The sequence below is a fragment of the Chiloscyllium plagiosum genome, unplaced genomic scaffold, assembly GCF_037043375.1.
Source record: "Chiloscyllium plagiosum isolate Xiang-an unplaced genomic scaffold, Cpla_swu_hap1 HiC_scaffold_4, whole genome shotgun sequence".
Classification (NCBI taxonomy): Eukaryota; Metazoa; Chordata; class Chondrichthyes; order Orectolobiformes; family Hemiscylliidae; genus Chiloscyllium; species Chiloscyllium plagiosum.
In genome coordinates this window covers 127560631-127632719 of record NW_028270142.1, presented here as the reverse complement: position 1 = coordinate 127632719, position 72089 = coordinate 127560631, and the positions used below count along the sequence as shown (strand labels likewise).

The 72089-nt window shown below is 40.5% G+C and overlaps 1 protein-coding gene across 9 annotated transcripts; it reads right to left on the bottom strand.

Moving 5' to 3' along the window:
* Nucleotides 1-23655: 23655 nt before the first annotated feature.
* On the bottom strand, nt 23656-66051 carry LOC122548893 (G protein-coupled receptor 20). Of its 9 annotated transcripts, XM_087986641.1 has the most exons (4): nt 62033-62524; nt 61902-61927; nt 60193-60396; nt 23656-29935 (listed from the first exon to the last, which is right to left on the bottom strand). In XM_087986641.1, the coding sequence occupies exon 4, from the start codon at nt 29914-29916 to the stop codon at nt 28858-28860; it is 1059 nt and encodes a 352-aa protein (XP_087842767.1). In that variant the 5' UTR covers nt 29917-29935; nt 60193-60396; nt 61902-61927; nt 62033-62524; the 3' UTR covers nt 23656-28857. The 9 variants fall into 9 exon arrangements, 8 of the variants coding, with proteins under 8 accessions (XP_087842767.1, XP_087842770.1, XP_087842768.1 ...); XM_087986644.1 differs by lacking the exons at nt 60193-60396; nt 61902-61927; nt 62033-62524 and adding exons at nt 59875-60136; nt 65963-66031; XM_087986642.1 differs by lacking the exon at nt 61902-61927.
* Nucleotides 66052-72089: the final 6038 nt, after the last annotated feature.

Below are 72089 nucleotides of genomic sequence, written 5' to 3'. Positions count from 1 at the left end.
CCTCATGACAGTCATGATTTGGAGATGCTGGTGTTGGACTGGGGTGTACAAAGTTAAAAATCACACAACACCAGGTTATAGTCCAACAGGTTTAATTGGAAGTGCACTAGCTTTCTGAGCGATGCTCCTTCATCAGGTGAATGTGGTGATCAGGTGACAATCACCTGATGAAGGAGCGTCGCTTCGAAAGCTAGTGTGCTTCCAATTAAACCTGTTGGACTATAACCTGGTGTTGTGTGATTTTTAACCTCATGACAGGACAGAGAAGTACAGTTGAGTCATCAGAACTCTGTAATAATCAAATAGTACAGGGAGGAGAGGCAGGAAAAGCAGAATTGTAAAATTGCTTTTGGTTTGTGTTTCCTTTTCGATTGTGAATTGTTTTGTCGTCATGGGAATTTAAATGCCAACATTTTTTCAATACATTCATGTGATGTGAACATTGCTGGTAAGGAAGTCATTTATTGTCCATCTCTAGTTGCCCTTGAGGTGGTGAGTCTGTTTGGTGTGGGCCTGTCAGGAAGGGAGTTCCAGAATTTTGTCCCAGAAACAAAGATTCCAAATAAGGATGGGAAACCTTCATGAAAGTAGTTGACAAGCTGTTACACTGCACCATGGTAGATAGGCGATTTTTTCCTGGTTAATGCCACTTAGAACTGATAGCTGAAAAAGGGCACTGCATGCATTGGGTCCCCTCCTAATCTGTCATTTGAAAAATGCAAGGGGTGCATTATTAATCAAGGAATAGCAGCGCATTTATAAAGCCTTGACACATTCAAATCAAAACAGGGTCAGCATGGTTTGATGAAAGAGAAATCATGTTAGACAAATTTGCTCGAGTTATTTGAGGGTATAACAAGCCAAACTGATGAAGGGGAATTGGTACATACAATGTTTTTGTATTTCCAGAAAGCATTCGATAAAGTGCAATATAAAGAAGTTATTGCATAAGATAGGAGCTCAAGATTTATGGAGAAAGATTTTAGCATGGACTGAGGAATAGTTGATATGCTGAGTCAGGAATTAATGGGTCATTTTGATTTTGAATGGACTGCCACAAGGATCAGTCCTAGAGTCTCAATTATTTATTACTAAATAAATTGCAGGAGAGGGCAGATTGCTTTGTATCCAAATTTATACCAATATAGGTGGGAGAGTATGATACACCAAGAACATAAGGAATCTGCAAGGGGGTATAGATAGGTTGAGCAAAAATTTGGAAAATGGAGTTTAATGTAGTAAAGTGTGAAGTCACGCACTTCCATCAAAACAGTCAAAAGGCAGATTATTATTTAAATGGAGAAAGACTCCTAAAGCAGCACAAAGGGATATACGTGTTCTTATGTATGAAACACAAAAGGTTAGCATGTGGATGCAGCAAATGTAGAATGGGGTTGGCATTGAACTCATCATCATCAACAATTGCTCATTAATGACTATGATTATCCACCTAGGAAATTCCGTGTTGTTGGTCCAGTTTAAGAACAGGAAAGTCTTGTCATAATAGGGTGTTGGTGAGGCCACACCTGGTGTAGTGTTCGGTTTAGGTCCCATATTTAAGAAAGGATGTACTGGCATTGGAAGCAGTTCGAATTTACTGGTTTGATTCCTGGGATGAACGGATTGACTTATCACGAACAACTAATTAGGTTTGGCCTTTATGCATCAAAGTCCAGAAGAATAAAGTGTGATCTTGTTGAAACATGTAGGATTCTGAGGGGGCTTGATAGAGTACATATTGTGAAGATGTTTTCACTCTTGAACTAAAGGATATAGATACAGAAATAGGGTACACTGAGATGTGGACAAACTTCTTGTCCCAGATGGTAGTGAATGTTTGGAATTCTGTAATCCAGAGAGTTGTGGAGACTAGATCATTGAAAACATTTAAACAGGAGGCAGGTAGATTTGAGGGTTGAGGGCTTCAATGAGCTGGCATGAAAGAGGAGTTAAGATGTAGGGTAGATCAGCCGTGATCTTGAAGAATAGGAGGGCAGGTTTGAGATGTTGTATATCCTATTCCTTGTGTTGTTATGTTCATCATCCTCTACCTAAAGCAAATTCTTTCCTAGAGCTAAGGCGTCAATTGAAACATATGGTTAGATCAGATTCCCTACAGAGTGGAAACAGGCCATTCAACCCAACATGTCCACATCAACCCTCCTAAGAGTAACCCACCCAGACCCATTTCCCTCTGACTAATGCACCTAACACTATGGGCAATTTCACATGGCCAATTCACCTGACCTGCACATCTTTGGACTGTGGGAGGAAACCGGAGCACCCGGACGCAGACACAGGGAGAATGTGCAAACTCCACATAGACAGTCTCCAGAGGCTGGAATTGAACCTGGGTCCCTGGTGCTATGAGGCAACTGTGCTAACTACTGAGTGACCGTGAATATTGTTATTCTGGCCCTGTAATTCTAGAAAGCAAATGTGAGCAGATTTGAGTCTTATTTCAATCACTGCTGGGTGAACTTTCTACTAAGTTGTTGCCTTGGATGGTAATCAGGAATGGGAGGCCTCAGGATCTATCCCTCTCTCAGTCAAGGGCCATTGGGACTAGTTTCTACATCAGTGTCCTCAGCTGGAATCAGTAACTCAGCACAATGTGAGGTTGAATCTGAGTCTTTGCTGGCTTGTCTGGGCTGAACTATAAGCTTCCTAACTCCAGATGAAAGGAGGCAACAAGTGGAATTTTCAATAAAAGTTCAAAGAGTTTCTTATTAAACTTGCTGATGACTTTCAAGTAAAATGATTTTCAGCAGATTGACAAAGAGAACATTGAATGAGAACATTGTGAGGCCTAACCATAATGCTGCTTTGTATTCCACAGAAACTGAGGTGGTTTGATTGATATGAAAGAAATCTAGACTAGGCTCCATGTACACAAAGGAGCAGATTTCCCTGCCATTCAAAGAAACACAAATTAACTGTGGAGCTAGCTGGTTAGGCTGTTAATTAATTCTGGAGGAGAAAGAAATCGTATGTAAAAGACAAAGGGAATGATTCAAAATATAGGGTGCAATTTTGCCCTTCCTGATGTGACATAGCAATGGTAGGAAAAATGGAAAAATGCAGAGAAAGTGAAGAAATCAGTAACCAAACCTCAAGAACACTTTTTACAATAGCTCCTCAAGCCATAAATGGTGACTTCAGAATCTCACCAGTATGTGGTAACAATCTTACTTCCATGCATTTTCATCTCATTAAATACCCAACTCACCTTCTGGTTGTAGACCTTCCAATTCTTCTCTCCTTCTGCAAGAAATTTGTTGGCACAAATTCCCAACTTGTAATGAGGAACAGGTATCTGGAGGCTGCAGTTTGTCCTGGCCATTGTTCTAATGCTTTCTCACAATAAAATCTCTCCATTTTCCTTTGGCACCACACTCTATGACCCTTCATCCAAATCACCATCAACAAAACACCAACCTCACCACATCATGACAGTATCCAAAACAACTCTCACACCACTTCAATTTTTCATCACTTTAGCTTGGAGTTCAGGGGCAATTATGACTCGCATGTTTCTGCCTGCTGGGATACACATGCACCTCATGCATTGACACATGGTACATTTATAGCTCTTAGCTTGCTTTCTTAGCACTCACTCACTTAGAACTGACTTGTATTCTGCTGATGCATTTCACATTGATTTCTTAGCATGCTCTCAGCACTGAGCTACCAGTATCTGGATGGGTCATGTTGCTTTCTCAGGGCACAGGGTCATTAATATTCAAGTTACAGATGCCAGCATCTGTGGCTTTCATTGCTTTTTCCATCAGAGGGAGATGCAAGCAACTTGTTGCAACTGGGAGCACCAAATAGTCAAGACCATGTCACTATATGGCACTGAGCTACATCAATATCACTGGTGCAGCACGTGGCAATAGTTTAGGAGGCAAGCACACTGCATCTGTTTTAAGTAAATGGCCACGTGTGAAAGTAAAAGGGAAAAAGTACTTTGTGAAGTGAAGAGGCCTACGGGCAATAGGTTAAAGGGCATAGGTTACTGGCTATTGTCAGTCAGGTACTTGATACTAACAGAGTCTAGGAATCCATGCCCTTGCAGTCTGGGGGTTGGGATATGATCAGTCATTCGAGTGTAACCAGCCTGGAGATTATAGGAAGGCCAGTCAGGGTGCTGTAAAGACTTCTGTCTGGCAGATGAGTCACTGTCAGTTGGGGCATCAGTTGTTTGGGTGGGCCCATAGAAGTCCTGGGTGTTAAGTTAATAATGGTGAGGGGGCTTATGGGGGAGGGGTGGGGGGCAGATCATGGAGGCCTGGGGAAAACAGGCAACTCAAGTCTGCTACTTGTGACAGTGATAATAGAGTGGGACCTCATGGTGGAGACTGGGAGCTCTGGAATGGCATATTTTAAGAGGTCTCTGTAGCTCTGACCTTGACAGACCTCTGGAAAGGGATCTCAGGCCAACAAATTCATTGGAATTTCTAAAGTGATAGGCTTTGAGGGGGGAATTGGCGGTGAAGTGTAACATAAAGGGATTCAACAGAAACAGAGGAGGTTGAAAGGCTCAAAGAGCTACAAGGTAACAACACAAAAGAAAACAAGAAGGTTTTGGGATAGATGTGCATCACTGGCAGGCTCTGCAAGTCACTCACATTGGAACAAAGTTCAAAGCACGTCATTTTGGAACGAATACAATAACTATACAAATCGACTGATACTGCATGCAAAGTTGACGGAATAATCAGTTTTTATTTCCCACAGAGGTGGTGTAAAACTTTTGGAATATGACTGGGCCAGGAGCAGGCAGGTGGGACTAGTTTAGTTTGGGACTATGTTTGGTCGGACCAAAGGGTCTGTTTCTGTGCTGTATGACTCAGTGACACCATGGCAGGGACGATTACAGTAATTGTGGCTGCCCTTATTCAATAATGCCACTCACCTAGCTTTAGTTTACACTTCATCAGCAGTTTGTTCATTGCTCAAGAATGCACATTAAGAATTATGGCTTCAAGCAATTTGGGCTTAACGCTAATGGCCCGCATAGTATAATGACACGGCAAAATTCAGAGTTTTCACTTTGCTTGTGCTCATTGAGTTATACCGACTGACATTTAAGAAACACTCAATTTAAATTCCCATACTTGTTTTCAAATCTCTCCATGGACCATCCTCTTCCAAGCCTTGAGATAGAGTCATAGAGATATACAGCACAAAAAGAGACTTCTTTGATCCAAATAACCACATTGCCCAGCTACCTTAAACTGATGGCGGTGCAGTGGTTAGCACTGCTGCCTCAGAGTGCCAGAGACCCAGGTTTGATTCCAGTCTCGGCTGACTTTTTGTGTTGAGTCTGCACATTCTCCCCATGTCTGTGTGGAATTCCTCTCTCAGTCCAAAGATGTGCAGGTCAGGTGAATTGGCCATCCTAAATTGCCAATGGTGTTAAGTGCATTAGTCAGAGGGAAATGGGTCTGCGTGTGTTACTCTTTGGAGGGTCAGTTTGGGCTAAAGGTCCTGTTTCCACACTGTAGGGAATCTAATCTAGAAATTTGGCTCATATGCCTCTAAAACTTTCCTATTCATCAACTCAGCCAAATGCCTTTTGAATATTGCAATTGTACTGGCCTCTGCCACTTCCTCTCATTCCATACATACACCACCCTCTGTGTGAAAAAGATTCCCCCAGCTCCCTTTTAAATGTTTCCCCTCTCATCTTAAACCTATGCCCTCTAAGTTTTGGACTCCCCCAACCTGGGTAAAAGACCTTGGCTGTTCAACCTATCCATGCCTCTCATGATTTTATAAACCTCTCCAAGGTCATCCCTCAGCCTCCGATACTCCAGGGGTGTGTTCTTCCATTGCTGGCCTCTTGGTTACACTGCCATTGATGACTTTGATCTTTACCCTAAATTCTGGAATTCCCTCCCTTAATCTCTTCACAACTCACTGCCGATTTCCTCCTTTCAAGCATCCTTAAAATCCATCTCTTCAACCAAACTTTTGGTCATCAGTCCAAACATCTCCTTATGTAACCTGGTTTCCAATTTTGGTTTATGACTTATCTTTGAAAAACTTTGTGGCATTTTATTCCATTAAAGGTACTAAATAACTACAAATTGTTATTGTTTCTCACGATATGACATACGTACCTCACTTTAGTTGTAACAATTGACCAAATAAAAAAATGACTAATTTGCGAAGAAATAGAAAATATTTTAGTTTTAATCTTAGGTGAATGCATTAAGCCTGTCATTCTCATTGATTAAATTAGGAGAACTAGACACAAGCTTCAAAAAGGTGGTTATATAAATGCAAGTTATTGTTGAATGAGCTCTACTGGAAGGTGGTATGGAAATTGAAAGGTAGGATCAACATCTTTGGAAACAAGACAGAATGGAAAAGAAACTTGCAAGGCAAAACAGCATTCAAATATCCATTTATTTCACAAGGAGAAGATGCCCCACCTGATGGCTGACTGGGGCAGAATAGTAGCTCAGTGGTTAGCACTGCTGCTTCATGGCCCCATGGACCTCGGTTCGATTCCATGGTGATTGTCTATGTGGAGTTTACATATTCTCCCTGTAATTGTGTGGGTTTCCTCCCACTATTCCCATTAGATGAATTAGCCACAGTAAATTGCCCATAATGTTCAGGGATATGTATGGTTAAGTGCATTAGTCCGGAGTAAATATAGAGTTATAGGGTCTGGATGGGTTACTCTCCAGACGGTCGGTGTGGACTTGTTGGGCCAAATAGCTTGTTTCCACATTGTAGGGATTATATGAATCTTATCTGCTTGACATTTTATAATGAAAAGAAAGGGTTAAGAATGTAACAATTTATATGAACATGAACAGGCAAATAACTCCATAACCTTTTGATTAACCTTAAACCCCACCTCAGCCCTTTTCTCACAATTTCCAATCAAATATGCTCTCCATCTCTCTCTCTCTCTTTCTCTCTCTCTCAGTCTCTTTACGTTAGTAAAACTGAAGACGTGGGAATTGGTGGCAGAACTCTTTGTAAGTTGGAGTCAGATTGAGCACACTGATTGTTGCCATTGGAAGTCAATTGATTTAGCCCTCGGCCATCGCTGCAGGATTTCCTCAGGGTAGTATCCTCGATCAAACCATCTTAATCAAAGCCGTTCCTTATGTGATGATATCAGAAATGGGGATATTTACTGTTGGTTGCACAGCGTTTATGTCCATTTGCAACTTGCAGCAACTGAAACATCTGTACGTTTATGCAGCAAGATCTGCATAACAGTTGAGTTTGGTATGACAAGTTGAAAGTATATTGATATCACACAAGTGTCGACCAATAGGAGAGATCTTTTATGCCAATCCTTGAAGGTGGGGTGGCACGGTGGCTCAGTGGTTAGCACTGCTGCCTCACAGCGCCGGAGACCCGGGTTCAATTCTGTGTGGAGTTTGCACATTCTCCCTGTGTCTGCGTGGGTTTCCTCCGGGTGCTCCGGTTTCCTCCCACAGTCCAAAAATGTGCAGGTTAGGTGAATTGGCCATGCCCATACTGTTAGGTGAAGCGGTAAATGTAGGGGAATGGGTCTGGGTGAGTTGCTGTTCGGAGGGTTGGTGTGGACTTGTTGGGCCGAAGGGCCTGTTTCCACACTGTAGGTAATCTAATCCAATCTAATTATGTGATCTAATCTTGACATGTTCTGAGAGTTCCCATTGACTTGAAACTGAACTGAATTAGTCATATAAATACTGTGCAAGAACAGGACAGAGGCTGGGAGTCCTGCAGTGAATAGCTCACCCTCTGTCTCCATAAAGCCTATCTACCATTTACACGGCACAAATCTGGAGTCCGCATTTGCCTGACATTTTCAATACTCAAGAAACTCAGCATAATACAGGTCAAAATAGCCCACTTGATTGTTCACCTTACCCACCCTATCCTTATTAATCACTCCCTCCACTAGTGACACACTGTGGCAGCTGTGTGTACCATCTGTAAATTGCATTTAAGCATCTCCCACAGTTGCATCAACCGTACTTTTTAAACGCATGACCACTACCACTTAGAAGGAAGAGGGTCGTGGGCACATTCTATGTGTCACCACCTGCAAGCTCACTTCCAAGTCTCATGCCATCATGATTTGGAAATATTTCACCATTTATTCACTATCGCTGGATCAAAATCCTGGATTCACTTTCCTGACAGCACTGTGGGACTCCTAATATCACACAGATTGCAAAAGTTTAGGAAGTTGGCTCACCATCATCTTCTCAAGGGCAACTCGGCATCAGAATTCAATGCTTGCTTGGTGAATGATGGGGAAATCCTCTGAATTAAGACAAAGAAATAACCCAGATCCTTCAGTGGCACTGGTCTATGAGTTATTTCAAGAACCTGCTATATTTTAACTGAAACAGTTCCCTCTTCTGACTCAAACCTTGTCACTTGTATTCTTGTTCAATAATAAATTGTTCACAGTATTGATTTTGCCAGTTCTCTTCATGATGTTGAAAGCTTTAAAATTGCTTGCAATTTTAGACTGATTCAGAAGGTGAGAGTTGTAAATAAGTCAAGAAATAATAGCAGTCACATTGACCTCTATATGAATGTTACAACAACTCAATCATTTCTAGTTTCTTAAGATATCAGGCTGAACAAGCTGGCAGGGCCTTCCTTATAATTTAAAATTATTTTTGAACACGAGATAAAAATTGAATTAATTACTAACTTAGTAAATAATTTGAAATAAAACACTGTGAATTAAGATCAGATTTTAGAGAAAGCATTAAATACCAACAATCTACAGTGAGAGTTTTTTAAATTCACTCATGGGATGTGGATGCCACTGGCTGGGCCAGCATTTATTGCCCAACCTGAGCTGCTCTTGAGAAGGTGATATTGGGCTGCCTTATTGAACTGCTGCAGTCCACCTGCTGTAGGGAGGGATTTCAGGATTTTGACCCAGCAACAGTGAAGGAATAGGACCACCCAAGTCAGGATAAAGATTGGCTTAGAGAGAAAATTTCACGTGGAGGTATTCCCATGTACCTGCTGACTTTATCCTTTCAGATGGATATAGTTGTGCGTTTGGAAGGTGCTGTCTAATGATCTTTGTCGAGTTAGATCATAGGGATGTAGGAGCAGAAGTATGATATTCTGCCCACAGTATTTGCTCTACTATTCAATTAGATCATGGCTGATTTGACAATCTTCACCTCACCTTACTGCCTTTTCCCAAAGCCCTTGGCTCCCTTGATGATTAAAAGCTGACTAAGTTAGCCTTGAACATTGGAAACAACCCAGCCTCAACTCTCTGCACTAATCACTGTACTCTGAGAGACAAAATTCCTTCTCATCTCTTAAACCCTACATTCTGAGGTTATGCTTTCTGGTCTAGACTTTCCCAAAAGGGGAAACAATCTCTCAAAAGCTGTCCTGTCAAGTCCCTGAAGAATATTACATGTTTCCAGAAAATCCTTGCTTATTTGTCTAAACTCCAATGGGTGCAAGCCCATCCACCTCTCCTCAAAATCACTCCATCCTCAGGATTGACCTAATGAACCTTCTCCGGCCTGCCTCGAATGCTAGGAGATCTTTCAGGGCAAAACCGAACCAAGACTACTCATAGTTATTCAATGGCATTGCTGAGTGATCAATTTTTGGCATTATATTTCAGTCTGTATTATTTTGCACAATTCTTATGCCTGATATTTATTTATTTCTCATTCCTAGTTCTTCACACATATGTTAAAATCTAACAGCACAGAGTGTGGCTATTTGGCTCATCGTGCATGTGCTAGCTCTTCAAGAGCTGTTCACTCAATTACCGTATCCTATCTGTTATCCATAAATGTATGTTTTTCCCTCCTTTTCTTGTAAGTATCTAATATCCTTTTGAAAGGTATTAATTGATCAGCTTTTGCCCTCCATTAAGATTCAGATTGTAACAACCAAATTACTTTCTTCTCGGCTAACCTCTTATTTTTTAACCTAATTTCTACGTAACCTGCTCAGAAATGTATTTACATATTTCTGAAACATGTGGACTTGAACCTAGGCCTTCTGACTCAAAGATAGGGAAGCTACCATTGCACTACAATAGTCTCTCAATGCACCTCTAGTCCCTGTGCCAATTAAAATATATTTCATGTAAAGAATACTTTATGTATAACAGTTGCCTCCAAATGAGCCTGATATCTTGAAGTGCTTGTGAGTCCTATAACCATGTTAGGTCTGTCCATTCAATAAATGACATACTTCATGGGTTTTCCTATTGGCTTCTTCATTGTTACTGACCCTATATCACATGGTCATGAGTCAACAAAGTCAGAACTGTTTACCTAGTTTCTGTAGTACTGTTTTTGTCCTGCAGGTGGTAGGCTGGACCCACACAATCAGTTAATTTTGGGAAATGGGTTATAATGATAATGCTGCCAAATATGTTTATTGGAGAGAGTTGTATTTTCAGATTGTTTTTGTTTCTTAAAGTATAAGCCCTCTAAAAATATAGGTCAGAAACCGATTCTCCCAGGACTAACTCTTTTCATCAAAGGCACAGCCCTGCCTGCTAGTCTGGTAACAGAGTCCAAGGAAATAGGAAGAAAGAAAATGTGAAGATTGTTTGGGGAGTGGAATGTGTGCAGAGATTAGCGATGTGATCCCATGGAGATGTGACCATGGCTTTCAGCCAGTGATTTCCTGCAAGAAGATTGTCCAGTTCCTGCACTGTAGGTGTTGTGGTAAAACAAATACTTCATTATGGAAAGGAAGAGAATACTAAATCTGTAGGTTTCAGTTCTGAACACTCAAAAAGGTAAATGAACAGTAGTGACTTCGGTGGAATCATAAGGTACAAGGCCATAGTCATGGAAGAGTGTAGCGAGGGAAACATTATAAAAATAAACTTCCATAATTGTCAGCACCAGCAAACTCAGAATATTTCAGCACCCTGTTCCAGTACTGCCTCTCATCTTTGAGGGAGGAAATTGTGAATTGAAGTCTCACTGAATAATCTATGCTGGTGATTGAGGGAGCATTACATGTTCAGCATCATTGACGTTCAAATGAAACATCAAACTGATGCCATACCTGCCAATTCAAGGACCATAAATAATCTCAAAGCATTACATTATAGAATAGGTAGAGAATCCATGTGCGAACTTGGCCAGCAAGTGTGTAATAACATCTCTGAGTGGGTTGAATCAGGAATATCTATAGAAGAAAGTGAGGACTACAGATGCTGGAGGTCAGAGTCGAGAATGTAGTGCTGGAAAAGCGCAGCGGGTCAGGCAGCATCTGAGGAACAGGAGAATCGATGTTTCAGGCAAAAGCCGTTCCTCAGGAATCTGTGCCCATCAATTCTTGATTCATTGATTCTTCTGCTCCTCGGATGCTGCCTGACCTGCTGTGCTTTTCCAATGCCACATTCGCAACAGGAAATATCTACACAAGTGATCTTCTTGTCAAGATCCATTAATGATTCATCCTCTACAATTGTTAAACAAATAGGCCAATGGGCCAAGTAGAGGGGGAGGATTGGTAGTGTGTAATAACAACATTCAACAGTTTGATGAGGAAACTATCTGGAAGGTGGACTGCAGGGCAAGTGTAGAGCCTGGTCACTGGGATCCTGGAATCTGGCATCTCTGACACCAAAAGTGTTTTGAAACTTATCTGAACTGTTCTTTAGAAGGAGAATTGGTGGCAGCAATCTGCCCCAACCACAAACTGCCAGTGGTTATTTCCACAACCACAGAAAGCATTCTTCTTTGAATAATGCCTCAGATTAATGCCTCATTCTAAAGTAAGGCATGCCCTCACAACTACATGGCAGTAATAGTTTAGATTCTATGCTGTCTCTCTGAAGTGGCTCTGGAGTGGTCCTGATAGTGTGCTTCCAATTAAACCTGTTGGACTATAACCTGGTGTTGTGGGATTTTTAACTCTCTGGAGTGGGGTTTCAATCCACAACCATCTAATTCTCTATTGTGTGGTACCTCTCCATAAGACCACAAGATGTAGATGCAGATGGAGGCCATTCAGCGCATCAAGTCTGCTTCTCTATTCGATGAGATTCAGCTGCCACCAACTCGTTCTCTCTATTTCTTGTTTTTAAATGGAGATCACAAATATTGACAGTATATTCAGTGTATTCAACCATGTTTCTAAACAAGTTGATCATCACCAATGTTGCTATTAAATTAGATTGATTCTCAGCAGGCTGTCAGATTGCCTGCAGTCCAGTTGCTAGGCAGTTAGTTTGAATGTAAAGTTAACTGGAGCAGGTCGTGTGTTCTGGCTGCCTAGTTTTACAAAGCTTGTTTCTAAGTTTGAATCACGGCCATGGTTTGGTAGAACTGCCTACAAATGGTTTCTAGCTGATTTTAAAAGCATACATCAAAATGACTCCCTTGTCATATAAATGCTTGTAAGTTCAATGTTCTTTTCCAAATAAGGTGTGGTGCATATGTTGATTCTAAAATTCTGTCAGAATTTGTGATCTCCATTTGTAACTGGTCCCCTTGCTGTCGTGTTTGATTATTATCACTGAGAACCTGACTCAGAGTCCACCTTCATCCAACCAAGACTTCCCTCCTTTGGTTTTCACACATGGCCATTTGCTGGAAGCACATTGTTTTTATTTGCCAAGGAAATACTTGGCACATTTCTGACACAGATTTTGAAGTTGCCATTTCACATTTTAAGGGGAAAAGATATATAAAAAACTTTTCTTGACATTGAGAAGCTGATTTTTGTTTCATTCTCTCTGCATATTCTCACATTTCTCTTGATTATTTTCACCAGAGCAGAGAAGGGAAATACCACCTGTACGTGAACAACCTGCTGTCTATTGCTGTGAACACACAGATTTACTGATAGAGTGAATGTGTGAGTTGATTGACGCACATAACTACACTTTCTTTCTTCAGTCCTACCTCAGTTTCCTGTTATGACAAAAAGTACATTTTTATTTAGACAGTGTAGGTGATTTATTCATGGTTAATTCTGATTATTTAGCCAACAGTTAGTAACTCATGAAAGACATTTGGATTCGAAAACATCAACTTTAAACAGTGGAACAAAGACAAATACTTCACTGTCTGAAGAAACTAAATTTGTTTCTTAAAGAGAGGTGCCAATGGTTCATTCTGAGGTATTACTTCCATAGACTTCTTTATACAATTAAATCATTGGTATTGTACAATGAGAGAGAGGGACCTTTTCTATGATAGGACTGCTATGTCCTGGTTCCTTTATCTATGATCACTCAACTCACCTGAAGGCACATTCCTTCCTCCTCCAAACTCTATTACTGATTTCCATAAGACCATAAGACATAGGAGCGGAAGTAAGGCCATTCGGCCCATCGAGTCCACTCTGCCATTCAATCATGGCTGATGAGCATTTCAACTCCACTTACCCGCATTCTCCCCGTAGCCCTTAATTCCTTGTGACATCAAGAATTTATCAATTTCTGCCTTGAAGACATTTAGCGTCCCAGCCTCCACTGCACTCTGTGGCAATGAATTCCACAGGCCCACCACTCTCTGGCTGAAGAAATGTCTCCGCATTTCTGTTCTGAATTTACCCCCTCTAATTCTAAGGCTGTGTCCACGGGTCCTAGTCTCCTCACCTAACGGAAACAATTTCCTAGCGTCCACCTTCTCCAAGCCATGTATTATCTTGTAAGTTTCTATTAGATCTCCCCTTAATCTTCTAAACTCCAATGAATACAATCCCAGGATCCTCAGCCGTTCCTCATATGTTAGACCTACCATTCCAGGGATCATCCGTGTGAATCTCTGCTGGACACGCTCCAGTGCCAGTATGTCCTTCCTGAGGTGTGGGGACCAAAACTGGACACAGTACTCCAAATGGGGCCTAACCAGAGCCTTATAAAGTCTCAGTAGCACAACAGTGCTTTTATATTCCAACCCTCTTGAGATAATTGACAACATTGCATTCGCTTTTTTAATCACGGACTCAACCTGCATGTTTACCTTTAGAGAATCCTCAACTAGCACTCCCAGATCCCTCTGTACTTTGGCTTTACAAATTTTCTCACCGTTTAGAAAGTAGTCCATGCTTCTATTCTTTTTTCCAAAGTGCAAGACCTCGCATTTGCTCACATTGAATTCCATCAGCCATTTCCTGGACCACCCCTCCAAACTGTCTAGTTCCTTCTGCAGCCTCTCCACTTCCTCAGTACTACCTGCCTGTCCACCTAACTTTATATCATCAGCAAACTTCGCTAGAATGCCCCCAGTCCCTTCATCCAGATCATTAATATATAATGTGAAAAGCTGTGGTCTCAACACTGAACCCTGCGGGACACCGCTTGTCACCGGCTGCCATTCCGAAAAAGAACCTTTTATCCCAACTCTCTGCCTTCTGTCAGACAGCCAATCCTCAATCCATACTAGTAGCTCACCTCGAACACCATGGGCCCTCACCTTGCTCAGCAGCCTCCCGTGTGGCACCTTATCAAAGACCTTTTGGAAGTCTAGGTAGACCACATCCACTGGGTTTCCCCAGTCTAACCTACTTGTCACTTCTTCAAAGAACTCCAACAGGTTTGTCAGGCACGACCTCCCCTTACTAAATCCATGTTGACTTGTTCTAATCCGACCCTGCTCTTCCAAGAATTTAGAAACCTCATCCTTAATGATGGATTCTAGAATTTTACCAACAACCGAGGTTAGGCTAATTGGCCTATAATTTTCCATCTTTTGTCTTGATCCTTTCTTGAACAAGGGGGTTACAACAGTGATCTTCCAATCATCCAGGACTTTCCCTGACTCCAGCGACTTTTGAAAGATCTCAACCAAAGCCTCCGCTATTTCCTCAGCCACCTCCCTCAGAACTCTAGGATGTAACCCATCAGGGCCAGGAGATTTATCAATTTTAAGACCTTTTAGCTCTTCTAGCACTTTCTCTTTTGTAATGGCAATCATACTCAACTCAGCCAGCGGACTCCCTTTAATTGTTGGGATATTACTCATGTCTTCCACTGTGAAGACTGATGCAAAGTACTTATTAAGTTCTCCTGCTATTTCCTTATCTCCCATCACTAGCCTTCCAGCATCAGTTTGAAGTGGCGCAATGTCTACGCTTGCCTGTCGTTTGTTTCTTATGTATTGAAATAAACTTTTACTATCATTTCTAATATTACTGGCTAGCCTACCTTCATATTTGATCCTCTCTTTCCTTATTTCTCTCTTTGTTATCCTCTGTTTGTTTTTGTAGCCTTCCCAATCTTCTGATTTCCCAGTGCTCTTGGCCACTTTATAGGCTCTCTCTTTTTCTTTCATAGATTTCCTGACTTTCTTTGTCAGCCATGGCTGTCTAATCCCTCCCCGGATAATCTTTCTCTTCTTGGGGATGAACCTCTGTACAGTGTCCTCAATTTTACCCACAAACTCCTGCCATTTTTGCTCTACTGTCTTCCCTGCTAGGCTCTGCTTCCAGTCTATTTTCATCAGTTCCTCTCTCATGCCTTCATAATTACCTTTATTCAACTGTAACACCAGTTCCTCGGAACTCTCTTGCTACTGATTATTGATCTCCCCTTGTCTCATAACTCATGATGTTGCCATTTTCAACTCTCCTTTTCCTATTCTGATCCTTTCATCTTATATTGTTTATCTCTCCATTTCCAGTCCCTAGAATGTTTAAGTGGTGTGTTGGTACTAATGCAATTTGCCTGTTATATGTGGTAGATAATAGATGATAAGACAAAAATGTTCACATTTCACATGGTGAGAGTTTCACAAAGTGAAAGCCTTTCCTTATTGTTAAGTGTTGCAGCCAGAATCTCATCACTCAGGTTTTTTTCAGCAAGATGCAAATAGCTGATTTAAAATTTGTCTTTGCCTGAAATCAGCAGGGATTTTTAAATCAGTAATTTCAAAATAAATATTTCTTGAACCGGTCAAAGTATTCGCTGTGCTGAATGCATCAAAAACAGTCCATTCTAAAAGGCTCCTATGGAGATAGAAAATGATTAGTGTCGCAAGTTCCATGCATGTGACTACCTCTGAAAATATGGATGGTATAAATGCTGAGGTTTGTACTAATCTTATTTGACAGTCTTCTGTCTCTTATTACAGATCCCTCACTTTTCTCTGATGCATCTCTCCATCTATTATTATGCAGCCCTCTTCTTTTCTAATACTTAATTCTCCATGTCCTTGCTTATCTCTAATTATACATCCTTTCCACAGGCACTTCCTAGTAGATCGCCCAGGGGTTACTCTTGGTACCCTTGCTTTTCCTGATTTATATTAGTGATCCACATCTTGGAAAGCAATGCACAATTTCATAGTTCATGGACAATACAATACTTGGAAGCATTATAAACTGAGAGGAGGAAATGTTGAGGACTTCAAGAAGACATTGCAAAGTTGGTGGCGTGGTCAGATGAAGTTCAGTGCAGAGAAGTACAATGTGGTATGTTTTGATGGAAATATTATTTTGGGAAGACTATGGTTTTTTAAAATTTTCCTGTGCTTTTAATTGTGGTCTGAAATGAGTAAAGAACTTAGAACATTACAGCGCAGTACAGGCCCTTCGGCCCTCGATGTTGCGCCGCCCTGTTTTACTAATCTGAAGCCCATCTATCTACACTATTCCATTTACATCCATATGCCTGTCCAATGAAGACTTAAATGAACTTAAACTTGGCGAATCTACTACCATTGCAGGCAATGCATTCCATATCCTTACTACTCTCTGAGTAAAGAAACTACCTCTGACATCTGTTTTATACCTATTTCCCCTCACTTTAAAGTTGTGTCCCCTCATGTTTGCCTTCCCCATGCTTGGAAAAAGGCTCTCCCTGTCCACCCTATCTAAGTTAAAAATCACACAACACCAGGTTATAGTCCAACAGGTTTAATTGGAAGCACACTAGCTTTCGGAGCGACGCTCCTTCATCAGGTGATTGTTCAGGTGACAATCAGGTGACAATCACCTGATGAAGGAGCGTCGCTCCGAAAGCTAGTGTGCTTCCCATTAAACCTGTTGGACTATAACCTGGTGTTGTGTGATTTTTAACTTTGTACACCCCAGTCCAACACCCCGGCATCTCCAAATCACCCTATCTAATCCTCTGATTATCTTGTACATCTCTATTACGTCACCTCTCAACCTTCTTCTCTCTAGCCAGAACAGCCTCAAGGCCCTTAGCCTTTCCTCGTAAGACATTCCTTCCATACCAGGCAACATCCTAGTAAATCTCCTCTGCACCCTTTCCAAAGCTTCCACATCCTTCTTATGATGAGATGACCAGAACTGTACACAACACTCCAAGTGTGGCCGTACCAGAGCTTTGTACAGCTGCAGCATAACCTCCTGGTTCCGGAACTCAATCCCTCTATTAATAAAGGCCAAAACACTGTATGCCTTCTTAACAACCCTGTCAATCTGGGTGGCAACTTTCAGGGATCTGTGTACATGGACACCGAGATCCCTCTGCTCATCCGCACTCCCTAGAATCCTACCCAGTACTTTGCATTCCGATTATTCCGTTCAAAGTATATCACCTCACACTTGTCCATATTAAATTCCATTTGCCACTTCTCAGCCCAGCATTGTATCCTATCTATGTCTCTCTGCAACCTACTACATGCTTCATCACTATCCACAACTCCACCTACCTTAGTGTCGTCCGCAAATTTGCTAACCCACCCTTCTATGCCCTCATCCAGGTCATTTATAAAAATGACGAACAGCAGTGGACCTAACACTGACCCTTGTGGTACGCCTCTAGTAACTGGACATCAAGATGAACATGTTCCATCAACTACAACCCTCTGTTTTCTTTCAGTAATCCAATTACTTATCCAAACTGCTATGTCTCCCACAATCCCATTCCTCCGCATTTTGTATAATAGCCTACTGTGGGGAACCTTATCGAACGCCTTGCTGATATCCATATACACCGCATCAACCGGTTTACTCTCATCTACCTGTTTGATCACTTTGTCAAAAAACTCAGTAAGATTCATTAGGCACGACCTACCCTTCACAAAACCGTGCTGACTGTCCCTGATCAGATTATTCTTTTCTAGATGGTTATAACCTTTTCCAACACTTTACCAACAACTGAAGTGAGACTCACTGGTCTGTAATTACCAGCCTTGTCTCTACTACCCTTTTTGAACAGGGGAACCACATTTGCTATCCTCCAGTCCTCAGGCACTATTCCTGCAGGCAATGATGATTTGAAGATCAATGCCAAAGGCTCGGCAAGCTCTTCCCTTGCTTCCCAGAGGATCCTAGGATAGATCCCATCTGGCCCAGGGGACTTGTCTATCTTCACATTCTGTAATAATTCCAATACCTCTTCCTTATGAACCTCAATCTCTTCTAGAATTGAAAAATGTCGTGCTGGAAAAACACAGCAGGCCAGGCAGCATCCGAGGAGCAGGAAAATCGACATTTTGGGCATAAGCCCTTCTTCAGGAATGAGGCTGGTGTGCCAAGCGGGCTGAGATAAAGAGTAGGGGGGAGGAAATTTGGGGAAGGGGAGCTGGGAATATGATAGGTGGAAGGAGGTGATGGTGAGGGTGATAGGCCGGAGAGGGGGTGGGGGTGGACAGGTCAGGAAGAAGATTGCAGGTCAAGAGGGTGGTGCTGAATCCGGGAGTTGGGACTGAGATAAGGTGGGGGGAAGGGAAATGAGGTTTGTCCAGCTTCATCATTTCCCCTCCCCCCACCTTATCTCAGTCCCAACCCCCGGATTCAGCACTGCCCTCTTGACCTGCAAACTTCTTCCCGACCTCTCCGCCCCCACCCCCTCTCTGGCCTATCACCCTCACCCACACCTCCTTCCACCTATCGTATTCCTGTGCCGCTCCCCCAAATTCCCTCCCCTCTACTCTTTATCTCAGCCCGCTTGGCACACCAGCCTCATTCCCGAAGAAGGGCTTATGCCCGAAACGTCGATTCTCCCGCTCCTCGGATGCTGCCTGGCCTGCTGTGTTTTTCCAGCACGACAGTTTTCAACTCTGGTATTCCAGCATCTGCAGTCCTCACTTTCTCCTACTCAAGGAGTCTAGGTGAAAGTATCTCTGTATCTTCCTCGCCAACATTGTCATTTTCTATGTTGAACACTGTTGAAAAATAATTAGTTAGTGTTTCCCTATCTCCTCTGCCTCCACACACAACTTCCCACTACTATCCTTGATTGGCCCTAATTTAACTTTCATCATTTTAAAAGCACATGCATCAATGGAAGATTGCTGCTTTCTTGAAAAGTAAGTAACCTGTACTCATTGCAAACATTGCATAATTGCTTGTTTGACCAGTGGTTAAAGTATGGTCGCAGATAAACTGGAGCCAAGAGGTAGTGTAGATTGAACTTAGATTTGTGGAAAGAGCTGATTGATCTATGAACTAGTATCCAGTTACTGACAACAAAGTCTTCTGCTTGTTACAAGCTATGTGATTGGATCTCAGGTATCTGTACAGCTTTATGCTGTGAACACACTACTGAGAAGTCATCAGATTTCAAACAGCTCAAAGCTCTCCCAATTCTCTTCAGTAGACATAGAAGGTAAAAACAATGACTGCAGAAACTGGAAACCAGAGTCTAGATTAGAGTGGTGCTGGAAAAGCACAGCAGTTCAGGCAGCTTCCAAGAAGCAGTAAAATCGATGTTTCGGGCAAAAGCCCTTCATCAGGAATACAGGCAGAGAGCCAGAAGGGTGGAGAGATAAGTGAAAGGAGGGTGGGGGTGGGGAGAAAGTAGCATAGAGTACAATAGGTGAGTGGGGAAGGAGATAAGGTGGTAGGTTAGGGGGGAGGGTGAAGTGGATAGGTGGAAAAGAAGATAGGTAGGTAGGACAAGTCATGGGGACAGTGCTGAGCTGGAAGTTTGGAAATGGAGTGAGGTGGGGGAAGGGGAAATGAGGAAACTGTTGAAGTCCAAATTGATGCCCTGGGGTTGAAGTGTTCTGAGGCGGAAGATGAGGCGTTCTTCCTCCAGGCGTGTGGTGGTGAGGGAGCAGTGGTGAAGGAGGCCCAGGATCTCCATGTCCTCGGCAGAGTGGGATGGGTATTTGAAATGTTGGGCCACAGGGCGGTGTGGTTGATTGGCACGGGTGTTCCAGAGATGTTCCCTAAAGTGCTCTGCTAGGAGGCGTCCAGTCTCCCTAATGTAGAAGAAACCGCATCGGGAGCAATGGATACAATAAATTATATTGGTGGATGTGCAGGTAAAACTTTGATGGATGTGGAAGGCTCCTTTCGGGCCTTGAATGGAGGTGAGGGAGGAGGTGTGGGCGCAGGTTTTACAGTTCCTGCAGTGGCAGGGGAAGATGCCAGGACGGGAGGGTGGGTTGTAGGGAGTCGTGGACCTGACCAGGTAGTCACGGAGGGAACGGTCTTTGTGGAAGGTGGAAAGGGGTGGGAAGGGAAATATATCCTTCGTGGTGGGGTCCGTTTGGAGGTGGCAGAAATGTCTGCGGATGATTTGGTTTATGCGAAGGTTGGTAGGGTGGAAGGTGAGCACCAGGGGCGTTCTGTCCTTGTTACGGTTAGAGGGGTGGGGTCTGAGGGCAGAGGTGCGGGATGTGGACGAGCTGCATTGGAGGGCATCTTTAACCACGTGGGAAGGGAAATTGCGGTCTCTAAAGAAAGAGGCCATCTGGTGTGTTCTGTGGTGGAACTGGTCCTCCTGGGAGCAGATATGGCGGAGGAATTGGGAATACGGGATGGCATTTTTGCACATAGAACACAGAGCATTGTAGTGCAGTACAGGCCCTTCAGCCCTCGATGTTGTTTCGACCTGTGGAACCAATCTGAGCCCATCCAACCTACACTATTCCATTTTCATCCGTACATTTATCCAATGACCATTTAAATGCCCTTAGAGTTGACGAGTCTACTACTGACAGTTTAGGCCTGCAGAAAGTCAATTTATTTTTATGTTAGCAGTTCCAAAAGCTGTGACTTTAATTGATAAATCAGAGACCTTTTATAAGTGTGTCAGCTATCTAGTGCCTCTTTCAAGGCAATGGAAGCATCTGGAGAAGGACGACTAAGTAGCAGCATTCTGACCAGTGCAAGAATCATAAGAATCACCACGGTCTTTCCCTCCATCAATAAGACCTGTAGTGGGTGTGTGTATGTGTGTGTGAGAGAGAGAGAAAGAGAGAGACAAAGAGAGAGAGAGTAAAGTGAAAGTGTATAAGTGGATTAGAGTTTTAATTTGTACAGTTATTTGCCAGTGTAGCTAGAGTCTAATTACTTGCAAACAATCTTGTTAGGTACAGAAACGTGGTCCATGCTTTTTGTCAACCTGGATCTGAAAGTCAGCCAAACTGGGGTACCTTTGTGAATTTTTAACACATCTTTAATGAGTCTGAGCATACTGACCTTTAATTTCAGTGAAGTGTGACAATTCAGTGACAGTATAAAACAAAGCAGTTTGAATGTTGGGCAAGAACAGATACATTTTGGCATAAATGTGCATAAACCATTAAAGATGCAGGGTAGGTGGAGAGTGTGGTTAATAAAACATACAATATCCTAGGTTCTATTAATAATAGCCTAGAGTACAAGAGCAGGGAGATTTGTGAAAATGGTTCCAGAGTTAAATGCTTCTGTTATGAAGATAGATTGGAGAGGTTGAGACTGTTTTTCTTGGAAAGGAAAAGACTAAAGGGGCACTTGAACAAAGTTTTCAAAATGGGGAGAAGCCTGGGCAGAGTAGACGGGGTGAAACTGTTCTGCTTGTAAACAATCAAGAATAAAAGAGTGCACTTGAAAACGATTTGCAAAAAACAAAAATGTGATGTGTGAAAAAAACTTTTTCACTCAACCTTTGACCCAGGTCAGGAATACACTTCCACAAAGTATGGTAGAAGCAAGTTCAATCAAAACATTTTAAGAGCATCATTTGAAAATAGAAGAGATTAATTAAAATAAAAATATGGTGTAGTATTAGAAGAAAAAGATGGGAGATATAATATGCTTAATGCTCATTAGGAGAGCCGATGAAAACATGATGAGCTGAATGTTTTATTTTTCTGTACCATAACAATTCAGAGATTCCAATTTCAGTGTGCTAAGGTTTGTTATATTTTGGACATACCTGGATTGTTGGTGTGGAACAGCTGCTTATTAGATTAGATTTTTTTAGATTAGATTAGATTAGATTAGATTACAGTGTGGAAACAGGCCCTTCGGCCCAACAAGTCCACACCGACCCGCCGAAGCGAAACCCACCCATACCCCTACATTTACCCCTTACCTAACACTATGGACAATTTAGTATGGCCAATTCACCTGACCCTGCACATCTTTGTGATGTTGGGAGGAAACCGGAGCACCCGGAGGAAACCCACGCAGACACGGGGAGAACGTGCAAACTCCACACAGTCAGTCGCCTGAGGCGGGAATTGAACCCGGGTCTCTGGTGCTGTGAGGCAGCAGTGCTAACCACTGTGCCACCGTGCCACCCATTGCCTCTCATGGGCAGGACATGTATTGGGATAGCACTGAGTTTGCAATTAGACAAGGTGGGCAGAATATCCGATGAGTGTTTCTATGGCCAGCTAATTGAAGGTAAGTGGTCCTGCACTTGTGAAGCATGAGTTTATTATGAAAAACTGAATGTGTAAAGTCCACTGTAGCTCTTCCCTGTTCACAATTGGTGGTACATTTGCTGATGAGAATGTACCACATCATCTGAGGATCCTCCATATCTGAAGGGCAATGTTGTGACTCTTCTGTGAATTCTTCAAAAGTCTATCAAGCACTTTTACTGGCCTCCACAGAAACTTTTACCTTCAATTAGCTGGCCATAGAAACACTCATCGGATATTCTGCCCACCTTGTCTAATTGCAAACTCAGTGCTATCCCAATACATGTCCTGCCCATGAGAGGCAATGGGTGCCTCACTATGCTATTGCTGTAATCTTTTGCTATAAACTGTGTCTTATGGTCCTGCTTCACTAATCACCTGATGAAGGAGCAGTGCTCCGAAAGCTAGTGCTTCCAAATAAACCTTTCGGACTGTAACCTGGTGTTGTGTGATTTTTAACATAAATTCTGTGCCTGTGTGCTTCTTTCTCACTTCACCTGATAAAGGAGCTACGTTCTGAAAGCTTGTGAATTCAAATAAACCTGTTGGACTATAACCTGGTGTCATGTAATTGCTGACTTTGCTCCATGCTGTTAGAGATAGTAAAAGCTCAATGCTGGTATGGAAATATTATGACAGCAATTGAAGGTTTTCAGGTGGAGGTAATATGCATCCAGAAAAACGCTGTCAATTCTTGGAAAAAGAATTATCTGAATTATTAGTGTGGTAGGACTGTAAATGTTTCTGGGAACCTGGGTCATTTCTGCATGTTTTAACAAGTTATAATCAGGCTTGCCTGCCTGACAGATTCTTATTTATCTTTCTCTTTTTAGGTGTAAGAAAAATACCATGTTTCTCCTTGCAAAGGCATAAATGGTTATTAAAAATCTTTCTGTCAAGATTGGGAAATGGTTATACTTCAAACAGAAACTCCTCAGTGTGGCTGTATGGCTGCCTACATAATTATCTTTTGTAGTTCAGTATTGACAAGTGCCTGAGCTACTTAACCAATCTGAACTTTAACCAGCTTTCATTGGCAAACAGATAATGCAACCACCCATTAGATGCTTTTGATCATATCTCAATGCTCTTGAAAGAAATGCCAACATGAATATGAGTTTATTAATTCAACCATGTATTATACATGTATACACATAATCTCTCAATATACACCATGACATTTGTACATCAATGGTCATTCCCTGTTGTAGTATTTGTAATGAATTAATAAAATTAAATTGTACACATAATAATTCAGGAGCATTTGGTGGGTAATTTAGCAACTTACAGTACTACTATGCTGATGATATTTAAACATAAAAGTTAGGATCAGGAGTAGGCCTTTTGACCTCTCCAACCCTGCTTTGCCATTCAACAATACCATGGCTGTTCTGATTGTGGCATCAATTCTTCATTCCCAACTGCTCAATTCAATAAAAGGGGAAAGTTGGTCCCATTTTTAAGTTGTTTATAAGGGCGGAATATTGGCAAAGACATTGCATCAATAGCACGTTCTTTTTCAAAGGCAAATAATGCCTTTAACCTGAATTTTCTTTAAAATTAATTCATAGTATATGGGGATCGCTGGCTATTGCCCATTCCTAATTGCCCAGAGGGCAGTTAAGAGTCAACTACATAGCTGTGGTTCTAGACTCACATGCAGGCCAGATCAGGTAAGGATGACAGATTTCTTTCCTTAAAGGACATTCGTGAACCAGATAGGTGTTTCTTACATATGGCTTCATGGCCATTTTAATTCCAGATTTTTATTGAATTCAAATTTCACCATCTGCCATGCCAGGATTTGAACCCTGGTCCCTAATAATACTAGGTGATCGCCTCCCCTGGATTTGCAGGAACAAGGTGCTGATTTTCAATTTCAACTAAAATTCAGTTTCCATGGAGTGAGGCTCGAATCTATAATGTTTAAGCATGGACATGCAACCAACTAAGCCAAGCTGGAGACTTTCAAAGCTAGTAATAAAGGCTTCTCTTTATTTCAGCAGAGTTTTCCAAGCTCACAGTGAATTTTTAAAAATCATTTCAACACGTCTAATATTTCATACCATAGAAATTGGGGAGACTATACAAAAATGAATATATATATGTACATATGTTGACAAAATATTGGCACATATAAATGGGCAACAAACATGTCAAATACTTAAACATCAATTACATTGGTCCCAAACAATATCCTTTAAATGCCACATGGCATAACAGTCACAGAAAAAGGTCCTTGCACATTGATCAGCAGTTAAAGTTGAATACATAAACTACGGAACACATATGACAGTCTGCAGTCTAGCCCAAACTTGCAAAGTGCTGCAGCATGAATAATTAATATGTTACAAACATTTCTAAATGACACAATTATTGTGAAAGTGTAGGTCTGTTGGTGACAAATCTGAAATGAATCACTACTTTTCTACACATATATTTCCTGTGGCCTCAGGTTTAATAGTTCCGAAATGAATTTTACAGACTATGTACAAAAGTTAACAAATATAATCCTTACAAATTTAAGATTACTAAATGTTGTTATATGTATTTGAAACACATAAATCCTTACAGACTATATTCTGCCGCAAAATTGCTCCATATAAATGTGAGCATGGAGATTATGTGCGTGGCAATAGGCAACACATTTACAATGTTCTGGTGAAGAGTCTTAATTGCCTTCTCGTAGTAAAAGTTTGCAACTTTTATTTCAGGTTTCTAGCATTTTCAGTGATAGCTTTTAAAGAAAAAATTTTAATAACTTATGCTATAATACTTGAATGGAATGCTTGATGTTCTCAGCAGACTAGTGTGACAATGAAAGCAGGATGGCATTTCAACCCCATTATTCTGTATGAGGTTAGCTCAGTTGACCAGACCAGGTTTGAGAGTGCATGTGGATTCAGTCCTCACACCAGCTGAGGTTACCATGAAGGGTTCTCCTTCTTAACCTCCCCCCATCCCTGAGGTGTGGTGACCATCAGTTTAAACCACCACTAACTATCTCTTTAATGAGAGAGTGGTACTGCAGTGACTTTAGCTTTCATATTTAGCCTCAGCTGCAGACATCTCAAAATGTCCAGAATACACAAACTCATTTAGTCATCGTGGCAGTTGGTAGATTGTGAAACTCTATTTAGCTTCACACACCTCATATTCGAGGAATTCTGCATTGGAATGAGGGAATCAGACTGGTGAAAATGTTGACACATAACACTTATGTTAGCTGGAAACCTTATGAATACCCATATCTGTCTTGTTAATCAGAAGTCTATATTCTACAGCTTGTTAGAGTTGAGTGGAGATAAACAACTCTAACTTTTGCTGTCCATGAGTACCCTTGTTTAATACATGCTAAAGTTAGACAACACTGAAGCACTGAAGTTACCTGTGGGGGCCAAAGGCTAACATTGTGTTTTGTCCCTTGACAAATATAGCATGCTTTCTTTACGTAATTTTGTCCATTCACCGCTGATGCTATCTAATGTTAGAACATCAAGGTTAAAAATTGGGGTGGCACGGTGGCTCATTGGTTAGCACTGCTGCCTCACAGTGCCAGGGAATTGGGTTTGATCCCTGCCTTGTGTGACTGTCTGTGTGGAGTTTGCACATTCTCCCTGTGTCTGTGTGGGTTTCCTCCCAGAATCCAAAGAGGTACAGGTTGGATGAATTGGCCATGCTAAATTGCCCATGATGATAAATGCATTAGTCAGGGATAAATATAGGGTAAGAGTCTGGTTGGGTTACTCTTTGGAGGTTTGGTATGGACTTGTTGGGCTGAAGGACCTGTTTCTATACTGTAGATAATCTAATATTAATTGCCTGCCCAATTTGGACATTTAGATGTAGATCAAGGTCTAAGATTGCTTGTCAGCACTCAGTGTTCAATGAATGAATTACTGGATAATAAACTAGTGCCCAAAATAGCAGGAGGATGATGCAGGCGAAACTATCATCTTGAATTAACTAAATTGCACTTCCTGCATTGGGAATGATTGCAGATATATTTGCAGTTCCAACAGGCTGCTTTCTTGACAGGACAAATAGCAGAGGGCACCACAAATACTTTCAATTGAATCATAATCCAACATTTTCAATGGAACAGAATTTGTGTTGGACACAAAAATGTATAATGTGTATCTATAGCCATTGGCCAATTTGACACATTCTTACTATACTCCACCACCTGATGAAGGAGCAGCGCTCCGAAAGCTAGTGCTTCCAAATAAACCTGTTGGACTATAACCTGGTGTTGTGTGATTTTTAGCCTTGCTTCAGATAGAGCATTCCTTTGGATCATGGATTTACAAGTAATTTACAATCCTGGTTTGAAGGTGTGGGAAACACAATTGATAACATACAGACAAATTAGGAGCAGGAACAGAGATTTGACCACTGAATTCTGCTCCACATTCAATAGGTTCATGGCTGATCTAATTGTGGCCTCAATTCCACATTCCCATTTACTTCTAATGTTGACTCTGTTATTAGTCAAGAAATTATTCACTTCTCCTTTAAAACATTTAATGAAAGTCCTGAACACTCATAACCTTCTGACTTATCACAGCCTAGGAAAACATCCAGTAACAATGTCAGTTTATTACAAATAGAAAGCTAAAAACTCAGTATATCACGTCTTTAAATGATTTAATGGCCTTGCTCATACCTTATGTTCACTCAATTTTCCCCGACTCAGAATAAGTGACCTAAGACCAGCAAAAGAATAAACGAATTTCACTGTTCAGTGAAAAACTTGCTGCTTAATGGACTAATGCTGCAGTATATCATTGTATAACAAAGCTGAAAAACACCCTTTCTCATAAACATTGGCTTGAGTGTATACATCAGGCCCCAAGTGGCACACAAAGAAATCTTAGCCCAACAATATCAGTAGCTCAAAATTTTTATAGTGCATTTAAAAGTGTATAGAACAGCAAAATAACAAAAAAGGTAAGAGAAGAACAGAAGACAATGAGGAGTATTTTTGTTCTGTATTCACCCAGAACATATGGTAAATGTTAACTAGTTGTGCCACCAGACTTTTAAGTCTGTGTTCCAGTGGCTTTACTGGGGAGATGGGCATTAAATATGGAGGCTAGGGAGGAACTGAGCAGATCAACAGTTGTAGAACTGAAGGGCTTTCGTCTAACATCGTATGTGGAACTATTTTCTGGGTTCTTAGGTACCCACTTAAAACAGTCAAATCCAGTGGCTCACTGGGCTGACATCAAACTTCTAGTTTTGAAAATAGGGCAGAATTTTAAAATTGCAATTTTTGCAACATTAAGTATCAATTTAAAGGATGGGAAGCTAAGGATCCCAATGAGCCTATGTGGAATAGATAAGTTGCCCACCATTTTATGAAGCACAGCTCAAGGAGTGGGGGTGAACATGATGGGTTAGCAGCCTGTCAAATATATGAGTCCCACGTTGCCACCAATACCAAAATCTAGCGGGTGCCATAAATTTCCCCAAGGTCAAGAACTGAGTTGGACCCTTTTGAAGGCATATAGAGAGTTCTCATAAAGCAGCAACATATTCCAAAACCTCTTACCCCTTGAATGAAAGGTAAGCTACCCAACATCAAACCTATTCCAATTCTTGCGTAGCTTAAACGTACAATGCCTCAGCTTGTCAAAGCAAAATAATGTATTGAATGTCATGCAGTTGAACCAATTCATTATTTTATACTATATATTTAATATGTCGAGCCCCTAGAAGGGGGAGCAATTGGAGTTCTGAATGTTCTGAAGTTATAGCTTATCAATCCAAGGATAACTCCTGTGGTTATTTTATATCTACATAAAGTGTCAGGCACATGTTTGAAGTTAATAAATTAGAGAATGTTTTACAAAATATATTCATCAATTTCCAGGCAAGTCAGACACATACATCATAAGAGGTGATGCTGTAAGAATGGAAAGGTAGAGCAGACAGGCCTATAAACACTGGAAACCACATTTTTGTTTTTGCAAGAAGAACAAAGATTTTCCATTGTATTTGGTTGAGGGCCAAGGGTTTCTGTCCCATCTTATAAACTAATGCACCAAACATTAAGACTTTGCTTCTCTTTCCTTTGTCAGCCAACACCAGATTGTCTTACAACTAATGGAGCATTACCTAAACAAAGAAAACCAGGCCTTCCATTCTTTTCTGGTAAAGGACACCTTGAGTAAATTTCACCAAACTGTACAAAATGATGTATTATGAACATCAAGGCATAAAATGTAATACAAAGCAAGTTATAGCAAAATCTTGAGACATGAAAGTCCTCTTTGAGCTGCATGATTGTTGTGTGTTCTGTTCACTGTTCACTGTCTTGTGCAGGGCCGTTCATCATCATGCTTGAAACTACCGACTTTCCAGTGGACACCTTGGAGCTCTTCTGTACACTGATTACCTCGCCGCTGTTCTGTTCAGGCTCAACTTTGACAAAGATGTTCCTCACGGTGGACTGGAAGTTGTTAGTAACAAAGCAGTAGACAATAGGATCCAAGCAGCTGTTGAGGCTGCTCAAGGTCACTGTGATGTGGTACACTATTAAGCTGATGTGAAGAGGCAGTTTAGGGTTTGCATAGACCACTACTTGGCGGACATGAAAGGGTGTGAAGCAGATCATGAAGATAACCAGTACAGTGACCAGAAGCTGGACAGCTCTCATACGCCTTTCCCTGCTCTGCTGCATAAGGTTTGGTTTGGCCAGGGCACACATGATCCTAATGGTGAACACCGTGATGATCACTAAAGGCAAAAAGTATTCAAACACTGTAAGAGCGAAGAGCTTAGACAGGCAACAAGAGGCGTATTGGATTGCTGTGGTGAGAATTGAGTAAGTGACAATAATGGCAAATAGCCAGATGAAAACGCAAATCCCTTTGGCGTAATGAGGGTTTCTCCATTTGCGTGAAGCTTCCACTTGGACTATGGCCAAGTACCTGTCCACACAGATGCAAGTTAAGAATAGAATGCTGCAGTACATGTTCACAAAATAGCTGAAAACATGCACAAAAGAGCATGTCAGGCATTCACCACCGCTGTAATACATTATTATCCTCGTTGGCAAGGACAAACCCACCATCAAATCTGTGATTACTAGGTTTATGGTATAAATGACAGATGTTGTTTTGGTCTTGGTACGAAAACAGAATACATACAATGCGACGCTGTTGAGGACAATGCCAACTACAAATATGAAAACATTAATTATCATTAAGGCAAGCCAGAGATTGTAGTAATCATTGTAGAGTGCTTCATCAAGGTGCGCCAGTTTATGTAAGTAGGGCTCCTTGTGGTCGTGAGTCTCATTGGCAAGGCTGATTGTAGACATGTCTGTAAGATTTGGTTCAACTGTTGAATTTGGCATGGCTGATCTTTTTGTTGACCTACAACAAGACAAAAATCAGTGTTAGGAAGAAATATATTTTAATATGGAATATCAGGTTGAGATAAGGAAAGCAGTACCTACTCCCCCCGCCCCCCCCCCCCCCCCCCACTTCCCCACCCCCAGCCCAGTAACTAGTACTTAATGGAGTTAATTTTGATCATCAACACTAGATTGATCTTCTATTCATTATTGAACCAGCCCACTTTTCATTCCATCAAGCAAGCTAGATGGTTTTTTTAAGGAAGGTGATCTGCTTTACCATTCAGGTGATAAAGTTCAAAATTACTCTTAATGTCTCTTAATGCAGAAAATGAAAGTAAAGTATTGCAGATTCTGCCAATCTGAAATAAAAACAGAAAGTGCTGGAGAAACTCAACAAGTCTGACAACATTGTGTAGAGAGAGAAACCGAGTTAATATCTCGAGGCTGGTACGGCTCCCGTTTGGAATGGTTTTCCAGCACTTCCATAAAGCAGGGTTAAATTGGACTCAAACTGTTTCTCTCTCCATATGATGCTGCGAGACCCACTGCACTGCTCCAGCGCTTTCCAGTTTTCACCCTGTTAATGCATTTCCATTCATAGGTATTAACAATCTAAATATTTAACCTGATCACAAATATTATAATCTTTCAATCTAAACACAAAGCAACAAAAAAACCTATAGAACGAACAGTCAGGCTCTATTTTTGCACCTCCACTGAGCTCTCATTAACTGAATCAGTTTTGCAGAAGGATAGAATGGTTATAGCACAGAAGAAAGTTACTTGACCCATTGTCCCCACTGGCTTTCTGAAGGAGCAATTTACATAGTGCCAAATTCCTGCCATAGAGTCATAAAGTCATACAGCACGGAAACAGACCCTTTATTTGACCTCGTTCATGCCGACTCGGTTTCCAAAACTACGCTAGTCCCATTTGCCTGCATTTGGCCCATATCCCTCTAAACCTTTCTTATTCATAAACCTCTCCAAATATCTTTTAAATGTTGCAACTTTACCTGCATCTACCACTTCTTCTGGCAGTTCATTCCATATACACACCACCCAATGTGAGAAAACGTTGCCCCTCAGATCCCTTTTAAATCTTTCCCCTCTCACCTTAAACCTATGCCCTCTGATTTTGAACTTTCCTACCCTGGGGAAAAGAAATTTGCTATTCACTTTATCGATACACCTCATGATTTTATAAACCTCTTTAATATCACACCTCAACCTCCTACTCTCCAGGGAAAAAAGTCCCAGCCTATTCAGCCTCTCCTTATTACTCAAATCTCCAGATCCAGTAACATCCTTGTAAATCTTTCTGCACCCTTTCCACCCTTAATAATATCTTTCATATAGCAGGACAATCAGAACTGTACATAGTACTTCATAAGTTGGCTTACCAACTTCTAGTACAGCCACAACGTGAAGTCCCAACTCCTATACTAAATGCTCTGACCAATAAAGGCAAGCGAGCCAAATGCCTTCATCACCAACCTATTTGCCCGTGGATGTCTCTTTTAAGGAACCATGTACCTGAGCTCCAGGTCTCTCCGTTTGACAACACTTCTAGCGTGCTGCCATTAACTGTACAAGTCCTGCCCTGGTTTGTCTTACAAAAATGCATACCTTGCATTTATGTAAATTAAACTGTACCTGCCACTCCTCAGCCCATTGGCCAAGTTGATCAAAGTCCCGTTATACTCTTAGATAACCCTCTTCACTGTCCACTATACCGCAAATTTTGGTGTCATCTGCAAACTTACTAACCATGCTTTTAATATTCTCATCCAAATCATTTGTATAAATGACAAACAACTGTGAACTCATTACTGGTCCTTGCAGAACTATCCTCCTGTAGCAGATAATAATCAATCTCCTCTTGAATGCTCTGGTTGAATACAATCATGCTGTACGTCACACTCTTTGGCAGCACATTCCAGACCCTGAGCTCCAGCTGAGTGAAATGGTTCCCTGATGACATGGATTCTTTATCCAATTACCTGAAATCTGTGTTCTCTTGTTCTTGATCATTCCATCAAAGGGAACATTTTCCTTACACATCCCTTTGTAAATAGTGTGTCCTGCTATAACGCGACAGTTGCATTCCTTTGCAACCCCTCACTATAGAAAATCACGCTATGAAAACCGCTATAGAAAACCATGTTGTAGAAGATCGTTAATGGAAAATGTTTGCATTATCCAACAACGTTCACAATTTATCAATTGTATTAAAACCAATTTGTGCTGGCGAAACGTGCATTATAGCAGAACAACCTGTATCTTTATCAAATCTTCTCTCAACCTTCTCTTCTATGAGGAAAACAGATTCATCTGGTGCCAAAATATATATTTGGTTATGATTCCATTAGGAATTGATTTGAAAGTGACCAACGTCATTTTTTATAGTGCAACATAATGAATGGTAGGACCCTAGAAACTGCCGAATATCAGATGGACCTTGGTGTGCATGTACACCAGTCCCTTAAGGTGTCACAACAGGCGGATAAAGTGGCTAAGAAGGCAAATGGTATACTTGCCTTTATTCATTGACACATAGATTTTAAAAGCTGAACTGCATAAAATGTTGGTTAGATCACAGCTAGATTTTTGTCTGCAGTTCTGGAATCCTTGTTGAAGGAGGAAAATGAAAGTGCTGGAGCGGTTGCAGGGGAGATTTACCAACATGTTGCCTGGACTGGAAAATTTCAGGCATGAAGAGAGATTGGATAGACTGGGGTCGTTTTCCTTAGATCAGAGGAGTTTGAGAGAGGCATGATTGAGATGTATAAAATTATGAGCAGCATAGATAGGGTAGACAGGAAAAACAATTCCCCTTGATGGAGGGTTCAATGATCAGGGGTATAAATTTAAGGTGAGGTGCAGAAGGTGTAGAGGAGATGTGAGGAAAAGGTTTTCAGCTGTAGGATGATGGGAATCTGGAACTCAGTGCTTGTTAGGGTGGTACAGGCAGAAGCCCTCATACCATTTAATAAGTATTTAGATGTATATTGTGATGCCAAGCCAAACAAGGCAATGGGACATTGGAAAATTAGATTAGAATAGTTAACTGGTTTCAGATACGATGGGCCAAAAAGCCTTTTTCTGTACTATGAATCTCTATGACTCTATGATTCTAACACAAATAGGGAACATTTAATTGCATGTGCCTTGGATGGATTCAAAACCTAGTCCCAGAGGTGATCAGTATACGTACTTGTTGACCCAAAATAGCATAACAGTGAGAGCAGTTTTCATAAACCTGTGGTCAGTAACTGTCATTGTCTTCATTTTGGATTCCTCTGCATCTTAGAACTCTGCAATCACTCACCATTTCAATAATGTGCTATCAGTTTAATCATCTAACATCATTCATGACTGAATGTAGCAGGACAATAGAGCTTTGGTTTGGTCTGTTGGTTATAGGATTGCTTCATGTGTTTATTATGGCTGTGACATGTAATTTGATAGAATGCAGTGACTATTTGGGCCATTTCTACAGGCAATGCCAGGCATGTTGTGAGCCTTAAGTCACATTCATGCCAGATCAGGATGGCAGATTTCCATCTGTATAGAACATTAGTGAACCTATTGAGTTTATACCATGCACCATTACCGAAACTGGATTTTTAATTCCATATTTATTTAAATAACTTAATTTAAAACCCTTAGCTGCTGTCCTGGGAGCTGAACTCAGGCCTTTAGATCCTTAATCAAGGCTTCCTATTCCTGCATTCCTTTCTCTGTTCCATTAATTCTTGTTGTCTTGTGATATTTTATCCACTTTTAAAAACCTACATAAAATGCATCTCTGAGTAGGTCTTTAAGCATCTCTCTTAATTGCCATCCCATTTCTTTCTCTTGCCTGACCCATGACTAAGTACTGTCTTCATACCTTGTTTATGATAAAGTTTAACATGAATTACAGGGGTTCCTAATTTACGAACATTCAACATATGAAAGCTCGTACTTACAGATGTGATCCCATACAGGATTGTATTTACAAGCAGCTGCTTTACATTGTCCTACATTGTTCTGACTTGTGTAGAAATTGACTTACAATCGGACTCCAGAATGGAACTGTTGTCTACATAGGAACTGCCTGTGCAAGGTCTTGTTTTTGTGATCGCCCCACTTCCAATTTCCTCAGTTTAGAGTCATGGTTTTTCTACCCTCTGTTGATTGGTGCTTGTGACGATAGAAAAGTTGTCTGTACTCTGTAGCAGTTTGTCCTTGTGACTGCTGTAACGGGTCTGGAATTTAGTGTTATGAAAAGAAAGGCAAGGGAGGAAGCTGTAGAAAATAACAATAATAATAATGAATGGTATTTGGGAAGGAAGGAATGAAGAAAAAAGGATTGCTGCTAAATCGGTCCATATCTTCCCAGGAAAGTAAGGGCAAGTTTACAATGAATGCTGTTATTAAGACACAAATCAGCTTCAAAGTTCAAGAGAAGAAGAAGAGGTATGCTGTGAGTTGCAAACATCTGGGTGGTCACTTGTAGTAAATAATTAGGATTGCTCAACAGCAACTCACCCTCAATCACCCTGCTACAACATGCATACATTAATTTAAAGTGCAATTTCTTTCATTACTTATCCTTTCTGTCTTTTTTTCTAATTAATTCTTTCCTTTCTCTCCCTCCCACTATTTCTCCTTCTGTACTTGGTTTGACCATCTTCCATCACTTTTTGGATTAGTGGTGCTGGAAGGCGGCATCCGAGGAACAGTAAAATCGACGTTTCGGGCAAAAGCCCTTCATAAGGAATCTTCCATCACTGTCATTTCTGCCACTTCCACAATCCCTAAATCTTTCATTGGTTAAGAAGGTAGATCCATCATTTCACTAGGGTTTTTAAACTGAAGTCTGCGGGAACTTTCCAGGAAACCTGTAGAATAATATTAACAGTGCAGTGCGGAACTTTTTGTATGGTTAATGTGCATGATCAAGGAGGGGGAGTGGAGTGCTGTGGTCATGAGCAGTAGGTGGAAATGGATTTGTTGCAGATCCAGATACAGGAGCAGAGCAGGACCATCATGTGTAATGTGGAGTGGGCTCGCTGCCCCAACTAGCAGGGGAGCACGTGTGGAGGGACATTGAGAGAAATGTAATGATTGTCTCCGGTAAAACCCACAATTCATAAGGTGTTGGTTGAGGGCGCCAAGTGAGTTCAACCATGCTCAAAGACTGGAGCTTCTAAAAATATTTATGTAGTACATATTTAAGCTCAAAGAAAGGGTGTCAAATACAGGTTTGCCAAGCATTCTATCTTCCCTCAAGCTAGCTTTGTTCCGAATATAACTATAAAAATTAACTCTTGTTTAGAATGCTTGAAATCTCTGTAGATAGAAACTCAGAGCAAACAACATTAAATACAAATATACATTACATTGGTTTTTTGGAAAATGTTTGGCTTTCTTCTATATTTATGGCAACTATATGCTTATATATAGTATGATACCCTCAAAAAAGTTCAAAAGGAAATGCATTACACAGTAATATAATTTAAATCATGGAGTCCAAGAATACCAAAACCTATGAAAAGTTTGAGAACCACCAAGCAATAATGCAGAATCCTTATTGACATTACACTCTATGACTCTAGGCTGAGGGGTGACCTTATAGAGATTTATAAAATCATGAAAGGCATAGATAAGGTGAGTAGCCAGTCTTTTTCCCATAGGTGTGTCCATAACTAGAGAGGAAAGATTTAGAAGTGACTTGAGGGGCAACTGTTTCACACAAAGGATGGTGTATATATAGAATGAGTTACCAGAGGAAGTGGTGGAGGCAGCTACAATTACAACATTTAAAAGACATTTGGCCAGGTATGTGGATCAGAAAATGGATTGATTGTAATCAGGTCAGCCTGTGTGGGTAAGATTTGCTCAAAATGAACAAGGGAAGTAGGTAAAGAAGTTAAAATATTGAGAGATACGGGAGCTAGTCAGTCTCTAATAGAAAGAAATGAAAATACTTGCACTTCTGAAATATTGCCTGACAGAGTGGTAAATTGTGGAATAAATAAATAAATAAAATATGATTCCGTGCATGGGGCTGATAAATCTAATCCAATCAGAGACACCTAGCTCTCATGAAAGAGTGAGTATCAGGGATATTGAGCCCTGGAATGCCTGACCCAGTCATAAGCAGTGGTATTGTCAAAGGCTATGTATTAGTGATGGGATGCCGACTTCTGAAGAATTATTTCGGAAAGGTTTAGAGAGATATGGACCAAATGCAGGCAAGTGGGACCAGTTCAGTTTTGGAAACTTGGTTGGCATGGATGAGCTAGACCAAAGAGCCTGTTTCAATACTGTATACCTCTATGATTCTCTGACTCTATGTTGTCAATCTGCATGTAGTCTCAGCAAGGTACAATACAAATTATATTCAAATTGGAGGATGCAGATAGAAGTCTAACCAATGGTGCTTGTCATGAGATGTGCCAATTTGTCAGATATAACATTTTGCATTCTTCTGCCTGTGTTGTAGGTGTATAACAGATCTGTGGTCAGCTGCTTCCTATTGGAGTGATGCGCATGGGCATTGCTTGCTGGGAAATCACAGCTCAGCAGCAGCTGACATTTGCACTTATATTTCAACAAATGACACAATGTGGCACTACGGACAGCCACGATTTACCCACCACCAGGATCTGCTTGCAGCACTCTTAAAAACCAAGGTTATTTGATCGCAGAATTAATGCTTACCTTTGTGCTATGAGCCACACAGTTCAGTCAACATGCTCCTCAGAATGAGGAGCAGCAGACTACTCATACTTTGCACCATAGTGGGCTGAAGACTGCCCCCCAGTTTTCAGTTTTTATTTTTTGTTACTTCAACAAAGCGTCATGCACAGCTATCCTGGATTACTATATAGTGGGTACTTTGGTCCGTTAGTCAAGTTTTACTCACCATATGCAAAAGTTTCTTTAGTTTTGTTTGGATTGAAGGCTTTTGGATGTTTAAGTGTTCATGTGCAAGTCACGTATCAGACTTACCTAAAAAGGAAATTTGAAGTTCTCTGTATAATTTATTGCACTGCAGCAACTTTAACAGCACAGCTTTCTTATTCTGTCAGAATCCATTGCCTCTGTTTATGAAAAGAGACTGTCTGCAATGAGGTTTCCCAGAATAGTTGTATAATGTGACAGGTAAGCATTTCCTGTGTGCCAGAAAATAAAGATCTAAAGTTCTGTAAAATTAGAGTTCTATTGCCAAGTAGGTAAATGTATCATTCTTTGTGCTGCCGAGTCTAATAGACCAGACTCATAGAACCCAGTCTGTGCTGTTTGTTCATATCTGTCAAGGTAGCACGGGTGGGGTAGAAATTCATTGATGTTTAGTATCAGGTTACAGCATACTAGGGTTATCTATACATGAAATAATTTGGAAAGTCTACGTGCAGGTCTACTATAATTTGATGAATTTCAAGCCTCGTGTCTCATTGACTGATGCCCAATGGCAAATCTCAGTAAAGGGTAGAAATGGGTCTGGCGGCTTCTGCACAATGTGGGAAAGCATTTCTCTTTCTCTCCGCTCCAAAGGAAGAGTTTTTGGTGGTGGTGCAACTTAGACTGCAGCAACTGCCGAAACTCTTCAATAGCATATGCCTCCACTTTCACAAAGCTGGCTGAAAATCAGTGTGAGACACCTCAGTTAAAGATGTAGAGGACTGAACATGTGTCTTATGCAGAATGTCAAGCAATCAATTGCACTCTGTCAGCCCATATTTCAAAGGTAAGGTCTGATTTACATCATGATACACAACAAACAGTCTATTTCACAGGCAAATGGATTCAATCACTCTTCATGGAGAATCAGTTTGAATAATAAATTGCAAAAAATGTTCTATCTAATAGTAAAGAATTGTTAGACAATTGTTGAATGTGATCCTGTGATTGGGCAGCACTGGCTGAAAATCCTGAATATACCAACAGCTATACCTTATATTCAATTGAGATTGTAAATTGGCTCATTTATTATTGCATTCATATGCAGGGTTCCATTCCATGAAATCAAAAGGAATGTATCCAAGTCTTGCACTTTTTATGAATTACTTGATTGACTGGGGATCTTATAATTCCATATTCCTTTCTATGTGGTGTCTCTCAGCCAATCAGCATTGACTTAATAGCCATCAGCAGCATTTTCACCTGTAGTATAGTTATTTTGATTTTTTTTCACAGTTGGCATTCTTGTATTTGTTCTGATGTGTGCAAGATGAAGACCTTTAGCGACATGTCTTGTATTTGAACAATAGACATAAAATTACTTAGGGATAAACCATATGTCAGTAAGAGAAATGTTATTTAAAAAGGCTGGGTTTTTCTCACAAATAATTTATACTTCTTTGAAAACTATTTGATGAGCATTAACTCTTGATCAATTGGAAGCATTTTTTTTAAAGAATCTCTCCAGTGTGGATACAGACCATTTGGCCTAACATGTCCACACTGACCCTCCGACAAGTAACCCACCAGACCAATTTCCCTAACCTATATTTACCCCTGACTTATGCACTTAACACTAAGGTTAGCTTGGCCAATTCACATCTTTGGACTGTGGGAAGAAACCAGAGCACCCAGAGGAAACCCACGCAGACACGGGGAGAATGTGCAAACTCCACACAGACAATTGCCCGAAGTGGGAATCAAACCTGGGTCAGTGCTGACCACTGAGTCACCGTGCCACCTCCTGGACTTCTGCCTCAGAGTCCTAAAGTTCCAGGTTCAGGTTTCACATCAGGACCTGAGCACTAAACTTGATGATGTATTTCTGAAGGAGTGCTGGGAAGTTGGATAAGATCAAAGAATCATGCACTTCAGAAGAGTCCATCAAGACTGCACCACTAAATGTACGCTAGTGCCCATAGCCTTGAATGTTATGACACTTCTAGTGCGTATTCAAGTGCTTTTAAATGGTTGTGAGGTTTCCCTGGCTCTACTAACCTCCTGGGCAGTGCATTCCAGATTCTCATCACCCTCTGGATGAAACTCCTTTTGCTCAAATCCCCTTTAAACGTCCTACTTTTTTACTTTAAAATTGTGGTCCCTTGTTACTGACCCTTCTACGAGCTGGAGCTGCTACTTTCTGTCCATGCTATCTGTGTCCCTCATAATCTTTTACATCTCAGTCAACCCAAGCTGATCAGAGCTAATTTGCTCTACCTCAGGTAATAGTCAAGATTAGAGTGGTGCTGGAAAAGCACAGCAGCTCAGGCAGCATTCGAGAAGCAGGAAAATCGATGCTTCGGGCAAAAGCCCTTCATCAGGAATGAGGTCAATCCTAATGAATGGCTTTTGCCCGAAACGTCGATTTTCCAGCTTCTCGGATGCTGCCTAACCTGCTGTGCTTTTCCAGCACCACTCTAAGCTTGACTCTAATCTCCAGCATCTGCAGTACCCACTTCTGCCTAGTTGATCTCTACCTCAAATAATATCCTGGTGAATCTCCTCTGCACCTCCTCCATTGCATTCATATCCTTTCTACAGTGCAGTGGCTGTGAGTAATGCTCTAAAAATGCAAACTTGCATCTTCTTTTTGAAATAGCTTTTTTGAGCTCTTTTTAGATTTAAAAGTACAGTGAAGCATGAATGGAATGCATTGATTTGTAGCACTGTTTGAAAAACATAATGGCAAATTAGAAAATTGTTGCTTGATTTCCCAGTAAAATAGATTTAAAATAAAACACTTGAGACCATAACTCACTTTTGCTTGTTATTGGACATGTAGCATAAATTATGACATGGCAATGTGGCTAATTCTGGATCAGATCTGCTTATCTTAGTTGAGGCCTATTCTGGAATGATCCTTTCCTTGGAGGTGAGAGTGATGGAGCCTGTAAGCCTTTTGATCCCTGACATTTTAATAATGAATTACTCTAACTGCTTCTTTCCTAATCTGGTATCAAATTCTCACACATACATAGAGTGTAGCCATAAACTAATGTCTGATACATAAATTGACAAATTAGATTAAGGCAACTCTAGTCTCTGAAAATTGATCATTGTTTCAACAACTGAGCCTCTCTGTCTCCAAACCCAACTTCTCCACCATCTTTACAAAGGAAAGAGTGATAACCTTCCAGAATTTATTGAACCAAGATATTGCGATTATTTTTGCAGTTGTTGCTTTCAGATCTCGGACTGTGACCCAGGCCAATGGCTACTCTGTATTGCCATTCAACTGCTCCCAGATTTCCCCTCCAAGTTCCAAGACCCCTTGTTGGGTCTTCTCCCCCACTTGACTTCTTTAATTGCTGTTAGCTTCATAAATAGAGCTCTTCAGCACCATTTTAGTTCAGTATTATAAATTAAAATGACTCCATTCTGTTTAGAATGGCAGAAATGCCATGAAATTCTCTGATCCGAGAGAATCATAGAATCCCTATATTGTGGAAGCGGGCCATTCAGCCCATCGGGTCCACAGCAACCCTCCGAAGAGCATCCCACCCAGACCCACCCACCTCCCCACCCTATCCTTGTAACCCTGCATTTCTCATGGTTAGTCCACCTAGCCTGCAAATTCCTGGACACTATGGGAAATTTAGCATGGCCAATCCACCTAACTTGCACATCCTTGGACTGTAAGAGGAAACTGGAGCATCCAAAGGAATCCCACGCAGATATGGGGTGGTTGTGCAAACTCCACACAGACAGTCTGTGGAGAAGCTGTAACTATAGACGTGAGGGCAAATAAGGTGCACAAAGAGCGAGGTCAACATTAAATTTGAAATTTGGGAAGTCCATTCAGAAGTCTAGTAACACCGGGGAAGAAAGTGTTCTTGAATCTGTGGACCTGTGTATTTAAGCTTTTGTATCTTCCATCCGATGGAAGAGGTTGAAAATGATTATTACTGGGATGGGACAGGTCTTTGATTATGTTAACTGTTTTTCCGAGTCAATGAGAAGTATAGATGGAGTTAATGGAAGGCAGATTGACTCTTGTGATGGACTGGGCTGTGTTCACAACTCTGTAATTTCTTACGCTCCTGGGCAGAGCAGTTGCCATACCAAGCTGTGATGCATCCAGGTAGATTACTTTCTAAGGTGAATCTATAAAAAATTGCTAAGAGTCTTAGGCACATATCAGTGATGCATTTAAGAAGAAGCTCGATAAGCCCATGAGGAAGAAAGTAACAGAAGGATATATTGACATAGTTAAATGTAGAAGGGTGTAAGGAGACTAGTGGAGCATAAATATTAGCATGGATAAAGTTTCTGTACTGTAGGAAATTTGCAATACTATTTATTGCAAATTATTATATCTAATCAAACAAAAATGGTGGCTCAGTTGTTAGCACTGCTGTCTCACAGCACCAGGGACCTGGGTTTGATTCCAGCCTCGGATGACTGTCTGTGTGGAGTTTGCACATTCTCCCTGTGTCTGCATGGGTTTCATCTGGCTGCTCTGGTTTTCTCCCACTGTCCAAAGATGTACAGGTCAGGTGAATTGGCCATGCATTGCTCATAGTGTCCCAGGATGTGTAGGTTAGGTTAATTGGTCAGTGGTAAATATAGGGTAGGGGAATGGGTCTGGTGGGTTACTCTTTGGAGGGTCAGTGTGGACTTGTTGGGCTGAAGGGGCTGTTTCCACACTGTAGGGATTCTATATTCTAAACCTCAAAACAGGTGGTGCAATCCTATTGCCGAAACAGAGTGTATGGGTGAAGTAGAGGGGCTCTTATGTTGGAATGGGTTGAGACAATGCCATTAGGTTCAAGTCTCACCTGCTCCAGAAATGTATCATAACATGTCTGAACATGCTGGTTAAGAACCTATGGGTAGAACATAGAACATAGAACAGTACAGCACAGAACAGGCCCTTCAGCCCACGATGTTGTGCTGACCACTGATCCTCATGTATGCACCCTCAAATCTCTGTGACCATATGCATGTCCAGGAGTCTCTTAAATGTTCCCAATGACCCTGCCTCCACAACTGCTGCTGGCAACGCATTCCATGCTCTCACAACTCTCTGTGTAAAGAACCCACCTCTGACATCCCCTCTATACTTTCCTCCAACCAGCTTAAAACTATGACCCCTCGTGTTAGTCATTTCTGCCCTGGGAAATAGTCTCTAGCTATCGACTCTATCTATACCTCTCACTATCTTGTATATCTCAATTAGGTCCCCTCTTCTCCTCCTTTTCTCCAATGAAAAAAGTCCGAGCTCAGTCAACCTCTCCTCATAAGATAAGCCCTCCAGTCCAGGCAGCATCCTGGTAAACCTCCTCTGAACCCGGTCCAAAGCATCCACATCTTTCTTATAATAGGGCGACCAGAACTGGATGCAGTATTCCAAGTGCGGTCTAACCAAAGATTTATAGAGCTGCAACAAGATCTCAAGATTCTTAAACTCAATCCCCCTGTTAATGAAAGCCAAAACACCATATGCTTTCTTAACAACCCTGTCCACTTGGGTGGCCATTTTAAGGGATCTATGTACCTGCACCCCAAGATCCCTCTATTCCTCCACACTGCCAAGAATCCTATCCTTAACCCTGTACTCAGCTTTCAAATTCGACCTTCCAAAATGCATCACCTCGCATTTATCCAGGTTGAACTCCATCTGCCACCTCTCAGCCCATCTCTGCATCCTGTCAATGTCCCGCTGCAGCCTACAACAGCCCTCTATACTGTCAACAACACCTCCAACCTTTGTGTCATCTGCAAACTTGCTGACCCATCCTCCAATCCTTTCATCCAAGTCATTAATAAAAATTACAAACAATAGAGGCCCAAGGACAGAGCCCTGTGGAACACCACTCACCACAGACTTCCAGGCAGAATATTTTCCTTCTACTACCACTCGCTGTCTTCAATTGGCCAGCCAATTCTGTATCCAGACAGCTATGTTCCCCTGAATCCCATTCCTCCTGACCTTCTGAATGAGCCTACCATGGGGAACCTTATCAAATGCCTTGCTGAAGTCCATATACACCACATCCACAGCTTGACCCTCATCAACTTTTCTAGTCACATCCTCAAAGAACTCTATTAGGTTGGTAAGGCATGACCTGCCCCTCACAAAGCCATGTTGACTGCATTTAATCAAGCCATGCTCTTCCAGATGGTCATAAATTCTATCCCTCAGAATCCTTTCTAACAACTTGCAGACGACAGACGTGAGACTTACTGGTCTGTAATTGCCGGGGATTTCCCTATTTCCTTTCTTGAAGAGAGGAATTACATTTGCCTCTCTCCAGTCCTCAGGTACGACTCCAGTGGAGAGCGAGGATGCAAAGATCTTCGCAAGTGGCGAAGCAATTGCATTTCTTGTTTCCCAAAGCAGCCAGGGACAAATCTGGCGACTTGTCAATTTTAATGTTTGACAAAATTTTCAGCACATCATCTTCCTCTATTTCTATCCATTTCAGCATGCACACCTGCTCTTCAAAGGTTTCATTCGCTACAAAGTTTGTTTCTTTTGTAAAGACAGAAGCAAAAATCTCATTTAGAGCTTCCCCTGCCTCCTCAGACTCCACACACAAATTCCCTATGCTATCCCTGATTGGCCCTACTCTTTCTTTGACCATTCTCTTATCCCTCACATAAGTGTAAAATGCCTTTGTGTTCTCCCTAATCCGTTCTGCCAAGCCTTTTTCGTGCCCCCTCCTGGCTCTCCTCAGACCATTTTTAAGCTCCTTCCTCGCCTGCCTGTAATCTTGTAGAGCTGAGCTTGACCCTAGCTTCCGCCACCTTATGTAAGCTACCTTTTTTCTTTTGACGAGAAGCTCCACCCCTCTCGTCATCCAAGGTTCCTTTATCTTACCACTTGCCTGTCTCAGAGGGACATATCTATTCATCACTTGCAACAACTGTTCCTTAAACAGTCTCCACATGTCTATAGTGCCTTTACCATGGAACAATTGCTCCCAATCCATGCTTCCTAACTCTTGTCTAATCGCATCATAATTTCCTCTTCCCCAATTAAATATCCTCCAATTTTGCCTAATCCTCTCCTTCTCCATAGCTATGTAGAATGTGAGGCAGTTGTGGTCACTATCACCAAAATGCTCTCCCACCACAAGATCTGATACCTGCCCCGGCTCGTTTCCGAGCACTAAGTCTAGCTTGGTCTCTCCCCTCGTCGGCCTGTCAACGTACTGAGTTAGACTAAAAGAACAATTGAACTAAATTGAACTTAATTAAATTAACAGACTGAGCCAGTTGATACCAACGGGTATTAAAACCCAGCAGACTTACATTGACCACTATCAGGAGTGCTCATGGTGCACCTATAGTATATTTATTTCCAGGCTAATAAGGTTTGAGTTCGGATTCCAGCTGCCTTAGGAATGTCTCAATAGGATGATTTAAAAATTGTTTAATAGTAGCCATTATCTGATCATAATCATATTAAATGAGCCAGCAAGGTTTATATTAGTGTTGGGAACATGGTCACTGCTTTTGCTTTAATTAGTTTATTTCTTCATTTCCTAAGTAAAACACAATGGAATATCCTTTACAACAAAACACAGGTTTGAAAGGAAATAAGAGTAATGTTGTGACCTTAGTTGATGAGTGCTCCTGATTTGTTGACAGTGATGTGCTAATCTCTCAGAGTGTTTCTAAATGCATGGAGACGTTGCCCTGTGCATTACTATTCTGAAGGTGACCTCTTGAGACTGCTTCAGTTTAGGAAGCTGTGATGACCAGGTCAAACCATCTGTGTAGAAATACAATTGACATTTAATTGAAAATGTAGTAATCATCATAGTGATATTAGAAATTTTGCAGCCAAATCTTTTGCGCAGCAAGATCCCAAGGAACAATTTAAATGGGCAAGATAGTCTGATTTTGTGTTGTTGATCAGGACATCAGGGAATCGTCCCTTATTCTTCATGACTTCATTTCAACCTAAGGGTAATGTTGTGAACTTAGTTGAATTGGTGCTCCTGATTTGTATTGACATTTAAAATTATAATACATCTCTTTGTAGATGATTTACATCCTATTTATGCATTAATTATTCAAACCTGAAGGAAAAACAGTTAACAAAAAAAAAGCAAGATGGCTCAGTGGTTAGCATTGCTGCCTCACAGTGCTAGGGACCCAGGTTTAATTCCAGCCTTGGGGCGACTGTCCATGTGGAGTTTGCAATTCTCTCTGTGTCTGTGTGGGTTTCCTCTGGCTGCTTCGGTTTCCTCCCATAATCGAAAGATTAGGTGAATTGGCATGCTAATGTGTAGGTGAGGTGCGCTAGTCAGGGGTAAATGTAGAGTAATAGGGTAGGAGAATGGGTCTGGGTGGGTTACTCGGAGGGTCGGTGTGGACTTGTTGGGTCAAGTGACCTGTTTCCACACTGTCGGGGTTCTATGATTTTGTGAAATGTAGCTTTGGTCGGACTTGAGCTCTGTTCTGCACTATTCAAAACAAGTCGGATTAGTATGCATCATTCACCAGCTTTACTGTTAGTATCTATAAAACTGTTTCTTTCCATTCCTTCTTCAGGGCCACAGATCATGGTGTAAGTACACTAAGTAGTTAAAGAAAAGGATCAACCAATTCTAGCATTTTGTATGTCTGAAGACCGATATACCAATAATCTATTTCCAATGAAACAAAAGAGGGGAAATTCATAACCTGAGTGCATATATCTGAACTCTCTTTTTTAGATTCTTTCAGAACAATTGGTGCCATTAGTAACCAGATTAGTAAATTAGTCTTTATCGTGCTCTCATCTCTGAATCCTAAGGTGCCAGGTTTAAGTTCCACTACGGGGCTTGAACACAAATATAGTGCTGACACTCCAGTGTGGTATTGAGAGAGAGCGCACTGCACAGTTAGAGATACAGGCATGGATTTTTAAAGGAGACAATCATTGATTCAATGATTAGCTGCCTCGAGAATGAAAATCCAGCCCATTGCCTTTTGAAATGTTAAAATGAATTCATAAGGGATGATTCCCTGATGTCCTGTTCAGTACTTATCTCTGATCAACAGCACAAAATCAGATTATCTTGCCATATTATATTGCTCTTAGTGATCTTGCTTTGCAAAAGATTTGGCTGCAACATTTCCAATATCACTATGATGATTACTACATTACCAAACTATTACATTGGATTTAAAGTGAGCATAAAAAAAAATACTCTTCCAATCTGTGATTTATTGAGACAAGTGTGGATGGATATTGCTGAGAAAAGCTTCAAGAGATCAATAGTGTGGAGGGGGCTGAAGAAGCAGAAACAGTTAGTTACAGGTCCTTATCATGTAGAAATACAGGTAGTTAGAATACCCAACATCATGACTACAAGACAGGAAACGTTTACCTAATTAATCAAGGATTAAATTAAACCCAAGGTCAAAAGGAACAAGAAGGTGCACCAACTTAATGCACCCAACTGTCCTTTGATATAGTTAGGCTAAGTTGTGCATGTTGGTATGGTTTTGGTTCTTTATACTACTGGTCAAGTCAGATCCCAGAATTAAGCCTTGCTAGATAGGTAATATTTATTTTGTTTACATAGAAATATAGAAAACTGGAGTAGGAGTTGTCCATTCTGCCCTTTGAACCTGTTCCACCTTTCAATACAACCATGGCTGACCATCTATTCCATCTACTGCTTTCTTCCAGGAGAATCGACGTTTCGGGCATAAGCCCTTCTTCAGCCCTTCCTTGGATGCTGCCTGACCTGCTGCGCTTTTCCAGCAACACATTTTCAGCTCTGATCTCCAGCATCTGCAGTCCTCACTTTCTCCTACTTGTCATAAACACTACAGTAGAAACATCTTTGCAATTACACCAAAGGACCTGCAGTCTAACAAAAACTGGATTAGGTCACTGCTCTAGAATATCATTTTGAGCCTTTTTTTTAATAAAGAAGAAAAATGTTTACAAAAGTAACCAAAACCCATATGCCACTATATTGATATCCAAACGCTTTTCATCACATTGTGTATTTATTGAACTATCTCTGTTAGTAGCACAGTCCCCAGACACTGAGCTAAAGTTTTTACCCCGCTAATGGTAAAACCCAGATGGCAGTATAAACCAGGAATTGGACCTGGGAATGAGCAGATCTGTCTGGTTCACTGTGTGCTAGATGACAACTTACCAATAGAGATCTTGAGGAACCTGGAAGGACCAACCTTTCAAAATAAGCCTGCTATGAATGTAAGTTAACTTAAATAGAAATAACTGAGAAGTCAATTACAAAGATTAGCACTGTACATTTTTATGGAATTCTTTGACCAAAGAAATTGCTTTCTGAAACAAAAAATCTGTCAGCTTTTTAAACTTGTTTTGAACTGGAAATACCTATTCTCATTCTGTTTACCGCTGACATTTAATAATCTGACTTCACCAACTCCCTTTTATGTGAATGATGCAATTTGCAGAAAATGTTCTGACAAGGAGGTTAAGGGACAGATTAGTATTGAGGATGAATGAGTAAGGTATAAAATATATCATGGATTTCAGTGAAAGGTTTGGATATGACAGTTAATAAGAAATGAAAAATTACAATATTTCACTTACGTTCAGCTTCCAGAGTGTTAAGACATCGTTGTTTCAAGAAATCAAGTTTTATTAATCACTTTAAACTAAAAAAATTTTAGAAGCTTAAAACAATTTTTAGAAATGAAGAGAAGTGCTGCCAAGTCTAAAATTTGGGAATGTTTCACAAACCATTTGTTCGGCTTAAACTTAAAAGGGTCATTAACCTTTTAGTAGTGAATATCTAAAATTATTGTGAACAAATGCAGCTTGAGTTAACCCTGTGCATGCTATTGCTGGAAAGCTTTAGTTTCTGTAGTCCCACAGTTTAGGTGCTTTCTCTCCTGTGCCCCATTAAGAATCCCCTCACCCTGCACCATCTGGTTTATAGCACTCATACCCATACGTCAGTGTAAATTCTACTGCACAAGTTGCTGGGAAATACGTTATACAATCTGGGGTTCGACCTTTGAATATTTCCTTTCTATTGGGAGCTAAATGTCTCATAATTGCTTGCTGTTTCCCTCAAGTTCCCTCAGCTTTCTTTTATGTGAGGAGTTATTAAAAATCCTATCTTCAAACAAAAGATTAAATATTGCCATTGATGATAATAATGGACAAACATAATTCTTTTATATGCCATTTGAACATCTGCCAATTAATCAATGTCACAGCTAAAGGATTATAGAGTTCATCTGTTTAGATAATTGCTGGCTAATATTCTAAATACCTAACATTGCACAATAGAGCTACATTAATATTCTTTGATGTTCTCCATCAAAACTTTCAACATTTCAAGATTATCAACTAATCTACTTTACCCACATCTTTGTAAGTTTACTATCTTAATCTATATTTTGGTCAATATCCTTTATGGCAGATTTGGAGAGAGCAATAGAGTTAATGTTTCAGGTCAAGCGATAATGTTGCGGGATTGATAAGCAACCCTTGTGTTTGATTGCTGTGTCTTTCAATAGGTTTTAATGTAGTTAGATTTGCAATTAAAAATATTGTTTATTCACTCATGCAGTGTAGGTATTGCTGGCTGACTAGCATTTTTTGCCCCTCTTTAGTTACTATTGAGAAGGTGGTGGTGAGCTGCCTTCTTGAACTGTTGTAATCTTTATGCAGTAGGTAGACCCACATTTTCCTGATGGAAGGAATTCCAGGATCTTGACCCAACAACAGTGAAGAAACAGCAATATATTTCCAGGACAAGATGGTGTGTGACTTGGAGGGGAACTTGTAATTCGTAGTGTTGCTTTGTATCTGCTGCCCTTGTCCTTCTGGATGAAAGTGATTAGGGTTTGGAAAGTGCTGTCTAAAGATCTTGGGTGAATTTCTGCAGTGCATCGCATAAATTATATATTCTGCTGCTACTGAGCATTGGTGCAGTATTCCATCAGTCTCCTAACTTATTCCTTGCAGATGGTAGACAGGTTTTTGGGAGTCAGGAGGCGAGTTACTTGCTGCAGTAGTCCTAGCCTCTGCCGTTCTCTTGTAGCCTCTGTATTTATATGACAAGCCCAGTTGAGCTTCTGGACAATGGGACCCCCTGTATGTTGATTATAGTGGATTCTGTTTCAGCAACACCATGAATGTCAAGGTGGTTAGATTGATCCTTATTGGAGATGGTCATGGACTGGCATTTGTGTGTCACTTCTCAGCCCAAACGCAGATATTGTCCAGATCTTGTCGCATTTGAATATAGACTGCTCAAGTATCTGAGGAGTCATGAATGGTGCTGAACATTGTGCAATCATTGGCGAACACCCCCTACTTCTGACCTTCTGATGGAGGGAAGGTGATGGAGCATCTTAAGATGGTTGGGCTGAGGACATACAATTGAGGAACCCCTGCAGAGATATCCTGGAGCTGAGATGACTGACTTCCAACAACCACAACCATCTTCCTATGTGCCAGGTATGACTTCAACCAGCAGAGGGTTTGTCCTTGATATCTATTAGAGGACATAAATGGGAATTTTTGTTGTGTAGATGCCAGTGTTGTAACTGTACTGGAAGAGTTTGGGGTGAGGCAAGTTCTGGAGCAGACATTTTCAGTATGATTGCCAGAATGTTGTCAGGGCCCATAGCCTTTCAAGTGGCTCCCACCACTTCTTTATATCACATGAAGTGATTAAATTGACTGAAGACTGGTATCTTTATGTTGGGGAACCAGTGGAGGAGGCTGAAATAGATCATTGACTTGGCACTACTCGCTGATTAATGCATTAACTATGTTTTCATTTGGCAGGGAGATGAATCAAGTGTCTTAGAGCAATATAATTGAAGTAATTATAAACACTGTCTTGATATGTAATGATAACAAATGTGACAAACAAACATGCCTTTCATAGTCTGACATTATCTTGAATCATTTCACAGACAAGCAAGACTTTTAAAATGGAATTACTGTTATATTAGTATATCATGAGAGTGCCATATTTCCCTGTGTAATTCAGTCATGTGCTGTCAAATAATGTATCATTTCACTAGCTACATGAGGACTTGAATGAAATACATTCAATGAAGCCTCAGCATTTTGAATCTTTGTTTTGAAGTGTGGAAAACACGAGGCACACCAGTCACAGATATTTTGTAGACAAACTCATTAATGGATTTGCATTCAGCAAGGATTCACATTGTGAAAAATGACAAAATAACATTTTGTTGAAAAGTAACCTTTGGCTGCAATGCCAAAACAGCCTGGCCCAAATTTTCTTCAAAGTTCCATGGGATATTTTACATTGTACCTGAGCAGGCTGATGGAACTGCAATTTATTTTTTCATCCATAACGCAGCATCCACTTGAGTGGCTGCAGTCGTTTTTTTACTCCAGACTTTGGAGTGTGACCTACACCCACAGATTCAAAATCAGAAGTGAGCTAATTTGCTGAACCACTTACTTTGCAGAGTTAATTCACTCATTCATTTTGGAAAGATATGGATAAGAAAATTTATCTTCAGAATAATCACTTGAATTCTTCACATACTAACTACTAGAGCTCATCGAGACCCTACTAAGTGCAAGTTATCTGTCCTTATTAGACAAACAAGTTTAAATAATCAAATATGTGATAAATGCTTGGAATAATTAGGGATTATTTTCTCCCACACCTCCCTCTCCCACCACCTCACCATGCCATGCTAGGTCAGTTTCTAATGTTATATGTGCCTGTGGTTTATTCCAGCATCTACATTTTTCAGAGCTTTGTTAAAATCCTCGTGCTCACAAACTGAACCTTGCTGCCCTGGTTTTGTGGAATCTGGAGATGGGGGCACAACATGAAGAGAGCTAGTAAAGTGAGCACAGATGGAAGTAAGTACTTCTAAAGAGGAATTTGGCACAAAAAGGAGAGAAGATGTTACATATGCTGCCCACTATAAGCTATAGAGTATAATGAACTAAGCAAGTCTAACAATATTAGCACACGGAGACTGTACTAGCACAGGGAGACATTGCCAACATTAACTTAGTGTTGTGGCAAATTCTTCAACAGGAATGCATTTAACCTAAATTGAACATCAAAGGGCCCAATTATGGTACTGCAGAGACAGTTTGTAAATTGACAAGGAGTAGAAATGGGCCACAATTTGTAACTCAGGAAGAAAAATTTTAACTGAACTTTTCAAACAATCTGGGAGCTGAAATGAAATTATTCCAACAAAGATACAGACATGAAGGATTGACTTCACGATTATGTTAGAATAAAGAAACAACTGAAGCAGTCTGACTGCGCAATTGAAGTAGTTTGTTCAAATTTAAATGACTGCCCTGACCATTCAGCTCTTGTAGTGAAGTTGTTAACAGGACTTACAATATAACAACAATGGGAGAGCAAATTACTGCGCTTGCATCAGAGCTGGATGCCAGGGTCATCTAGACTCTAAGGGTTAGCTTGCTGTCTCTCCATGGATGCTGCCTGTCTCGCTGTGATTTGTAGCATTTTTCGATTTCCATATAACAACAATGGTTCCATTGTGTCTGGATCTCTCATTCCTTCCCAACCCTTCGAAAGGTTAATCTCAAAACTGCTACAGAAAATAAAATCCATTCAGCAACCTGATGATGTAGATAAACTTGAGATTCTCCCCATGAAAATACTCATATATGTTAATTGACTTTTCATTAACCCAAGGATATGGAATTTAAACAAGATTTAAGAAGTTTCTATCAAAAAGGAGAGGATTTGTCAATCAGTGTTAAGTGTGTGATATATGATAAAAAAGCACATTTGAGACAGGGTTGGAGAGAACATTGTGTCAGGAGTACTGTGGGTAAGGTGGATCTCCTATACAGAGGGAAACCTACTTCCCTAAGTGGCCATCACAATGAGTGCTGTCCGGCCTAATTTGATCTCACAGAGGCTTTTTATTCTGTCAACTTGGAGGGATTACAGAGTGTCCTCTTTAAATTCATCACCATTCTCTGCCTGCTGCTTGACAATACAGAAGACTTAATCCTCATCAATGGATCCCCACAGACTTCATCCATGGGAAAGTAGATTCAAGAAGGCTGTGCGATTGCAGAAACACTTTTCTCCACCTTGCTTATCACAACAGTCCATCCCCATATCCAAGCAGCTTCCTATTGGAGTGGAGCTCCTTTGAAGCAGCATTAGATAATTTAGTCCCCTTTCAACTTTATAACTCTGGAGAGGAGGAAAGTCATCCTCGATCCTGAAGGACTGCCAAAGAAGATAAATTTAAAAAATTAAAAATATAGAGGAGCCCAACCAGAATAGATTCAGGTTGGAGCCTGGAATTAAAGTATAAGCGGGAAGATACAGATTTACCTGCCTTTTCCCTTCATGAGTGCAAGCCACAAACCAAAACCTTCAGAGTGAAATCTAGCTGGTACTGTAGTTGGGATTTGACGATTATCATGTGATAGACTTCCACAAAGAAGGTGAGCTGTGTACAGCACAGACTCTCCTACTGCTTGGCGTTAAACTCACGTATAATGCAACATTGACAAGTTGGGGAGTGGATGGTTAGGTAGCAGGTGAGAGGCTCAATGTGGAGATGTGTGAGGTGATTTTTCCAGTGGGAAGAGCATGGAAAGGCAAAGTATATTAAACAATATCAATCTAAAGTCGATGCAGTAACAGAGAGACCTGGGGACATACGTGCATTAGCCATTCAAAATGGTAGGACATGTTGAGAGAGTGTTATTAAAATATACAGTGTCCAAGGGTTTTTTAAACTGGGGTATAGAGTAAAGAACAGTAAGAATGTTATGTTGAACACATGTATAGGGCGTTAGTTTGGCCTGACATAGAGTGTTGCATCCAGTTCTGGGAGCCACTCATCTGGGTGATGCGAGAGTATTGGAGAGAGTGCATTAGAAATTTACAGGACTTTCAGTTATAAAATTAGAAATATAGAATATAGAATGATCTCTTTGGAGAAGAGAAGGCAAAGAGGAGATCATGAGCAGTCTGAACGGAGTAAATGGGGAGGAGATGTTCCCACTCGTGAGAAGTTTAAGAACAAGAGAGTATAGATGCAAAGTAATTAGAGAAAGAAAGCAAGGTGGTCTGAGAAGAACACAGTGAGTAATTAGGGTTTGGAATGTAATGTGTCAGAGTTTGGTGGAGGTTACGGGGAGAAGGCAGGAGAATGATACCAGGTGAATTGCCGATTTGGAGGTCGAACACAGACACAAATGGTCTCCTTCTGTGCTGTAACAATTCTGTATCGTTGTGATCGAACAGGCACTTTAGAATACAGAGAGAATGCTGCACTAACAGAGGAGCTATGACTTGCATTTATAAAACTAAGACTCTGTTGAGTGAATTTAGTAGAATCCAGAGGAAGGTATCTTGGCCAACATTTATCTTCAAACAGCCTGCTCACTTATTTCATTGCTATTTGTGAATGCATGCTATGTGCAGTTTGGCTGTTGGATTTTGTACATTACAACCACATCTCAAAACAGAAATGGTGGTGGAGTTCAGCAAGTCTTATTGACTGTTTCTCTCTTCTAACATGCTGCTAGACCCACCCCCCTACACATTCTGTTATTATTTCAGGCCTTTAGCCATTGCAATATTTCTCTTTTATTTACATGGATATAACTTACTGTTTGGATATCCTGACAATGCGAAAGGTATAATTAAATATAAGCTCTTTCTTTATGTGATACTCTGCAACAAAAGATCACCTTGGCTTTCAAAGACATTACCACTGCTGAATTTCCCAATAACTACAATCTAAGGGGTTACTGTCAACCAGAAACTGTACTGAATCAGTTATATACCAGTTGTAGTTATCACTACAGCTCAGAACTCTGTGGCAAATAAATCACCTCCTGACTCCTTGATCAGGACCGAACTGTGTTTATGACTATATTTATATAAGAAGATATTTTTAATGAATAAAGTATATTTTGAAATTAAAAAAAATCTCTATTGGTCTTCCAGAACAAGGAGTTGACCTTGACTGACACATTCCAAGGTCCAGGACTACATGTTGAGGGATGCACTAAAACTTGAGGCAACTGCAGCCGAGGTGCAGTGGGGAAAGACTGCCATCTGAGGTCCATCTGCCGAAGTAAAATTGGGATCTGTTACCGGACCCACCTGGTGCCTTAAATGCATGTAAACATAGCCTGGTTCAAGTTTGAGGTGCCTTTGGTTTGTTTGGATAGAGTCACAATCCAATATTTGTTTGCTTCCTTCATATGCTACTCGACAGAACCTAGATGCATTTGACTTGTGATTATGTATGTATATAAAGATATTTTTTATGAATTAAGTATATCTTGAATTTAAAAAATGCCTCCTGACTCCCTGATAGACAAGCAGAAGGCTGGAAGAACACAGCAAGCCAGGCAGCATCAGGAGGTAGAGAAGTCAATGTTTCAGGTGTAACCCTTTTTCAGGCTTGGGGAAGTCATTTTACACAGATGATTATTACAAAATGAAATGACGCCCCAGAAACAATGATGGATGCAGAATTCATCTTAACTTTTAAAGGGGAAGTGGATCAATGTTTGAAAAATAACAATAATGAAAAGTATTGGGAAAGAGCATTAAAAACAAATGGACAATTCTTGAGGAGAGTGGGAAAAGTGGTCTCTGCATAGAATTTTAGAATCATACAGTACAGCAGAGGCCCTTTGGCCTATTGAGACTGTACCACCAAGAAATTCACTACCACCTGCACTTTCCTGCACCAGGCTCGCTTTGCTGCACAATTCTGAGGTACTGAAATATCGGCTGGTGCAAAGGTGAAGAAAAAGGTAGAACCTGATTTTACTGAGCCAATGCAAAATATTTTGGGTGTTGGTGATCTGAGGAAGAAGAGCCATATTGGTCTTAAAACATTAATTTCTGTTTCTCACACTCCATAGGTGCTGCCAGACCTGCTGAGTTACTCCAGCATTTTCTGTTTTTTCTCTCAATTGTACAGAGTCTAGCTTTCTGCTTTCCAATTTTGTTTTGGTGACGGGTGGACCGTGGGAGTGGGTTATCATACAAACAAGGGGCAGGAGTAAATGAATTAGCCCCTCGAGTCTGCTCCTCTGTTCAACGAGGTCATGGCTTATTTGATTGTAACCTCAAATTTACATATCCACAGTTCTACCCTGCAGTGATTATAACAAGGTCAGACAGGTGGACCTCATAGAATATGAGTTCCATGATTGGGGCTATTAGCCAGGACTCTCTGGTCCAATGAGAGAGTCCTGGCTAATAGATATAAACAGAAATGTCAGAGATTCTGTAACTCGAGTCTGATGGAATTGGACCAGTGTCAAGGTGTAAATAAGAGGAGATTTGGTGATGGGATACGAGTGTTTGTGGAATGATTTTCTACCCAAATTATTCACTCTCTTGCTTAGCAAGAATCTATCCACCTATGCCTTAAAAATATTCAAGGGCTCTGTTTCCACTTCCTTTTTAAGAAGCAAATTCTAAAGACTCACAATCCTCTGAGATTGAAAGAAGAAAAAAATATCACCTTATCTCTGTTTGAAATGGTCCACCTCTGATTTTTAAGCAGCGGACCAATTTTCACCCTGCTCCAAGGGATGCATTCCTTGGGCAGGTTGGAATTGCATCCTCCATGATGAAACATAGCAGGAATGCTTTTCTAGCTGAGTCCTGATGAGGCTCATTAAAGGGCATTGATATATCTCTCCCAAGCTTGCTCTGCTGTGATTTACTTTGAGGGTCTTCTTTCTGTCACTCAGTGGTACAACAGCACTTTTGAGGTACTGTTGGCCGTTTGGAGTCAGTACCACTGAATCAGTTGTGCAGGTGAAATAAGGTGCTGCCCTTCTTATGCGGTTATACTCATGGTCTTTGTCCCAATAATAAGATGGCAGGTTGCCTCCTACATTGCCTTCAAGTGGACTGTCAGGATTGTCTGGTCCCGAAAGTAAAATGCTAAAAAGCAGCTATGCTTTTGTCTGCAGGACAGTTTGTAATTCTTGCAGTGCATTTTATACAGTGCATCAACTTTAAGAGTGGGAATTTTATCATGTGAATTCCTTTGCAACGCAATTTACAGTTAAATTTATTTCCTTCTCACATCTTCCCCTTTCCAGCTGCCACATCATCCCCAGATGCATCTGCTTTTTTTCAGCTGATAATCACTTTATTTTTCAGCTTGTGCGTTTTAGTGAGATTATTCCAAAGATAATGGTGACCACGAGCAGGAAATGAACTGTCAGATACTAAGATTTGAGTGAAAGGGAAATGAAACTCGTGCAAGACAATGGAATTGCGAAACATCATTAAAAATAAAAGCAAATATGCTTTCATCTCACTTCAGTAGCTCATTTTAACCTAGCTCTGCAAAGAGGGACTTTCGAGTTTCATGGTGCTTGCACTGAACTAAATTCACAGGCAAGGGAAGTGCTATTTTTGATGCGCTGTGACATATTTTGATGTGACTCGTGACAATGTTTTAAAATGCATACAAAAGCTCGGCATGTAAAGAGTGTACCATCCAGCCCCACACTCCCATCTATTAACCCTTCATATCCTGAGTCTATGGAAGATGGCAGAAAGTAAGACCAAGATCAAAACACCTGCAAGATCAGTTAACGAAAACAAAGGGCTACTTTGTGGCAAAAGCACGGTATGCTGTGACCTCAGGCTCTTTCCAAATTACTGGACAATTTGCATTGCACTACTACTCACCTCATCAAGACCAAAAGAATTTCAGTTTCCCCCACACCTTCCCATAGAAACTAATTGTTAAACCAGCAATTACAGGATTTACATTCTTTGAATTAATCACCCTGAGGTCATTTAAGGCTGGTAACTGATGCCACAAGGATGCTGTTAGGCACTAAGTTTATAATCTAACTTGCACACTACCTGTACAAGCAGCTCTGGACTCTCTCAATCACAGGCAGTAATTTGTTTCAAAGTTTCTTTTATGCCAACACTGACATTTGTAACTCCTAGCTGTTCTACTATGCAACAAATGGTAAAAGGTAAACTAGACAGTTTTTTTTGTCTAGCAACTCCTGTTTTCCAAATATCATCGAATGATAAGAAATATGAATGTGAGTAGGCCATTTGGCCCATCAAAACTGTCCTGCCATTCAATAAGATCACGACTGATGTAATAGTGGCCTCAGTTTCAATTTCCTGCCTATCTTCTATAATCTTTGCGTCCTTTGGCAATAAACTGTTTACTTTAACTTTGATTATATTCAATGCCCCAGCCTCTCTGGGGAAGAACATTCCAAGATTGAAGACCCTCTGACAGCAGTATTTTCTTCTCCTCTCCAATCTGAATCAGACCCTGGTTATTTTTGTGCTGTGGCCTCTAGTTCTAGATTTCCTGATGGAAGAAATGCTTCCCCCCAGCATCTAACCAGCCAAACTCCCCCAGAATCCTATACGCTTTTATAAGATTACATCTCATTCTTCTAATTGCCAATGAGTATAGGCTCAACCAATCTTCCCTTAAAACAACACCTTTATCCCAGGAACCAGGCTAGTGACCCCTCTCTGAGCTGCCTCCAGTGTAAGTAGAAACACCCTGAAGTAAGGGAGCCAAACCTGTACACAGTCATCCAGGTTCGATGTCATCAATTTACTGTATAGTTGTAGCAAAGCTTTGGCACTCATATACTCCATTCTCCTTGTGATAAAGGCCAAAATACCATTTGTTATTCTAATTACTTGTGACACATGCATATTAACATGCAGTTTATTTACAACACACATAACATCTGCACTGCGACCTCTTTCCATTTAAATAATATTCTGTTTTAGAACAAAGAACATAGAATATTGAAAAGTGCAGCCCACGAAGTTGTGCCGAGAATTATTCCTAATTTAATATAAAATAACCTAACCTACACACCCTTCAATTCACTGCTGTCCATGTCCATGTCCATGTCCCGCAGTCGCTTAAATGTCCCTAATGTCTCTGCTTGCACCACCACCACTGGCAATGCATTCCATGCATTCACAACTCTCTGCATGAAGAACCTACCTCTGACGTCTCCTCTATACCTTCCTCCTAATATCTTAAAACTATGACCCCTCATGCCAGTCAATCCTGCCCTGGGGAAAAGTCTCTAGCTATTGACTCTATCTATTCCTCTCATTATCTTGTATACCTTGATCAGGTCACCTCTCTTCCTCCTTCTCTCCAGTGAGAAAAGTCCGAGCTTAGTCAACTTCTCTTCATAAGACAAGCCCTCCAGTCCAGGCAGCATCCTGGTAAACCTTCTTTGCACCCTTTGCAAAGCCTCCATACCTTTCCAAAAGTAGGGCGACCAGAACTGGACACAATATTCTAAGTATAGTCTCACCAGGGTCTTGTAGAGCTTCAGCAAAACCTCGTGGCTCTTAAACTCGATCTTTCTGTTAATGAAAGCCAAAATACCATATGCTTTCTTAACAACCCAATCCATCTGGGTGGCAACTTTGAGGGATCTATGAACTTGAACACCAAGATTCCTCTGTTTCTCCACACTGCCAAGAATCCTGTCTTTAATCCTATATTCAGCATTCAAGTTCGACCTTCCAAAATGCATCACTTTATCTAGGTTGAACTCCATCTGCCATTTCTCAGCCCAGCTCTGCATCCTGTCTATGTCACGCTGCAACCTGCAATAGCCCTTGATACTATCAATTGCACCTCCAACCTTTATGTCATCGGCAGATTTACTAACCCACCCCTTAACCTCCTCATCCAAGTCATGTATAAAAACTACAAAGAGCATAGGCCTAAGAACAGAGCCCTGCGGGACACCACTCACCACTGACCTCCAGGCAGAATAATTCCCATATTCATCCTGCCAAACTTGTGTATTCCCACAATTTTTTTTATTCTTACGTGGGATGTTGGTATTGCTGGTAAGGCCAATGTTCGTGAACCATGTCTTGAACTGATTGGCTTTCCAGGCCATTTCAGAGGGAAATTATGAGTCAATCATATTTGGAGGCATTCGTAGACCAGACTGGGTAAGGATAGTCAATTCTTTGCCTTGGGACTTTGTAAATCAAAAGGGTTTTTATGAAAATCAGCAATGGCTTCCATTAGACCAGCTTTATTTATTATGATATATTAATTTATTAAATTCAAATTTCACCATCTGCCATAGTCTGAGTCAAACTCATACCCCCAGAGCATTGGGACTCTGTATTACTATTCCAGTTACAAAATCGGCATGTCATTTTCAAATATATGCTATTTTTCAAATACCTGCCCATTTACATTAACTGTATCTTTTCTCATCTTCCTGACAGGGTGCTTTTCCCTGTCTTTGCAACATGAGCGAATTTAACTACAGTGTGGTCAGTCCCTTCATCCATGTCATTATTGTAAATCATAATCTTTGAGGCCCCAGACCTGATCTCTGCTCTATTCGACGAGTTGCAGTCTGAAAATTATTCATTTATTGCAATTCTCATTCTGTTTCTTGTTAATTAGCTAAACCTTTATCCATGCAAATATACTATCAACCATAAAATTTTTGTTCACTTAATCTGAATGCCCCCTTGCAACTTTCTTATCCTGTATATGTTACAACGTCCATTTAATTTACTGGTAGAATGATCTGTAAAGGAGATAGTTAAATAACATAAGTGATATTAACAGAAGATAATGAATTAGAGGGCATAGGTTTAGAGTGAGAGGGGAAAGAGAGAAAAGAGACCTAAGAGGCAACTTTTTCATGCAGAGGGTAGTGCATGTATGGAATGAGATGCCAGAGGAAGTGGTGGAGGCTGATACAATTACAGCATTTAAAAGACATGTAGATGTGTATATAAATATGAATGATTTAGAGGGATATGGGCCAAGTGCTGGCAAATGGAACTATATTGGTTTCGGGTATCTGGTTAGCATGGATGAGTTGGACCGAGGGGTCTGTTTCCATGCTGTACATCTCTATGACTTCATGTCATCGCAGACACCATGAACAATCTTACACAACCCCTTTTTAGTGGCAACTTACGGAATGCTCAACCCTTCCCTTCGCTACCACACCCTTCACCCCAACTTCAGCTTCAGCATAAATACTACCTTCTTCTGATGAAGAGTCATGGAACTTGTAACATCAACTCTGCTTTCTTCCCATAACTGCTGCCAGACCTGCTGAGTTCCTCCAACAATTTTGGCTTTTGGTTCAGATCTCCAGATCTCCTATTGGTTTTCCCAGTACACTCTCTGTAATGATCACGTTGTTTCAAGTTCCTCCCTTCCTTCCTGATCATGGTGATAATGTCAGATCAATACTTGAGGGCTCAGGAGTAATGAACATTCAGCACTTCCTCACTCAGATTATCTGAAGGACAAATATAATAAATTCAAAAACTAATTGGGTTATAACATCTTACTTGCCTGATTGTTTCTTCTAATTTGTCTTATCTTTCTTTTCCACTGTAGATCAATGCTCTATCTTCACCACTCCTCCTGACTGTTGTTTCTGTCAGTCCCATTGTTTCCTTGCTTGTCCACTGTTTCATTGCGTTGGTGATTATTTTCCAGAGATCGATAGATTCGGGGTTGGTTTATGAGGATTGGACGGTGGCTAATGTTATACCACTTTTTAAGAAAGGTGGGAGAGAGAAAGCAGGAAATTATAGACCAGTTAGTCTGACCTCAGTGGTGGGAAAGATGCTGGAGTCTATTATAAAGGATGAAATTACGGCACATCTGGATAGTAGTAACAGGATAGGACAGAGTCAGCATGGATTTATGAAGGGGAAATCATGCTTGACTAATCTTCTTGAATTTTTTGAGGATGTAACTCTGAAGATGGATGAGGGAGATCCAGTAGATGTAGTGTACCTGGACTTTCAGAAAGCTTTTGATAAAGTCCCACACAGGAGGTTAGTGAGTAAAATTAGGGTGCATGGTATTGGGGGCAAAGTACTAGATTGGATTGAAAATTGGTTGGCTGATAGGAAGCAAAGGGTAGTGATAAACGGCTCCATTTCGGAATGGCAGGCAGTGACCAGTGGGGTACCGCAGGGATCCGTGCTGGGACCGCAGCTTTTTACAATATATGTTAATGATATAGAAGATGGTATCAGCAATAACATTAGCAAATTTGCTGATGATACAAAGCTGGGTGGCAGGGTGAAATGTGATGAAGATGTTAGGAGATTACAGGGTAACCTGGACAAGTTAGGTGAGTGGGCAGATGCATGGCAGATGCAGTTTAATGTGGATAAATGTATGGTTATCCACTTTGTGGCAAGAAGAGGAAGGCAGATTACTACCTCAATGGAATCAGTTTAGGTAAAGGGGCAGTACAGAGAGATCTGGGTGTTCTTGTACACTAGTCAATGCAGGCAAGGATGCAGGTACAGCAGGTAGTGAAGAAGGCTAATAGCATGCTGGCCTTCATAACAAGAGGAATTGAGTATAGAAGCAAAGAGGTGCTTCTGCAGCTGTACAGGGCCCTGGTGAGACTACACCTGGAGTACTGTGTGCAGTTCTGGTCTCCAAATTTGAGGAAAGACATTCTGGCTATTGAGGGAGTGCAGCATAGGTTCACGAGGTCAATTCCTGGAATGGCGGGATTACCTTACACTGAAAGACTGAAGCGACTGGGCTTGTATACCCTTGAGTTTAGAAGACTGAGAGGGGATCTGATTGAGACGTATAAGATTATGAAAGGATTGGACACTCTGGCAGCAGGAAACATGTTTCCGCTGATGGGTGAGTGCCGGACCAGAGGACACAGCTTAAAAATATGGGGTAGACCATTTAGGACAGAGATGAGGAGAAACTTCTTCACCCAGAGAGTGGTGGCTGTGTGGAATGCTCTGCCCCAGAGGGCAGTGGAGGCCCAGTCTCTGGATTCATTTAAGAAAGCGTTGGATAGAGCTCTCAAAGATAGTGGAATCAAGGGTTATGGAGATAAGGCAGGAACAGGATACTGATTAGGAATGATCAGCCATGATCATGTTGAATGGCGATGCAGGCTCGAAGGGCTGAATGGCCTACTCCTGCACCTATTGTCTATTGTCATTGACTAAAGAGAGTGATCACTGAATATGACCATCATAAAATGCAACATTGTTATATTGTTGTCAACTCACATTTCTAGTAACCAGCAGTGTACTATCTGGAGGGTAAAGCAAAAAGTACAAAGTCATGCCATTCATTGCCAAAAGAGAGATTTGAGAATTCCGAGAGAAACTTGAGTGGTTGAAAATGGCCAGTTACTCACCTTCCTGGAGGCTCTGCCATTACCTGGTCTTATCTCTTGTGGTAGGCGTCCCCATAGAATTTCTGGGGCCTGTAGCTGTTTGCGCGTTCCTTATGTAACAATGTTTCAAAACCTGTGCCTTTTTGGAAATCAAAGCTAGTCTTTGGAGATGTGAGGGAGAACTGAGGGAGAAAGAAAAGAAAGAGAAAAGAAGTGAAGGAGGAAAGTGGAGAGTAAGAGAGTTTGAAAGCACGGAAAAGTATGCATTTCAGTAAAAAATAATAGTGGAATAGCAGGGGAAGGAAGAACTGAGTCCATCTATAATAGAGTGAAATTTGTTTGTGAAAGAAATAGGGGCAATTAAGTGTATATAAAACGCAGTTCGTCGATGGAAGTGAGGAAAGAAATTAAGTCTGATTAGCATTGTCTGTGTGTGTGGGGGGAGACTGTGTGTGTGTGTGTGGCTCTGTGTGTGTGTGAGTGTGTGGCTGTGTGTGTGTGTGAGGCTGTGTGTGTGTGGCTGGGTGTGTGTGTGGCTCTGTGTGTGTGTGTGTGGCTCTGTGTGTATGGGGCTCTGTGTGTGTGTGTGTGTGTGGCTGTGTGTGTGTGGCTGTGTGTATGTGTGGCTCTGTGTGTGTGGGGCTGTGTGTGTGTGTAAATAGCCAAGCAAAATGATAAACAATTTTTCTTAATAAGGACTTCTGAGTGTATGATGCAGACTCTCGGCTTGGTTTTGCAATATCCATATTATTCTAACAATTGCATTTTAAAAAGACAAATATACTGAAGAAATGTTTCTCATATCAACTACCTTGTGTGATTTAAGAGGCATTGTAAAACAAACACAAGCACTTTTAGGATGAGAGACAAGTACATTAGCCATAATGGGAACTCAAAGTAAATAACATATTGCAATGAAACATCTGTTTTAGAGTCTTATGTATCCAAGTATGTGTGACATTCTGAAGGAGGAAATCCTGATTATCTTCCTTTAAATTTAAAGTTTCTATTGTTCCCAATGGTCAACATTAAAGTTTTTTTTTCTGTTTGTTACAATCATTGCTCCTACTTCTTCTCTATGAATGTTATTCAATACAGGAGTCAGCAAATTGTGGTTCTCATCTGCAGTTTTCAAAACTGTTCACTTGGATTGCTTTATTATAAGAAAAGTCTGTATCTTTATCATAAGGATAAGAGACTAATCTTACCACTTGCTCTTGCGTATACTGGGGATATGAAGAAAAAATAATAAGTTGATGAATGATACTTAAGAGATGGGTTTACCTCAATTACAATTTATCTTCAAATGCTACTTAAATTCATTCCATGTATTTTATTGATTAAACATGCAAATTGTGCTTTCTATCAGTAGATCTTGTCAATTTACAATGTTTATAAAGGCTGCATTTTGTCTTGCAGCTTCTGATAGTTTTTTTTTTGAGATAGTTTAAAGAAATGTTCTTCAGTTACAGATGGTTGCTGACTCCTGTCCTCGGACCTTCCACTCCTCTAGAATCATCATAAAGGATAAGAACATTCTCAACTTCCTCTTCCATAGCATTATTTGTCTTCTCTGCTGTTTTGACAACTGATGCTAAGGAACTCATGTGCTCCTTCACTTCTAAACTTAAAACATTGACTGGTCTCCTCTCTAGTTCTGTACTCTACTCGAACCTCAGCCTCCACTCGCTGACTCTTGTCTCCTCCATTTACTCTTATCAAAACCTAATTTCTGGCAGATGAAATTTAATTTCGATAAATGTGAGGTGCTGCAGTTTGGTAGCACAAATCAGGGCCGAATCTACACACTTAATGTTAAGGCCTTGGGGAGTGTTGCCGAACAAAGAGGGCTTGGGGGTGCAGGTTCATAGTTCCTTGAAAGCGGAGTTGCAGATAGATAGGATAGTGAAGAATGTGTTTGACACCCTTGCCTTTATTAGTCAGTGCATTGACTATAGGAATTGGGCGGTCGTGTTGCAGACATTGGTTAGGCCACTTTTGGAATACTGAGTTCAGTTTTAGTCTCTCTGCTACGGGAAAGATGTTGTGAAACTTGAAAGGGTTCAGAAAAGATTTACAAGGATATTTTCAGGGTTGGAGGGTTTGAGCCATAGGTTGGGGTTATTTTCCCTGAAGCATTGGAGGCTGAGGGGGTGACCTTATAGAAGTTTATAAAATCATGAGGAACATGGATAGAGTGAATAGTCAAGGTCTTTTCCCCAGGATAGGTGAGTCCAAAGCTAGAAGGCATTTGGTGAGTGGGGCTTAAGGTGAGTGGGGAAAGATTTAAAAGGGACCTGAGGGGCAATGTTTTCATGCAGAGGATGGTGTGTGTATGGAATGAGCTGCCAGATGAGGTGGTGGAGGCTGGTACAACACTTAAGATGAATGTATGATTAGGAAGAGTTTAGAGGGATATGGGCCAAGTGCTGGCAAATGGGACTAGATTAATTTAGGATATTTGGTCAGCATGGACAAGTCTGAACAATCTATTTCCCTGCTGTATAATTCTATGACTCTCTGTCTCCCTATGTACCAGCAGCATAACTTCTACCTCTTCAAATATTGTCACTAAAATCTCTTGTTGTACTTTTGAAACTGTCTTCCAATCGGTAAGTCATGGACAGCCAAAGTTTCCTCCAACGCAATCCCAGCAAAACTAATGCCATCTTTCTCAGCTCTCAACCAAGTGTACTGTACCTTTACTGATTTTGAGTTGACTTTTGTCTGTCATTGAGGCTCTATTTTTCAACTTCTGTGATGCATTTGTTTTTGACCCTGTTTCTTCCTCTCCGCTACTAAAATTCTAATTCAGATATGGAATCTTCAGGGCTTCCTAGATGTTGCTTACACCAACTTATCTTCTGCAAGTTCTGCTTCATTCAGACATCAGTTCTCAGGTTCACACTCTGTAACAGTGATAACTCCTGCATTCTCCAAACTCTGCCCACCCAGTCCACCAGTGTCAAGATCCTCATCTTTGTTTTCATTTTCTTTCACGAGTTTATCCCATTTTAACGTCTATCATCGTATGTGCTATCACTGCGCATAGCACCTTGAATAATTGTGCGCTCTTCCTTACTACCGATAACTGCACTCTGCAGTTTACCGCCTGAAACCACTTTGCCACATTATTCTTCTCCTTCGTTTATTAGTGTATTAAAACTTGGATAGTGGTTTTGGTTTTTGACTTATCCTTCCTATGCTGGGTTTGGCTTCCCTTTCCTCTTGAAAAACACTAGGAAATTTCTTTTCCATAAGGGTGCTAGAAAAATATACATTGTTATGGTTATAGCTGACAATTTACATTATTCCATACCATCTACCTCAAAGGTTTTACGACAGACGCTCAATACCACATTGCATTTTCTGCAAGTCAGTGCAAATGATTCAAAAAATGCTTGGAAGATTACTTATCTCACTACCGTCATTAATTTGAAAAAAAACCGTCAACTCAAGTACTACTCTTAGATGTAGCTCTTAAAATATGTATTTGTAGTAAAAACGAACAGCTACAGAATTAATGGACAGTATTAATAACATCTTTATAGGAAAGGCAGGTTGGTAAAGTTACCCAGGGTGAGGGATTACACAGACAATGTAATACTGCAAATGGACATGATATAGTAAACCCAACTGTGAATCCATTATATTAATATATTCATTTTACTAAAATGCTACAGTTTAACAGTCAAAGAAATGGGAAAACAACAGATCACTAGCAACATAATTAACATTGAAATTCTGATGCTGTGCCCTGGAATAACTAAATATATCTTGAAACAGACAGTAAAATACTACTTTGTTTATCTGAGATAACGCTTAATTTAAATCACTAAAGCATAAAAACTCAGAATGGTTCAATAATTTCAGTTCTGGAGAAGTGCAAAATCACATTCCTTGATTATCTTTATAAAACTTTCTTACGAAGTGAACATTAGCAGAACTTACAGTCGAGCACAGTGAATGCAGCTGGTTCCTTCTGTATTTCAGATGCTTCAGTGATGTGACACACAGTGCATCGTCTTGGACTTGCCTTTGGCTGGCTCAGAGGAACTCAAGACATGATTTAGAGGCAGTTGACGTCAGATCTTTCCTTTCACTTAAAGTCTGCATGACTTTGGTAAAAAGTAATGAACTGCAGACACCCAAGAACAATAGAACTACAGAAAATGAAATTTGAACTGCAAAGAAAAAGTATGAGGATTCTAATACAAAAAAATTAAAAGTGACTCTAGTGAAATAAGGAAGAAAATTATCATTTAATAATTAAAATACAGATTGGAGCTTTGTTTAAAAACCACAATAAGCTACAAAAACTTCTTCAATGGTAAGGAACTCCACAGAAATAGAATATGAAACTTAAACAAAAATAATACATAATTCTTAAAGTAACACCGTTGTCAAGCTTAACTGGTCTGGATGAGATTTTGCCAAGCTTGTGTAGAGAAGTGAATAATGTAAAAAATCAGAATAAATATGTGCCAACAAAATGTCCACAGTTAAAATTGTTGCATTTTATTTTAGAAGTTAATAAGAGCTAATTCCAGATTTACAACATCTGCTACAATCTGCAGCACAATGCAAATTTTCAACTAAGTGTTCCACATTTAGCTGCCTACATAACTGTTGATGCTACGTCATCCAAGTCTCCTACCTAACTCATCCTTTCCCAGGACCTTATCACGCTTGAAATGCTTTGCCTCTCTGAGTCTTTCTTTCTTTATATAATCCACTGGCTTTTAAAACTCAAAGCTAAGTGGACATTTTGACCTCACCAGTTTGTAAGGAAGTCGATAGGATTCTGTTAGATGTTGGTTTTACAACTTAAACACTTTAAAATGGATTCTTTTCTTTAAATGTTTAGTCAGAGATATATTTAGGATCAGGACTTCTATTAATGCTTCAACTATTTTTGAAATTAGAAGCTCATAAATTGTCCGAAAGACATTATTCTGAATTCTGTGGACAGTGAGAGAGTTGTATTTATTTTCTATTCTAGATCATATATCATCCTTACATAGCAAAAAATACAGTTTTCATTAATATTAATTGATCTGCACAAGTTCTGCAAATAATGTTGCATTTCACAGTCCTGTGAACACATGATTTTTATTCACTCATGGGATATGGAATCACTGGCTACAACAGTGTGGATTACCTATCCCTAATTGTCTTTGAAAATTGGTGGTGAGCTGCCTTTTTAAACAATTGTGGTCCATTGGGTGTAGAGACAGCACACAGTGGTGTTAGGGAGGGAGACCTAGGATGATAGCTCACTGACACTGAAGGAACTACAATATATTTCTGATAAAAGTGCTGCATGGTTTGGAGGACAACTTGCAGTTAGTGGTGTTCTCAAACATCTGCTGCCCTGGTCTGCCCAGAATAATGTGACCTTTCAAGGGGCCCTGTCACTGCGGTACCAATTCCGAGAGGTAAGAATATAAGATTCTGCAAGGTGATGCTTCTCCAGAGGTTGGTTCCATCCTGCATTTGCTACTGTTAGGCTCTCTAATGAACCTATTGTTATCAGGACCAGGAATTATATAGCAGGTAGACAAATGGTAAATCAGAACAGGAACACTTTATTGACGATGCTCCCACCTCCACAGCTGGTTCTTGACTGTCCCCAAGCTCCGCCCCTCCAGGTCACCTGACCAGGCATCTTAACATGGCAGCTGCATACACATATTGGCAGCAAATGCAGGAGCGAACCAGCCTCCGTTTGGAAGAGCAAAGAACTATGCCAATGTGAGCGGGTTCTCTCAGCCTGAGGCCCTCTTTTCCAGGAGTGGCAATGGATGAGGCAATGAGTCTGTGCTGTGGGAAGAACTGCAAGAGGCAGGATGCCAGTGGAAGTGTAGGGGGGAATGGTTGTGGGACAAGAGACTCAGAAATTAGAATAAGTCAACTGGGGCTGACTGAGCAGGTATCTTCCCCAACCCCACCAATCACTATCAAAGGAGGCAAAGTAGCAGTGAGTTGTGGTCATACATAGGCACCAATAATGGGCACACTACTTCCATGTTCAGTTTCAACCTCTGATTGAGTTTTGGACACACAATAATGAAGTCAATGGCACCGATTTCCAGTTTCAAATCATTGGCAGAAATTCACCACGATGTAAATCAGTCAGGGACATAACTGATAAAATCTTCTTGACATAGCAGATAAAATCTTCATGACATAGCAGAACTGATAGAGGAGAATCTAAGAGAGTAGTAACACCAGGTCATAATACTTACAGCTACCTCAATGGAAATTAGACACAAGGATCGTATTCATCTCTTTGTGTATTCTGTTTCTGCAGTTTTCTAGGCATCTGATTGTGTGAAAACACGACAGATCTACAAAGGAAGACATGGTTTTCAGAACTTGCCTATGAAAAACAATTGCTTCTATCTGGTTTCATGATCACAGTTGAAAAAATAAAACACATTTTCCATAAATAGTTTTTTTTTGTTATTTACCCAAAAAAGTTTCCATAAATGGCCAAAAGGGCAAAAGACATATATTTCTCTCAGAAACTTGATGGTTTAATAAATATTTTAGGAAGGCTAGTGGGATGAATTGGAAATTGCGAATAAGCTGCTTGACTCACCTATATTTACAGTAATGACTTGCTCAATTGATGTCATTAGTCTGGATTCATTCTGGAACAATGTGGCTGCCATGACAGAGTAGCTAGAGAGCAACAGAGACATCTTTATTTTATGATATATGTTAGTTTACATGTTCCTGTGACATTTAACCTAGCGGTTTCCTTTTTCAATTTGATGCCAAAGACATGGGGAATATAGACAGATTCGGCACAGGGTCTGTTTCTAAGCTGTACAACTCTATATGGACAGCTATGTGCAGTTATCCACAATCTCACTTTAACTATGTATCATCTATACAGGGATGCAGTATGGGTTAGGCATCATTCATATTCCCTAATAAGAGAGCATTAGAGGTATGACGCCCAAAGGAGTCAGTTTCTGAATTCAGTTTCTTGTACACTTAAAGTCTCTGATGTCCAAACTGCACCCTGCTGAAGGAATATTAATTATTTATTGCTTGGTTTTGTATGAGTGAACTACCCAATTAATTAGAAAGGTTAATGTCCCTTGTGCAATTCATAGGGTTTAGTTGGAAAGAAACAGAGTAGAGCATTGACATGTACATTGGTTTAAAATGGATTGATTTCTGAACGCTACCTTTGATATTACTAAATTCAGATTCAGACACTGTAAACTGCTACATTGTGATTGACTGAATCCATTCTACAGACTGAGTGAACACTTGGAGCTTTTAAGGAAGGGAGTGATACGTATAAGTCAGCAAAGTCAAGAGAGTGGTGCTGGAAAAGCACAGCAGGTCAGGCAGCATCCGAGGAGCAGAGGAATTGACGTTTCGGGCATAAGCCCTTCATCAGGAAGGCCTTATGCCCGAAACATTGATTCTTTTGCTCCTCGGATGCTGCCTGACCTGCTCTGCTTTTCTAGCACCGTACTCTCGACTCTGATCGCCAGCATCTGCAGTCCTCACTTTCTCCTTATAAGGCAGCAAAACCAAGTAAGATAATCATAACAATTAAATATCGCCTACTCCACCATTAGAGTAGTTTGCTTTTTATTGCCCACGAGTGTGCATTTTTTGTCAGACTTATTCACAATTTCCTTGTCTAGGAGACAAGCTCATTGTGTCAGCTCATTCGATGTATGTTGAAATGCAATTTGTCCTCCTTTTCAACTGCCATAGATTGTTGCTGGAACTGAGCCGTAATCTTTCAGTTTATTCTTCACTGTCTTTGTTGCCAGAGAACTTTACTAACAAAGGAAACAAGCTGAACTGCACAGTGAATATTAGACAGCTAAACTGCTTTGAGTGCAAATGAACAAACTGTAAGTCGTGTAGTAGCTAGGCTTTGTTGTGGGTCAGAGGTTCAACTGTTGGAAAACACTGTTTATATGTGAATTATGTTGCTTAGCATAATAGTTATACAAATGGATGCAATCCACTATTTACCTTGCAAAGTTTTAACAATTGTATTTAGTTTAATACTGCCAGGGTATGTTTTACACTTATGTATTTGAGAAGTGGCTGAACAGACCTGAGGAGGGTCCTTAATTGCAGACTGCAATCTATGCTGGGTTTGTAACAAAGTGAGTACTATCAGCAGCATTGATGGAATAAGGAAGAAACCATTGTTTATTTTCTTTAGGAGGATATTTTTCACATTAGGACCAGTAAGTATTTCACAATACTTTCCCCAAAACCTCCTGGCTCAACTTCCCAAGTCTCCTGGTTAAAATATCTGGAGCTAAGATTCATTGATATGCCTTCAAACTCATATGGGTCCAAATAATAACTTTTTGCTATAATATAAGTATTTTAACTAAAATTTATGAAATGTTTTCTTTTGTCAAAAGTAAAAACAAAACAGTCCTTTGAGAATTCAACAAAATCAGTAGGGCAGTATCTGAATAATCTCCACAATATTTGTATAATTCTCTCCTGTTCCATTTGTGAGGTTGACATGATAATCATGTTTTTAGACTGCTTCATGTGCTTTATAGATCCATTATGGTTTGGAACTATAGCTTTGAATATAAGGCATTGGAAAGAAGTTATAGGACTGTCTGATAGAAAATCTGGTTGTGAGAGACCAAAAGAAGACTTATATTTTTAGAGAGAGGTAAACACAAGACATTTAGATTTGTGAACAATATTAGCTGTTTCGAAATCTACTCTGGGAAACCCTGAATCTTCCAAGGTTCAGGAGACATACCGTCAACATCACTCACTTCCACAGTCTCATCTCATTCCTTAGTGACTGGATCTGAAGAAGGGTCACTGGATTCAAAATGTTAACTCTGCTTTCTCTCCACAAATGCTGCCAGTCCTGCTGAGCTTTTTCCAGCAATTTTTCTTTTTTTTTATGATTTCCAGCATCTGCAGGTTTTTTTTTTGTTTATTGTCAAAATTATGTTGCAAATAGATGCGATGGAAACTATAGCTTGACTTAGAAGATGAAATAACCCCAGGATCAAAGGTAACTGATTAATATTTTTACTTCAATACAAAGTTTCCCATTGCGTTCAAAAAGAGTATGGAGGAAGTGATTTTGAGATCAGATTATAGGCTTCCATATAAATCCAGAAGTATCACAAACAGAAGGGAGTTGCAGTTTTGACTTGGATGGTCTTCAGCTAACTGAGAAGAATAGAAGATCCAGGTCTGCACCTTAAGCAGAGAAAGTGCAGTCTGAACTATTCACCACAAAGAGCATAATCAAGCTCTTGCTCTCAGTTGATATTTGAAGAGTTAAAGGGGCCTGGAAGATTTGATTAACTTGGAGCTAGAGAAGAAATTCCTCTGAGTAAACCCCATTGTGAGAGATAGTTTCAAACTTATATTTGGATGGGAAAGTAAAAGAAATGAAGCAGCCTATAGGAAGCTGAATGCAGCTCTTTGCTGTAAAGACTCTATTTTCTGAGTATGAAGTAACAAGGAACTATTTATTTCTATAAAATATAAGTTGCCAGGACAAGAAAATGGTGCTTAGTCAATGGGATTTCAGACATTTGAGATTGTAAATGTTCTTCACAATGTAAAATCTTAATGCTTTATCCTTTCAGTCAAGTTATCAGTCCCCATGGAGGTCATAACCTCTTTGAGTTCATCTTTACTGCTTCATCTATGTTCCTACCTTAACTGTTGATTTCCTCTGCCATCTACTTGTCACCTCCAGAGTTGAATATTCAAGTTTTCTCCTGGTTAGCCGACCATCTTCCACAAATTTCAGCTCACCTAACAATCTGCCGTCCATAATTATTTTACAAAAAATCCTGCTCATCATTATCCTTGTCCTTTCCCAATTTTCTCCTGGTTCCCAGAAGTAAAATTCTCATTTTTAAGTTTTAACTCTTTTATGGTGTCATGTCTCTCAGCTTTGCTATGATCTGTGGCTTCTACCTAACCTCCAAATCCACTTTCACCTCCCCTTTCTCTTGTGTATCATTGCTGCCTTTTTTTCACCATGTCAGCTGAATCTCTACATTTTTTTCCTGCTTTAAACTGTTACTTTAAA